The sequence below is a fragment of the Oenanthe melanoleuca genome, chromosome 14, assembly GCF_029582105.1.
Source record: "Oenanthe melanoleuca isolate GR-GAL-2019-014 chromosome 14, OMel1.0, whole genome shotgun sequence".
NCBI lineage: Eukaryota > Metazoa > Chordata > Aves > Passeriformes > Muscicapidae > Oenanthe > Oenanthe melanoleuca.
Genome location: NC_079348.1, coordinates 4,131,342 through 4,192,289, shown reverse-complemented (window position 1 = coordinate 4,192,289; position 60,948 = coordinate 4,131,342). Strand labels below are relative to the sequence as shown.

The 60,948-nt window shown below is 49.8% G+C and overlaps 1 protein-coding gene across 5 annotated transcripts; it reads left to right on the top strand.

Annotated features, from left to right (window-relative positions):
* Positions 1-1,073: 1,073 nt before the first annotated feature.
* MICALL2 (MICAL like 2) lies at positions 1,074-36,321 on the top strand. 5 transcript variants are annotated; one of them, XR_008841609.1, is made up of 18 exons: positions 1,074-1,315; positions 8,612-8,660; positions 12,104-12,245; positions 14,590-14,750; positions 15,378-15,499; positions 15,855-16,526; positions 16,735-16,904; positions 17,773-17,848; positions 17,997-18,112; positions 18,645-18,794; positions 21,432-21,487; positions 21,891-22,014; positions 22,457-22,547; positions 22,909-22,982; positions 23,269-23,383; positions 24,278-24,324; positions 24,416-24,554; positions 35,907-36,321. XR_008841609.1 is itself a non-coding variant. In XM_056503409.1 (18 exons), exons 4-18 carry the CDS (start codon positions 12,161-12,163, stop codon positions 24,499-24,501), a joined length of 2,145 nt encoding a protein of 714 aa, XP_056359384.1. In that variant the 5' UTR covers positions 1,227-1,315; positions 4,650-4,742; positions 8,612-8,660; positions 12,104-12,160; the 3' UTR covers positions 24,502-36,321. The 5 variants fall into 5 exon arrangements, 2 of the variants coding, with proteins under 2 accessions (XP_056359383.1, XP_056359384.1); XR_008841608.1 differs by having other exon boundaries at positions 24,416-29,902; XR_008841607.1 differs by having other exon boundaries at positions 24,416-34,978; positions 35,027-36,321.
* Positions 36,322-60,948: the final 24,627 nt, after the last annotated feature.

Here is a 60,948-nt window from a genome sequence, read left to right as displayed (position 1 = left end):
TTTGTGAGGTATTTATATATTAATGTATATTATCCATATCATGTCACAGAAACGCCGTTAATATATTATATGTATTATTGATTATTTTTACCTAATTTATAGGCAGCTGTTTAAGTGTTACCTTGTCTCTTCTCGTGTTTTGCCAGCTGCGTGAGGTCTGGTGAGTTATTTTATGGGATGCGGGGCAGCGCTGGAGCGAGCCCGGGGGAGGGACGGGGAGGAACCCTCGGTGTTTTCCAGGCTGAACCATTCCGTGATTTCACGGCACTGTGCATGCCTGCTGTGCTGCCCCAGCGGGGACAGAGCCCGGCTCCTGCACCGGCTGGGCTCCTTCCCTCGCCACTGCGAGACCTCTGGTCTCTACTGCAGTTTTCCTCCTGTCCTGTGTGTTCTCCCATTTCCTGGGCAAGTTCTGGGCAGCGTCTGGGTAGATTCTGGGCAGAGTCCGGGAAGGTTCTGGACAGGGTCTGATCAGGTTTTGAGCAGAGTCTGAGCAGAGTCTGGGCAGGTTCTGGGCAGAGTCTGAGCAGGGTCCGGGCAAGTTCTGGGCAGAGTCCGGGCAGGTTCTGAGCAGGTTCTGGGCAGGGTCTGATCAGGGTCTGAGCAGGATCCGGGCAGGTTCTGGGCAGTCTGAGCAGGGTCCGGGCAGGTTCTGGGCACAGTTGGTCCTCCCTCGTCCCCGTTCCCTGCCCGCTCTCTCGCTCAGAGGTGCTCTGACACCCCGGCCCCCCTCACACTCGGTGTTATTTGGTGATGCCGGCCGTGTGCCCGCCCCCCTCCAGCTCAGGATCATCCAGCGGTCAGTTACATTTAGACGATTTACTGCGCTTTTCAACTTTCTCCTCCAAATGCGCAGAAGACATCCCTCCCAGCGTGAAATGTGATCCACGGCTCCCTTGGTGGCAGGACGGTTTGAGGTTTTCATGTGGGAGCGGAGGAAATTCTCCTGACCCCCGGTAGCAGCGGGCCGCCCCGGTGCCGCCGCCCGCTCCCTCAGGCGAGGCGCTGCCGCAGCCGCGCCTTCCCCGCGCTCCTCCGCCCCTCGCCCGCCTCTTTCCCCGCCTACCGCTGCCGGTCCGGCCGCCACCCGCCGGCTGCTCGGCCCGGGCTGGGCTCGGCTCGGTGCGGACGGTCCCCGGCCCTGCCCGGCCCCCGCCGGCTCCCCGCGGGCCATGGCGGCCATCCAGAACCTGCAGCTGTGGTGCCGGCAGCAGTGCGAGGGCTACCGCGATGTCAGCATCACCAACATGACCACCTCGTTCCGCGACGGCCTCGCCTTCTGCGCCATCCTGCACCGACACCGCCCCGACCTCATGTGAGTACCGTGCCGGGCGTCGAGGGCCGCGCCGGGGCTGCGGGCTCGGCGGGGCTGGGAGCCCCGCTGGGCTGGGGCCGTCCTGCCGTCCATCGAGCTGTGGATGGGCTTTGGCCATCCTGCTGTCCATCGAGCTGTGGATGGGCTTTGGCCATCGAGCTGTGGATGGGCTTTGGCCATCCTGCTGTCCATCGAGCTGTGGATGGGCTGTGGCCATCCTGCCGTCCATTGAGCTATGGCTGGGCTTTGGCCATCGAGCTGTGGATGGGCTTTGGCCATCCTGCTGTCCATTGAGCTGTGGATGGGCTTTGGCCATCCTGCCGTCCATCGAGCTGTGGATGGGCTGTGGCCATCCTGCCGTCCATCGAGCTGTGGATGGGCTTTGGCCATCCTGCCGTCCATTGAGCTATGGCTGGGCTTTGGCCTTCCTGCCGTCCATTGAGCTGTGGATGGGCTTTGGCCATCCTGCTGTCCATCGAGCTGTGGATGGGCTTTGGCCATCGAGCTGTAGATGGGCTTTGGCCATCGAGCTGTAGATGGGCTTTGGCCATCCCACTGCCCACCGAGCTGTGGCCATCCCGCCGTCCATCGTGCTGCAGATCCCCGGTTCTCCATCCACCCGAGAACCCTCTCCAGGCTGTGGCCATCCCACCACCCATCGAGCTGTGGATGAGCTGTGGCCATCCCACCATCCGTCAAGGTGTGGATGAGCTGTGGATGGGCTGTGGCCGTCCTGCCGTCCATCGAGCTGTGCACTCTGCTCTTCCCCCTTCCCTGGGCTCTTGCCCTCCCTATGGGCACATCACCAGCAGCATTCTGCTCACACCCACGCTGAGAATCTCCAAGTGAAAGCTCCGCTGTCCCAGCCTACGTGCTGGTTTTTTCCATACATTTTTTCCCTTTTCTTCCCTTAGTAGCTGGATTATAAATGTTTTAAATGCATCCTTTCCATTGCAAAACAAGTTCAGGCACTGATCTTTGGGGCAGCATTTCCTTCTTTGCTGTTGTGTTTGCTCTGGCTGGGCTCTCCTCGCTCAGCCCAACAGCAGCGGAGCACTCACAAGTCATGAGGCAAGGGCTATTTGAACAAAATGCAGTAAAAGGGCAGGGCCCACAGCCACTGGAGTCCTGCACATCCTTGTTTTTCCCATCTAGAGCTCTGTCTGTGGGAGGTTGAGTGCTTTCCACGCCTTGCTGGTGCCATTGCTGGTGCTCTGTGGCTTTTGAGCTGTCCCTGCCCAAATGTTAACATCTGAGAAGGTGAATGGCCAAAGGCAGTCATAGATCCTGCTTCATAGTTGGGGTTTTTTGAGTTTGACTTTTTTTTCCTCTGGGCTCTTTGAGATGGGGAGATTGAGGTGGAAGATGAAAGCACAGGAGCACTGGAAAGAGTGCCCAGGAGTATTGATTTAAGCATTAGGTCTCTCCTGGTCAGATGTGCTCAGCTGGGTGAGGAACAGATTGAGTGGTCTGTACTGCAGTTTTCCTCCTGTCCTATGTATTCTCCCTTTTTCTTCATCCTGCCAGGACAGCCTGGCACATGGGTTTGTGTGCAGACATTCCTCTTGCAGATGCCCTGCTTCTGGTTGAACCCAAGAGAAGGTCTCTTGTTTTCTGTCCTCTGTTATCCTGAAACTTGACAGAAACTGGAGCAGGCTTGGGCAGCAGGAGGTTAGTTCAGGAGCTCCAGGCACACTTTGTTGTCCCAGTGCTTGGGCAGTCACTGTGGTGTTGCTGTGTATGACTTCCTGACGTGTTGTCATGTCCATGTGACTCCAAATATTTCCTTTCCTTCCTTTGATTCACAGTCCCAAAAATACAAAACACCAGGGCAGAAAGGCTGAGGTGTTCTTGTGGAGGGGCTGTGACTGCTTCCTGCAGCTGGCCCATCCGGAGCATGGCTGTACACAGGGGCTCAGCCATGAGAGGGCTGGAATAATCCTGTTGCTCAGTTTAGTGAGTTGTTTATAATCCTTCAACTGTACAAAAAGGGTTGTGGATAGATATCTCTTAAATAAATTTTCCTGTGCTGAAGAGGGAAGATGTTCCTTGAGGCATCTCTCTGTTCCCATTCATTTTCTTTTATGGTGGACATTCTGCCTGACTTTATTTGGGGCATCACAGAAGCTCTTTCTGTCTCAGACAAGCTCAGCAAGGGCTGCCTGAAGGTTAAAGTAAGAGAAGCCTTTATTTGTGACCTCCTTCTCAGTGTCAGTGCTGTAATACAGGGGAGCACCACGTGTATTACGGGCAAAGTCCTGCTGGAAGGAAAAGGTGGTTGGTGGCCAGGGTTGCCAGGTGCCATGTGTCAGATCCTGGGGCAGAATAATTGTGCAGATTCTCCATGTATCCCTAAAAGCTTCTCTGAGTGTTCTTGGTGCAGGGTACAACAGTGGAGAAGTGCAGCTGGGTGCACATGTGGCTGTGACTTCTGCTTCCCAGGGCTCCATCCTGGGCTCCTGTCCTTGCTTCTACCAAAGATCCTAGTTAAAGATTAAAAACATCAAACTGAAAGTAAAACTACAGAGGGGTATTTGGTGTTTGGAGTGCCTGGTGTGTTTCCAGCAGCTCTGCTGCATGGGTCACTTGCAGAAAATGATTCAGTCACAGCTTCGGTTTTGCAACAGTGTGTTTTCTGTCTTGGTTTACACAAGTGACATTCCTGGGCTGAGTGCAGGGGATTTCCCCTGCAGGAGCCTGAAAAATTACCAGGAAAACTTCAAGCTCAAAACATGGACATAAACATACATCTTGTGGTGTATGTGGCTTAGACTGGTGTGGGTCTCTCCTTCCTTCCTGTTTTCTTGCTGGAAAACATATGGAAAATACGATAACTTCTCTCAAACTTAGCTGATGTTGGCTTGTGTGTTACCAGTGAACAGGGTAAGGTGTGTAAAATTAGAAATGTATTTCCCACTCACTTCCCACTCATGCAAGGATGCTCGAGGGGAGTGGAGGTCCATGCTGAATTACCATGGAAATCCACTACTTTTTTGTCCCAGATGAAGAGTGCTTTAGAGTCAGTCCCAGCTGGGCACACACGCTGTGTCAGGCAGGCTCCAGACCATTTTCTGGGATTGTAGAGCTTGGGGACATCTCTTGTCAGAAGAACATGAAGCCTCACGGCAGTGTGGTAGAGGCTGAGGTCAGCAGCTGCCACATGTGGTGGTGAAGGTTGTGCAAGCTTCAGCCACAATTTTAGTGGCCTTGTCCTGATAAATGAGTTAGAAGAGGCAGGGGAGCTGTGCACGCTCACTCAGATATTAATACCAGATGTCAAGGAAAGGTTTTGATTAAGATCCTTCTCTTCATCTTGGATCTTGCTCTTTCCCAGACTGCAGGCTGGTGTTCTGGGAATGGGCTGGTGGTGAAATCCCCCTTGGCAGCTGAGCAGCAGCAGTGCTCTTTGCTCCAGCAGCGTTTCCAGGTCAGTGTCAGCTCAGCAGGGCAGGATGAGGTCATGCTGGCCCTGCTGGGGTTGGGTTCTGCAGTCTCTCTCAGCAGAAGGCTGGGGTGAAGCAGAGCCTCCTGCTTGGCCTGGTGGGTTTGTGGTTTGTGCAGCAGGGGGAGGATGGCTTGGGGTTGCAGTTGGAGTTGAAGCTTGAGACCCAGAGTCTGCTGCAGTTTGGGTTGGAGTCTGCTGGCTGTGCTGTGAGGAGGTAAGGGACATGCAGTTGTGTGAGGGACAGACAAGGTAAGATGCTGTGTGAGGGGCAGTCAGGGTAAGGGACAGATTTGGGTTTAGCCAGTCATGCAGAAGGAAGAAGGGAACTTTCAGAGAGGAGAGAAGGAGTCAGAGCTGTGTGGAGCTGCCTGTAAGAAAAGGAGTCAGTACTGTGTGAAGCAGCTTGTGAGGAAAGGAGTCAGTGCTGTGTGGAGAAATATATTTTGATTTAGCATTTAGATTAGCCAGCTGCTGTGCAGGAGAGGAATATGCAGGTTTAGCATTGTCCTTTGGAGACAAATACCGAGGGCTGTTACCAGTTTTTCACTTACTTCCCACAACAACAAACCCTTCAGAAACTTTCCTAGGAGCAGCTCCAGCAGGTTCTATCTCTGAAACAGCCTCAGACTGAGCATCACTCTCCTGTTCTTCCCCGTCAGCTTCAGTCTCCTGTTCCAATTCCTCCTTTGCTTCCCACTCCCTCTTATCCCACTCAGCTCCCCAGTCTTTTCAAGTTTCATGAAGCTGTCTCTGGGCAGCTGCCAAATCTGCAGCAGACTTGTCCCCTATCGATATTTCATCCCATCATTTTTCCCAATGTCCTTCCACTCTCTGACACTAGAACAGAGCTTGTGTTGGTCTTAAAGTCAAGTGCCCTAGTCCCCAGCAACATGCTATGGAGGGCATAGTCACTGGTTTCAATGTCTCTTTTTTTCAATAAAGCTTTCCATGTCGACAAAACAACACTTTCTTCACATGATATTGAATGCACATCTTATTGTCTGTAGAGAAAATAGCACAAAAGTACCAAAAAAGCAGAAACTTTTTTTGGTGCCATCGAGGCTTTGGGATTTTTTTTTTTCTTTCAGTCTGCTCCAAGGTCAAGTTTCCAATCAAGTTAATGCTTGCAGCAGCAGGGATTCCTCCTGTGGAGGCACATGTGCTTGCAGAGGGCTGTGGCATGTTTGTGAGTGCTGGGTCTGTGCAGCTGGAGCAGGGGGGTGGTCACAGAGATGTGTGGGCATAAGAAATGTTCAGCCACTTATTTGCTAAGGGAAGGGTTTTTTCAGAGCTGAACACTCCTCTGCTATTCCTGTGCTAGTGAACTCCACTCTTTTGTTTCCAACACTGGAGGCCTCTCTTGGGTCACATTTATATTTTTCACATTTTCCAATTAATTCAGTTGCCTGTGTTTTCTCAGTGGAGAATTCCTACTTCTCTGTTTGTATTACCATTGCTGTCTTAGGATTACATTGGTCCAGAGAGCTTTGATATTCCAAGATAGGAGATGCACCAGCAAGATGAATTTCCAGAAGAAATATTATATGTAAGCAGTTCACCTGACTAGCCAGGGGAAGAATGATGCTGAGAGGAGGCTTGTGAAATGACCAAATAACCTGGTTGTTTGCACTTTCTTTTGAGGAATAGAAGGGGATTTGAGACCTTCACCATCAAAAGGTTGGGGTTTTAGGTCTCTGCTGCATGCCAGGGAATGCACACACCACCATAGCCAACAGCAGTGAGTGTGGCTGAAGGCCACTGACCAACAAGAAATAATAATTCCAGTGTCTTGCATGTCAGAATGACCAAGGAAGCTGGAGCTCCCCTCTGTTCTTGCAGTGTTTTGCTGCATTTCCATGCTACAGAGACTATTTGGGAGCAGAACTGGGAGTGAGGCAAAGAGCTGAAGTCACCTCCTTCAGCTGGGTCTTAAAAAAGCCAATTTTCTGGCCTGACTTAACCCAAGGATGGTTGTATCTATTCGTTCACTGAGACTTTTTTGGAGCATGATTATTTGTGTTGTTCTTTTTAATCCATTGTTTCAGGGAAGGGAAATCTTTGGGCAGGAGCACTGCTTGAAGAAAATCCTCTGCAATTCCCTTTGATTTTCCACAGGAAAGAGTTTGTGGTTCAGAGGTGGGATGTGCCTTGTCTTTACATCCTCTTTGGGGGAGTTTAACCTCAGGGTCTTTCTTATCTGTCATTCTTTCTCTCCTTATCCCACATAGCAATACCAGATGTGGGAAGCAGGGAGGAGGCATAGGCTGTGGTATGGTAAGCAAGCCTGTTTAAGGTGCCTCTCTTATTTATGATGTAATGCTCCACTTTCTGTGCTGAGTAGATAAAAGACCTGGCTTGCTCCTTGCTGTTACAAGCAGTGGAAAAATTCCCCTGCTGCAATACAGATCATGTGTTTCTCTCATGAATAGGTCACTGCATGCCAGCTTTGCCCTGGCTCTCAGGGTTATTACCCTGGCTCATCCCAGAGGTGAGGGATGGGCTGAGAAGGTGGGTCCACACCGGGTGTAAAGGTGCTACATACCAAAAATGCAAAGCTGGTGCTGTTTTCTGTTTATCAGTGAGAATTCCCTCTCAGGTGTCAGCCTCTCACTCAGCTCTGTGCCAGCAGACACAAGCATTGTAAGGTGAAACAGGGTTCTCAGAAAGGAATTGACCCTGCCAACTTGCCTGGGCAGGAGGAAGCAGTGTTGGAGAGCAGGGCTGCCAGCCAACAGCCAGTTTTGTATTCCCTGTTTAGCAAGTGCCAGTCAGAGTAAAACAAAGCTGATGGTGGCTGCTTCCTAAGCAAGGGACACACTCTGCTGTGGGTGAGGGAGCATGCTGTGTTGTGATTCCACTTCCAGCAGCACAAGCTCTCCTCTGTGCTTTCACCCCTGTCCCAGCACAGCCCAGGCTCTGAGTTGCCAGCACAGTGCAGGGAGAGTGGCATCAGAGGGAAAGCAAATCTAGGGAAAGGTGAAGAGGGAAGTCATGTCTGGGGGACAGCAGAAAGGAGTTGTTGACTTTGGCTTGGATTTGTGAACAGTAGTTGTCACTTCCTTTTCAGCTACTGATTATGATCACAAATCAAAAGTTACAGCCCTAGGGAGAGCAGAGTAAGATTTCTACTGGCAACTTTGGTGTTAATCAGATGCAGTATGGTGTGAGTAGAGGTTTTCCCAGGCAGATCCCTGGTGCTGTTTTTGTGGAGTTCTGCCAGAAGAGGATTTGAAGCCTGAACTCATGTGCTGCTCTACCCAGGAGCTTCTGAGATCAGGGGATATGGGTGTGATGGAGAAGCATGTGGTACATGCAGAGTGTGAGGGATCCATGAGAGACCTCCTTGGAGCTGAGCTCTCTCTGTGGAGACAACTTTCAAGACAGGAGAACATGGATGTGACTGGAAAGTACTTTTGGGGAGAGACTGTTAATACCTGGCCAGGAGGTATTGGGGTGTCATTTTGAGGTGGGAGAGAAGCAAGGCTTTTTTGGGGGCCCCATGAATTAGAGGTTGCTCCTGGCTGTCTCAGCAGACCCCCTCAATCTGCCTGGGATGTTTTTGCACCATCATGTCCTGTTCACAGGCAGCTGTGGGAGTCAGCCCTGCAAAGGTAGATGTGCCAAAATTGTCTTGTGCTGCCTGTGGGCAGATGCTGTGCCTGCTGCACATCTGTCCTGGGCACACCAGGTCTGTGACTCTCTGGTGGGATCTGCCCTTTCTGGAGCTGTCCAAGGGTGGGATGGGGTGCTCTGTCCCTTGAGCCAGTGAAGCTCTGGGAGGTTTGAGAGCTGGAAGTGGAGCAGCTTACTCTACATCACCAATCTGAGATTTTTCTCTTTCTGTATTTTAGAAACTTTGACTCCCTCAGAAAAGAAAATGTGTATGAGAACAACAAGTTGGTAAGTGACTTTTAATGTTTACTTTTGGTTTAGTTCATGACCTGGCACTTTGCTTATGTAATTTAGCAATAGAAACCCTGCAGACACGGTGTGCCCATTGTGCTGTGTTCCAATCTTTTGCCTTACTCTGCACCTTCCAGCCTTCTCCTCTGAGCAGCAGTGTCCAGCCTGGCAGGCTGCTCGTGAGCACCTTCAGACTGTTCATACTTCTGTTCCCAGTGTGTCCTGTGGCAGCAGGAGCTCAGACAGAGGTGCTAGAGCTCAAAACATGGACATGTTGACTATGTGATGCTCCTGAGGGATGGAGTGGGAGGTAGCTAATGTGAGAGGGGAAGCACAGGGATCGTCCTCCCACTTCTGATCCTTCCTGGTACAGGGGATCAAGGTGGATACATCCTAAAACCTGTTGCTGCCTGGATACTTCACTCCAGCCTGGCATTGGAGTTTCTCATGCTCTTTCCACAAGGAAAATAGAAGTTAGACAGGCCAACCCCCTCCTGCTGCACTGGATTCTAGCATGATCTTAGTGATCCAAGGAAAGATTTTCCACTCCCTCTCTCCATTGCCAAAGGAGAGACAGCGAATTATAATGTTTCTCTTCCCTTGGCATTGCTCCACACAGTTTCATGGCTGCTTGGCAGGAGCTTGGGCTAGGAATGAACCATGGCAGCTTACCCTTGTCAGGGCTGGAGGAGTGACATGCTCTCAGGCACTGAGCTGACTGAAGTGCTTCTTGCCTCTGGGAGAGCTAAACTTGTCCTGCCGTGGCTCCTTATCTTCTGCCCCCCTTCATCCCTGGCCATGTCCACAGCTCCCATCACAGCCCCCCTGTCCCCAGGCAGGGGCTTCAGCCTGTGAGCACTTAGTGACACGCTGGGGTTCAGCTCTGTGTGTTCCTCTCCTCAGGGGGAGATTCAGACCATGCATTTTGCCCTGGAGATTTGGTATTTGGCAGGAGTTGGGGCCTCTCTGCTGTGCAAGCATATCTTGGCTGAGGTGCTGAGGATCTCTGAGTGCTGCTCCTTGTCCAGCTGGGCTGATGGTGTCTGCTTGTGTCTGGGAAATTAGTTCTGAGCTGCCTCCACTGCTTTCATTAATGAAAAGCTTCTTTGTGCTTCTCATAAAGAGTTGCTCCCCTCCTTTGTTGCAGTCTGTGTGTCCCTTCCTTCCCCTTTCTTAGTTTCCTTTATGTCCTTTGTTTTGCTGTCTCTTCCTTGCTCCACCTGCTGTGGGATGAGTTGTCTGTGGTGTCCTTTCACTGCTGCTGTCCTGCTGCCTTGGCTGTGCTGTCTGTGGGATTGACCCTCCACCTCCCTGTGCTCCTGGGCTGGCCTCCCCCTTGGGCTGCTCTCCATCCTAGCTCCTACACTTCTTGCTCTGGCTGTCCTTGGGTAGGAGTGGGCCTGATTTCTCTCAGCATTATTCCAGACCCATTTTGATGCCTTACTTATCAGAGGCTTCTTTTCAAGGGCTGTGTTATGCATGCAAAGCAGCCTTGTTTGAACTGTAATTTGTCATATAAGATCATCTGTTAAGGAAGAACGTGTCACTTCTTAGCTGCCACAAGATCAACCACCCTAGAAAAATTTGAGTTTGTGGCATTTTTTTTTTGCTATAGATTTAAAAAATATATAAAGGGGAGTAAAGTTTCTAGAAGCCTTGAAGTCAGTGCTGGTGGGTGGTGGTGTGGTGTAGCAGGCAGAGCCTGTGCCACCCCAGCTCAGGTGGCCTCAATCAAATCTCTTTCCCATTTTGCATGGACATGGCAGCAGTGGCACTTTCTTCCCCTGGAAAGCACTTGGAGTTACACTGATGACAAACATGATGCAAAAACAACATGTTGGTCCTTTAAAGGCCAGCCTGGGCAGGCAGGCAGAGGAGAAGGGCAGCTGGGCCCTGTTGGGTGGTGATCCTGTTGGGTCCCCAGGCAAGAGCAGTTCCCAGGAACACAAGGATGTTGCAGGCATAGGGAACACCATGTCCTAATGCTGCTCTCTGCATTGCTCACCTGCCTCTGGCCAAACCAGGTGGTGCACAGAGCATCCTCCCCTCTGTGGTCCAGGCAGCCCCTTGTGTTCTGTGCCCATTGCCCCAGTGTCACCTTTGGCACAGTGTGGCAGGAGGTGGCATGACCTGTGTTCCCACTAATCCTCACACAACTCCACTGGTCAGACCAGTTGTGCAGCCAGGGCAGTGGGGAACACTCCAAAGAATGTATTAAGTACCAGTTTACAAGGCAGGAAAATGCCAGGCTGGGCTGGCAGCTGGGGTGACACAGCCGGTGGTAACTGGCTGAAAGCATTTTTAATGTCAGCTCTGTTACATTTTTACTGGGATACCCAATGGAAAAAAATGGTAATTATCTTGCTGAAAAATAGTGGCTGTTTGTTTCTTCCAAGCAGGAATGGTTGGCTTGTACACCAACACTGTGTGTGTCCGCGCCAGAGGTCAGATGCGGAGGGGTTTAATGTATTCAAGTTTTTTTTTTAACCCTTTCACTGTGGACTTTAGCAGTAGCTTTCCTTGTGCTTCTGGTCCTGCAAGTGCTGTTTTCCTTTGCTATATTGGCATTTCAACAGGGATGCTCCAAAGGGGGAGAAAATTATTTTTTCCCATAAGTTGGGAAGGAGCAAGGCTGGAGAAGGTCCTTAGTAAAAGCCTTAAACTGAGCTGAGCAAGGGTGAAGTTTGGATGTTGTAATTTTTTTAATTTTCTATTAAAGACTTTTGTTCAGAGGCAAGAGAAAATAGCTTTTGTCTCCTTTACCTGCAGTTTCAAAGCAGAGGACACCACAAAGAGGAATGTTTACCCCAAATATATGTTAGGCAGCATGGAAACAGTTAAACTAGAAGGGAGCTATGTATCAGGAATTCTTCTGCATTACTCCTCTTCTCCCACTTTCTGGTCTGGGAGAGCAGGGGTCCCTCCTGCAGCCCAAGATTTCCCATTTTCAGATGGAGAAGAACAGGCAGTAGGAGGCAGGAAGCTTTAACATTGGCTCAGCACTCAGAGATGAAAGCTGCCTGCAAGCACCTCGCATCCCACCGTTAATTGGGGAGCGCTCCAGGTTGGGCTGGAGCCTGGAAACCAGTCTGCCAGCCTGGACTGACACATCCCCTTCTGCCAGGCCTGGCTCTCTGCAGCTGTGCACTCACACACAGGCAGGCTGCAGGGAGAGCAGGGGAAGCCCAGGTGAGTTGGTGTGCAGTGAGCTATGGCCAGCTTGCCAGGCCAGATTGCTGGCTGCTTGCCTGGGTTTCTCAAGGCAGTGGCTGGAAGCCATGACTCTGTTGGTTCCTACAATGTAGGAGTTAAACTGGTGCAGCTGTTCCCCAGTAGAGTTATTATTTGAGTGGGGCTGTTTGCAGTGCACTTTCTTACTTATGATGAGGACTGGTGTGGACAAGACCCCTCTATTTTTATTTATTTTTCCCCTTCTCCAGGCATTTCGCGTGGCAGAGGAGCAGCTGGGGATCCCAGCCTTGCTGGATGCAGAGGATATGGTTGCTCTGAAGGTACCAGACAGGCTGAGCATCCTCACCTATGTTTCCCAGTATTATAACTACTTCCATGGACGGTCTCCTAGTAAGTGCCATATTCCCTGGAGGGGTGGGAAGGATCAGGGCTTCATTTCATGATTTCCCTTGCCTCCTAACAAGCTTGAAAAAGCAAAATAGGCTGCACAGAGGCCTTTTTGATACCAGAACTATTTCACTGGGGGGTCTGAACTCTTTGCACACCAGCTTACAGTTGCACCACTGCTTTTGGAAAGGTACTGGGTTATGTCTTGTCTTTGAAACTACTGCCTTAAAATTTAAAATACAGTCTAAAATTTCTTATGGTCAAGCCAGAGAGGAGCACTGATGGTTCCTCTCCATGGTTCCCACCTCAGCTTTCCATTCCCAAGCACCTCCACCCCTGTTCCAGTCTTTGCCATGCCTGAGGGCTGGTGAGAACATGGAATAGAGCAAGGCTGAGCTTGTCTGTGAGGCTGTGCCAGTGTGACAGCATCAGTGGTAGGGCTTGTACAGCACAGCAGCACTGACAAAAGGAAGGAGAAGAAAATGATCACCCTAACTGACATAATTGTGATAGAAATTCTGTCAAACATAAAACAGGCCACAGGGCTGCCAAGGCATTACATTCACATACTGGAGAGTTTAGCTGGGCTCACAGGAGCATTATTGTAGTCTTGGTTTATATTTGGCTTTAAGCTCACACAAAATGAAATAATATGATAGACCAATTTTACAGGTTCCTCCAGAGGAAACTTTAGAAAGTGGGACATGAATGACTTAACTGGTTAAGGTGAATCTAAATGGAGAGATATGTATTGAGAATGTCCTACATTTTGGAAAGAAAGCACAGTTCACTCAGAGCTGTCTTTAATGTGTAAACTCTTCCTCCTTCTCTACCTCTTTATACATTTAAGCATGCTTTTTCTCTCCCTCCACAACTTCTTCCCTCCCCTCTTGATTATTTATTTCTTGTTTTAAAACTGTTCTGATTGCAATCAAACAAATCCCATCATGTTTGTGCCAAGTGGTGAGAATCTGGGTCAGGTTGGGGTCTTTTCCCCCTCCCCCCTGCATCTTGTCCACCATGTCATCAAATACAGCACATTTTTATACTCTCTAGTGTCCCACAAAACACTTTGGTTGCATTCCTGTTGCTGGGGTGAATGTGAATGTCTGAAAACGAGCCCAGCCTGGAATGTGCCCTCTGACACCAGGCAGAATCATGGAATCACAGTCGTGCCCTTCAGATGGGTTCCAGCAGGACCATGAAATAAGCTGGGCACAGGAGCACAGAGAGGGTGGGCAGGCAGTGTTTAGTGAGGTCATGCTTTTGTGGAAGGAGAGTTGAAGCCACCCAGCTTTGTGCTGGACTTTGGGAATTCAGCAAATGGCACAAGTGGGAAGTGAGGGGCTGTCTGAGCCTCAGCTGTTTACTGGATCAGCTGTCCCCTGGTCCCTGCAGTAGGAGCCCTGGGTGTTTATTTGGAGAGTTGGCCTTCTTGAGGGCAGACTGCTGGGAACTGGGCTCCCTCTGCTCCCTGCCCTTTCTGTGTTTACTGAGCAGGATATAATCTCTTTTCAGATGAGTGGCCATTTAAGTGTCACTTGGAAAGTGAAGCTGTGGCTCAAATATCCCACAAGGAGCATAGAGACATCTCATTTAGAATAGGAAGTGGTGCAAGAATAACATCCCTGTGAGACACGTGGGGTTTGTGTCTGTAAAAGTTTTGCACAAAGCCTTATTTCCCAGGGCACAGGGCACCATTCCCTGCTTGACTGAAGTGTGTTGGAGATTCTCTTTTTCTCTACTTGTAGTGAATTTTGAGGGGTTCTATTTCATCTGCAAAGAAGAGAGAACTGGGTATTTTCAGGCTGCTTGTGGCAAGTCTTGACTTCCACATCAGCACCTCTATGGCATCTTAAAGTCTTTGCAGAATTACCCATTTTTAGTGGTCATTTCCACATTCACAAGGCTGTTTGCTCTGTCCCAGCTGGGATGTGGATGTTCAGGCTGTGTGGGAAGTCTGGAGCACAGCAACTTGAATGAAGCAAGCCCTCTGTGCTTCAGCTCCCTGGCCATACCATACCAGCCAAACCATGGGCTGGAACTGAAAACCCAAGGTCTTGTTCTCATCATCAATGGATGGCAATTTGCATTTCTTCACTTTTGCATTTCTCTTCATGAAATTCCCTGAGAAGAGAAAAATCAGCAGTTTCAGAAAGTTGTTACAATTCACTTGTTGCCTCTTGCTCCTCAGTCCAGTTCAGAACTGCTCATGAAGGAAGTCTGTGTCTCCTTAAGTGCTTTTCATCAGGCACCTCTGGATATTCTTACTTTGTAAACTGTTCCTAAACCTGTGATTTTTCCTTATGTTTCATTAAAAATATTCCCTTCTTTCATTTTCTCTCAGTTGGAGGCATGGCTGGGATCAAGCGCCCTTCCTCTGAATCTCCAGAGCAGCATCCTGGGAAGAAAACTGCTCCAGAGCCTCCTAAGCCAGTGCCACCAAAACTGCCTCCTGCCCACCCACCAGCCAGGGCTAAGCCAAAGGATACCTCCCCAGTTACCACGGTAACAAATGGGTTTGGGTGTTCTTTATACTTTAAATCTGAGATAGAGTGTACTGGGCTAGTTCAAGGCTTCTGGTGGTAAGGGCTTAGTCACTAAATTTTCTGTTCACTATGAATTATTTAATCCAGAGGTCTGATTCTGGCATAGATTGAAGTGGGAGTCACTGGAAAACCATCAGTCAGCCTGGATACCTTGAGAACAGCATGTGGATGTCTTAGGACATGGATATACTATTCCTAGATATTGGGGATGGAGATTTTTACAGGATGTAGTAGTATTTTTGCTAGAAAACATTGGTTCAAGTATTGTATGTGGTTTCAAAGCAGAGTAGGGATAAAAACAGGGTAGAAACTCTTTCCCAGCTAATCTAAATCAGAGACCTTTGCCTGTAGGCAGACAGGGCACCCTGGTCCTCTGGCTTTGTGGGAACATATTCCCCATGCTCTGTCCTTCTGAGGGCTGTTCCACTTTTGTGACTTCCATGACAAAGGGATTAGAGGCAGAGGGGGTTTCCTGGATGTCACTTCTCTGTCCTTGTTTGCTTGCCAAACACTTGCCTTCCTGGGAGATTTGTAGCTGTGTCCAGGGCCATGGTCTTGCCTGCTCACCCACTGCTTCTCCCCACAGAAGAGGGTCCTGGCAGAGAGTGGGAATGTCCCCAGCAGCAGCTGTGGGGTCTGTGGGAAACACGTGCACCTGGTGCAGCGCTACCTGGTCGATGGGAAGCTCTACCACAGGAACTGCTTCAGGTACAGCAGCTCTTCCAAGCAGGGGCACAGCCCTTGGGGTCACAGAGGGCCAGCCTGGTGCCTTTGGGACTGGAGAGAGTGCTGTGGCACACTTTTTTTTAGAGTGGAGGCAGTCTGGGCTTGCTCTGTGTAAGGGAAACCATCTCTATGAGTCTATTTTCATCTACACCTTTCCTGCTTCAGGCTGTGCTATCAACAGCTCTTGTTCTGGTGCCTGAGGAATGTGCACACAGGCTCTGCTCACTGCCAGTGTGGTGCCTTCACCCTCCTGTGGATGGTGGGGTCGTGCCTGCACTCCCAGCTGTGTGTCTCCCAGCACTCTGGAGGATGTTTCCTGAGACTTTTGTATCCACAGGTGCAGGCAGTGTTGGAACTTGCTTCTTCCTGGAAGCTACAAAGCTGGGCCTGAGCCCGGTACATTCATCTGTACCAGCCACCAGCAGCCAGACAATGTCCAGATCTCTGGTCTCCACAGTACTGGGAAAAAACCTGACAGTACCCCAGCCCCTACTGCTGCCAGGGTGTTCCAGAAAGCAGCAGAACCCAAGAAACCAGAGCAGGTGTTGAAGAAACCCAGCCAGGAAGGCTTCACTAATTCAACCAAGCCATCTGTTTCATCTTCTGTAAGCTCTGGCTTCAAAAGTGTAAATACTCCATGGTCCTCCTCAGCTGTAAATAAATCAGATGACTGCAAAGGTGCCTCGTTGGGGAATAAAACAGATCTCCATGAGGCCACCCCATCAAGGCCTCCTTGGACATCCTCCACAGCTAAAACACAGCAAGCCCGAGAAAATTTTTTTCGATCGTTGGAGTCCTCCAGCAATAAATCTTCTGACACTCAAAAACAAGTCCAGTCTCCTCATGTTCCTGATAAAACTGCCCCTGCCAGGAGCACTGCTGAGGTCAGTCGAGTGAATGCTGGGAAGGATCAGGCACGTAACCACATTATCCAGGCTCTGTCTGCATCAAGCATATCTCCAAACAGGCCAGGAGGACCCAGTTCCACTGGCTCCTCAGCACCTGGCAGGTAAGCACTGCTTCTCTTTCCCTTTTTACTGCCAAGATATTCCTTGGGATAATTTGGAGAAGCCCCTGCATCTTTCTTTGCTTTGCCCTGATTGCTCTTGTGGCTCAGTTTTAAAGGCATGTAGAGGGACACATACAAATCATTGGAACAGAGGCAGATAAAAGGTCCATCATTTCAAAAAGACTCACTAAGTTGTTCTTTTTTGCAGTGGCAAGTTTTCTCCCACCAGTTCTCAGAGTCCAGCTCCAAAAACACAGTCCAGCAAAACAGGGTACACAGCACCAAAGCAGGAAAAGTTTACAGACCCTGTGCCCAAGAGCCAGGCTGCCAGCAAACCTTTCGAGTCTTTGCACAAGCCAGAGTCAAAAGGCATCAAAGGTGAGGATGAATGCTTCACACAGTTGTGCCTGGACACAGCACTCCAACTTTATGCCTTCCTCTTGGACCAGTACAGCAAATGTGTCCATGACTCCTGTCCTTTATGTCTGTACCACTGTGTAGGGGTTTTCTGAGCTGTGGGCTCAGCACACCTCCATTTATCCCTGTGCAATTGCTCCCTCTAGCATAGTGAGCTCTACTGCTCTGAGGACCTCCAGGTATTTGAAGTTGTACCTGCTGTTATCAACCATGGTGGCTTTCAGAGACTTAGGTTTTCCCAGATGGGAGACCTTGCCAGAACTTTGTGATGATTTTTTGATTGCAGTTGCAGGTCACCCAGCCTCCTTGTCTGTTTTAAACCAAGCTTTCATCATGGTGACTTAGCAGTGGGCCAGGGGATGACATTCTGGTGTTCCCAGTGTTCCAGGCACATTCAGGTGGCTGGTATTTTTCTGGGCCAGAAGAAATGTCTGTTTGCAGTTTGCTATGACTTTTTGGGGCTTTTTGTCTCTCCCTTTTCCTGCCCCAGCCTTTGGTCTCTGAGATCTGAGCTATTTGTGTTGTATTGCTGTTGAATGTGCTTGTTCATGTACTCTGTGGCTGAATTTCAGTAACTGTAGCTTTTAAAGCATTTGATCTAAAAGGGACAAAATGCCACTGAGATTACTTACTGCCTATTGTATCTGAATCTGTCCATGTTAAACTTGTTGAGCTGGTGCTGGTTTGCTGCAATAACATCATAGTACCTGCCCCAGTGCATGGCTTATCTCCTAGGATTCTCCTGAGATTTAAATCTAGCTTGTTTCTTTTTATTGGATGTTTTTGTTCTTGTTTATTTTTATTTACCTTGCTATGTTCTTTTCTTCAGGAAGCACAAATGTTGCTGACAATAAGTCTGAGAGCCCAGAAGGGTGGAGATCTCGGTTGAAGCCTGTAGCCAACAAGTGAGTGTGTTTGGAGCTGGTGGGTTTCCATGACAAGTGCCATGGATCTCCATCCCAGGTGGAGATCCACACAAGAATGTCCAGAACTTTTCCTGTGGACCATTCTGCAGGAGGGATTGTTTCCTACCTTTGTCTTTTTTCTTTGCAGGGACCAAGATGGCTCTAAGAAACCTACTGATAACTCCCAGGTGGGAACAGGGAGCCCAGCACACAAGGAGCCAAAGCCAAGCCCATTAGTTGTCTCACCAGCAAAGCAGGACTCTGGTATGAAGGATAAAAGCTTTGCTTTCATTTTGCTTATCAGGAAGGGGACAGGCATTGGTACTGCAAGGCCCAAGTGAGGAATGTGTTGGTGGAGACTGTGCCTTGCTTTCAGGGATCTTTGCCCTCTGCACCTGCTTTTTAGCCTTGTGCTGCCTTTATTTTGTCCCTTTGATGGGTGGCCTCCCATCCTTTCCCAAGGAGAGGGACTCAGTCTCCATAAGGTTCCCTTCTTCTGCAAGACAGCCAGCAAGATTTCCCTTACTCTCTTTTGCATGATTGTGTAGTGTTGAGAAATCTTGGTGATAGTTCCCAACTGTTTATTCTCTTCCCAAATGTTTATTCTCCTCTTACTCTGGCCTTATAATGAGCGTTTTTTCCCTGCTTACTTTGGGCTTATGCCCTTCATTATTATCAGGAGAGGAGGACTAGGACTAGAAATGGAATTTGGTAGTGGTGAGTGCCAGAGACATTGGGCAATAATGAGATGAGGATTGAAATTTCTTACCCAAAATCTGTGTGTTTCCTAATCTAGCTTCATCTGGTGGATTCACAAAGAAGTTGTTGATTCCCAGCTCAGATCTTATCAAGAGCTGTCAGAATGCAAAGCAAGACTGGAAAGATCCTGGAGGGTCTGCCAAGAAGGAGGAAGATGGCAACCAGTTGAAAACAAACACTGCTACATGTAAGATCCCTTCTGCCTATTAAAGTCAGTCTCTCCTCTGCACTGTCAGGGAACAGCCTGAGTGGTCAGTATGGGTCATGTGTCCCAGAGTTCTGTGGCTAACCCTGTGGCTGCTGTCATGTTCTGTGTAATTAATTTTTATTAGTCAGCTTGGCCTAAGCAGGAAGCAGCAAGGCCAGAGAATTCAGTGGGAAAGGAAGAAATTGAAACGGGAATTTTTCAAGGTCACTGCCCTGTCATTCTTTAGACTTAGTGCTATGAAGAGGACCATCTCCTAATTTGGGGAACTGGAATCTGGTTGATGTCTCTGTTCCTCTTCAGTTGAGTGACTTTAGAAAATAAAGGAATGCAGAGAACTGTCATCCAGAGACTCCAGCTGGCAGGACCCACAGAAGCAGAGCCAAGGCTGCTGTTTCTTTGATTTTCAAAGATGTCCTGACCAATTTGTCCCTATTCTTAATCCAGTTTCTTACTCCTGTTAGTTCAGCCACAGCTTTACTGTGCACATCTCCTCCAATGCCCAGTTATCCTTGCTCTGACATATCCCACTGCAGTGCTAAGAAAATTTTCTGGAACTAACCTGATGTTTGCTGCTGTCCTGTTTGTTCAGCTTCTTAATCTCCCCTTTCCTTACCCCATCTTGCTCTGTCTTACCTGTCTGGAGTAGAGGATTCTCACAGCAGAGCTCAGTCCTGGAGCAAGCAGGATGGGTTCTGATGGCTCAATGGCCTTATGCTTTATTTTTTGTCAGCTGGTTCCAGCATTGTCCTTAGCCAGCATCTTTGACAGCTACCAAACATTCAATCTCCAGTTGTGCTATCTTTTTTAAAAGTTTGGTGTGTCTCCCTTGCCAGCATTTTCCCAAAATTTCCACCTCCTCCTTGCCCAGGGTACAGCATCAGTCTCTCCCAGGAAGTGAGCTGTTAAGATAAGGGAGGCCAGGTTTATATCTGTCTTTCTAAAAGTTAATGACTGCCATGGGGGAGGGTCATTGGGAAATTTTCCTGGCAGTCTCCCCCTACTTTTCCCCACCTGAAAGGCTGGTTGCTGCTGCTGTCACTGGGCAGGCTGTAGTTTAGGGACAGGCTGTTGCTCCTCTGTGTAGATTTTTATCTCAGCACTCAGAGAGCTGTGAACAGTCAACTGCTGTTCCTGCCCTCAGTCCTGGGGTTGTGTTGAGCTGTGGATGCTGGGAGTTTCTGTAGATCATTCTGTTTCTTTGCTGGTAGCTGGTGTTTTCTGTTGAGAAAGGAGACTCCAGGGTTTTCCTGTTGACTGTCCTACTTCCAGCTTGCTGGCAAGCAGCCAGCCCATCCTGTGTCTGTCAAGCCAGAACCTGAAGGTATCAGGGGATATCAGATCCTGAGCTGGTCACAGGGTGTCATTTTACAGGCTCTTCCTTTCCAGTGACCGTGGAGACAACTCCATCAGTGGTGCAGCTTTCTGCCTGGGTTGGAGGTGCTGCAGAGGCCACTCAGAAGGAGCTGGGAGTTGCAGGACTGAGCTGGGAGAGGGAAGGGTTGTTTGGGCAGAGAGCTTGAGGCAGGACAAGTCCCTCTTGCAGGAATCTTTAAGAGAAGTGTGAGTTGTAGGCAGTGCACAGGCAGCAAACCAGCAGCATCCAGAGGACAGAGATCCCTGACAGAGGCCAGCAGTGCAGGGACAGCACAGCCACATCCAGCATCTTCTCCTTCTGCACTCCTCCTAGAAAGCACAATAGAGCAAGGGCTGGGCAGCTGGAGAGCTGTCCTTGAGCTCTTCCTCAGTCTCCAGAGACTCTCAGGAGGCTCCCCTAGTCTGTCCTTTCTCCTTGTGTGTGCTGAGCCTGCATCACTGCTGCCTTTGTTAAAGCAAGCTCTTTTGATGGCAGAGTTTTCCTTCCTTATCACATCATCCACTCACGCCTCTGTTCTCTCTCTGTGGTAATTATCCAGCCCAGCCCCTCGGGTATCCAAATACCTCACACTCTTCTGTAGTTATCCTTGCAGCACAGTTGGGCAGAGGAAGCTGAGGCACAGTGGAACAAATACACGTTGCTTAAGGATTGATTTTTAATAGGTGTCCAGGGCCTAAATAATGCTGTGTAGTGGGGCCTAAGGGACTTCTCACCTAGGAAGTGTTTTGTGGGAGGAATTGAACTTTAGTTTCCTGAGATCTACACTGAGGTCCCCTAGACCATCTTTGTTTCATCAGTATTTACTGATACTCCTTTTTAAGAGAGCACTAGAGGGACATTTTTAGTATGTCTTGGTGTTTCCTGTGACAGTAACACAGTCTTTCTGTACTATCCTTTGGAAGCTTAATAAGGAATGGGTTTTACCACAACAAATACCTTTGGGTTTTAACAAGTTGGTGAATGAACATGGAAGTCGGTATTTTTGGGTGGAAGTTCCAAAGTCACACCTGAATTAGGTAACTGTCTGTATCCTGAAAGCAGCAACCTGTGACCTGAGTGACAAGCCACAAGGAGTAAATCAGGCTGAGGGATATGTCTCTTACTTTGTGGGTGCATATGAATCATCTGTGACCTCTGTTGGATAGCTGGGACCTGTTGTGCTCTGGCACTGTCCCACACCATAAAATTATTTAAAGGTTGTTGTGACATTCCTTGTTTGATTTTTTTTTTCTCCCTTCTAGTTAAACTCTCTGTTCCAAAAAGCACAGGCAAGCTTCAAGTGGTGTCCCCAACCAAGGTATGGCTGGAAACCAGGTACAAGGGGCACAGGCTGGGGTTATTGAATATCCTTCTGGAGCATTTGTCCCAATATATCTAAGTTTGTCCTACTGGGAGGGTTTATTTGGATACCCAGGGAAAGGATGAAAGGCTCTGGGGCAGAGATAAGGTGGAGAAGCTGCCGGTTATCCTCCATGCAGGGGCTGCTCTCCAATCAGAGCTGGAATGAGACAGAGGCAAACCAAACTGATAGATATTGCATTCTCCACAGAAGGAGGGAGAATGTCTGCAGCTGACCTGGCCCTCCCAGGCCGTGGCTCTGTACCTGGGCTCCTCATGCCCGTTCCCATCTCTGTTGTGACCTCAGCAGGCAGACTGAGGGTTGTTGAACTGTACTTGGTTCTACTTTTTTTTTTTCCTAGCTGCACCCAGACTACCTCCCTGAGGAGAAGATCCAGGAGAAGGTTCGTGACATCGAGAAGCAGCTGGACGAGCTGGAGTTGAAAGGAGTGGATCTGGAGAAGCATCTGCGTGCCTGTGAGGGAGGTAAGGGAGACCTGGAGCCAGCTCTGCTGTGGTGGGAGGTGTGGGGCTCATGTCCTACCCCTGGGCACTCTTGGCTCCATTTTTAGGAGCTCAGGTGAAACACCAGGTTGCCAGAGATACATGTACACAAAGATAAAGCCCAGGGAATTTTGAACCTTCTCTGGCTGTTTTGTAACATATTTTTTGAGCAATGTCTTGTGTTAACTTGGTTGAGGATCAGGGAGTTTTGGGAGTCCTGTAGCAGACTATCCATAAGCAGCTTCCTTGAATCCACAGGGAGTGACCTGCATCCCTTGCACCCAGGAGCTCCAGAGATCACCTGTTTTTACTTGAGGTTTCCTGGGGCTTACATGAGTCATCCTAGGCTCTCCCTCAAGAGATTGTGTGTTTGAGCAAGGGGGGCTGAACTGATACAGCTTCTTGTGCTTTGTCTCCTCTGTAGATGAGTCTGAGGATGCCCTTATGGTGGATTGGTTCAAACTGATCCATGAGAAGCAGCTGCTGCTCAGACAGGAATCAGAGCTGATGTACAAGTGAGTACAAACAGGAATTCACCTGTCTGCTTGTGCAGTTCCTGTGAGCAGTGAAGGAGAGGGAGTGTGGCAGCCCCAAAAAATGGTGTGCCAGTTGGTGGGATGAGAAGGATCTAGAGTGTCTCTGGGAGAACTGCCAGCATCATGATGTATTACAGCTGGTGGGCCTTTGAGCACCCAGGCTCTGTGAAGAGCTTGTGAGGAGGGAAACTTCAGAAATGTGATGGAAGATTTCCCCTGACCCACCAGGCCATACCCAGGTCATGGGCAACACAGAGATGAGTTTTTAACATGACAGGAGAAGGACCCAACCCTGGGGTATGGCAGGGCAGTAACTCATCACTTCTGTCATTCCTTCCAGGATGAAGCAGCAGAACCTGGAGGAGCAGCAGTGGAATATTGAGATGGAGCTGCGAAGCCTCATGAGCAAACCAGGTAAGGACTGGTCACGCTGGGAGTCCTGCTGGCCCCAGGAGCCTCCACTTTGTGTGCCAGCTCTGGGATGCCCTTGAGATGTGAAGGCACTGCCAGGGACTGCAGGTGTGGTGTCCCCTGTCACTCCCTGTGACATCCAGCTCACCTCTGCTCTGTGAGGGGATGTGGGATGTGCCCCTGAGTGTGAGGACAGTAAAATTAGCCTTGCTGGAGCAGGGTGGGGGCAGGAGCCACAGTAGGGAGTACTGCCTGTAGCTGTGAGATGGGCTTCCCTTGTCTTGTGCAGAGGAGCTGAAGACACCCAGGGAGAAGGAGCGGGAGAAGGAGCTGCTGGAGTCCTACCTGAACACAGTCAATGATCGGAATAATATTGTGGATTGCCTGGATGAGGACAGGATCAGGTGAGGGTGCTCAGATGGTGGGAAATGAGCAGCACTGCTGTATTCCACTGCTGGCCAGGCTAGAGGGGTGGATGAGTGGCTGTAGCCTGACTTCTGCTCCATGAGATGTGGGTGGTCACTTGTCATCAACCATCTTGTCCTCAGTGCTGCTGTCTTTGCATCCTTGGCAGCTGTTGGAAAGAGATCAGGACCACAGCCCTGTTCTCTCTCAAGCTAAAGCTGCTGTGAGAACAGGGCTATGAAAATGTGTGGAATGCAGGGAAGAGAGGGAGAGGCTGAAGATGGGGAGGCTGGAGGCAGCATGGGAGATGCAGGAGGAATCTGGGAATGTGAAGTCAGGAATGTGCTTGTCTGCTGCAGCAAGTGAAAGAACAACTGTAGCCAAGAACTGGATCTTTCCCAAGTTCAAGGGAAGACTGCTGTGTCAAGTAGCTGGATTTGTGCTTCCTGATGCTGAGAACAGCCTCCATTTCTTGACCTCAGAGCACTTGGATTCTGGTACTGCCCAGGACAAGGTGGTGATGGCTGTGTGCTTGTCCCTGATGGCAGTGAGCACCTCAGTAGCACCCCAGGCTACTGTGTCTCAACTTCATTCACCTCCTGGGGTGTGGTGGTGTCTCACCACTCCATGAACTCTGTGATTCATCAGCCAGCTGGGAGAAGGGCTGGAAATCCCCACACAGGCCCTTGCTTTCAAGGGAATCAGATGGAATTTGCTAATGTCTAAGACTCTTAACTGTTGGGGTTTTTTCCTGCAGCTTTCTCAGGATATGCTGTGGCAGTGTGTCATTTCTTACTGTGGAATAAGAGCAGTATTTGCATGGACTTCGGTGTCTACCAGCTTGTAATGAACACTGCAGAGTTTTCTAATACCTTGCTGCTGTTCCATTACAGAGAGAAGGAGGAAGACCAGATGTTGGCAGACATGATACAGAGGCTGGGTAAGGGCCCTTTCTTCTCTTACAGAGCAGCACTAGGGCTCACTGGGGCTGTAGGTCTCAACCTGCTTTGTGTCTGCTCCCTCTCCTGCAGATGGATCACTTGAGAGCCAGGAGCCAGAGAGGAAGAAGAACAAGTTCCGCTTGTCCAAAATATGGAAGCAGAAAAAACAAGAGTAAAGCTCAGGAGCTTGATGTTCCTTTTCCCAGTCGCCCAGGGAGACCCATCAAAGGTGTGGTCCTTCCTCAGTGCTGCTTTCTTGGAGCTGTGCAGGACTGTGAGAGGCCCCAAGAGACCTATCAAAGGTGTGGTCCTTCCTCAGTGCTGCTTTCCTGGAGCTCCTGGACTGTGAGAGGCTCCCCTGCTCCCTGATGTGGCAGACTGCAGGTTTGCTGACCAAAGGGACAGTGTCAGTCCCCTCTGGCCCTGCTGTGGGGCCCAAGGCTTTGCCAGCACATGGACTTCTAAGACTGTTTTCCTTCTTTAGCTCTGGGTCAGAGCTGGTTCAGCCTTGTTGGCGGCTCAGGAAAGCAGAGCTCAGTTTGCCCACCCAGTTCTTGGGTCAGTACAGTCCTGAATGCAGGAGCATGGCACCCCATGGTGTCCCATGCACCAGGGCTGCACCCAGGACCCTGCACTGGGCTGTGGAAGGGCCCTTGTCCCTCCCTTTCTCCCTCTCTGATTGTGCTGTGGCTCTTTGGCCAGGATCAGAGATGCAGAGAGGGAGATGCTGCAGGTCAAGAGGGGTTGATGGTTTCCCTCTTATCACACCAGTGCAAACTGGAGGCTCCATGTCTGGGGGGAGCAGAGAGCAGAACCATCTCTGTGTCTGTGGTTTGGGGTGTTCTCAACCCACAGCAGTTTCAGCAATAGTGATTTGTTTCCAGACCTCTTTTGGAATTTGCTATAGGCAAATTTTCCAAAGCATGAGAGGCTGCCCACTGCTTCATTCCCTCTGTGGGGGAGATTTGTAGCCTCCTTATTTCTCTGACTGCTCAGTGAAGCAGCGTTTTTTGTCTCTGGCCTATCCTGATAAGAATGGACAGAACTATTATTTTCATAACCTGGTGCTAACTGGGAGCACAAGGGAATTCATGCATGTTCTGCATGAGACCAGTATTTCAGTTCCTGAGCTCCATCCTTGGATAGCCAGTGCCCTCAAGCAGTGTTGTGGGTCACCTTGGTGAGACCAAGGAGTGTAGGAGCAGGTTCTGGGCTGTTGCAGGGAGCCTTTCCACTCTTCCCTCCTTCCTTTCCAGTGTCTGCAGCCAGACACCTGCCCTGGGTGCTCCCTCTCTTCCCAGGCAGCCTGGAGAGCAGGGATGGAGACAGCCATGGAGAGATCAGATTAATTCACGATGCCTCTGCTCTGTGTGGACCTCCTTCCTCCACGCCAGGTGCTCGAGGTTTCTCCAGGGGCTGCTGCCCAGGAGCAGGGCTTTGCTGGGGGAGGCTGGTCCCCTGTGCCGGTGGCAGAGCAGAGGCGATGCGTCCCTTTCCCACGAGGTGGCAGTGGGACTCTCCGGCCGGGCAGGGACGGTGCCCGAGGGGCTGCCCAGAGCCTGCAGGGGGACAGTGCATGTGTGAGTGCTGGGATACCCCGCACCTGCACACGCTTTTGCCCAATAAAGAATTACTGGAGCAAGTCTCAGCATCCCAGAGTGGTTTGGGGATATGGCTGTCCTGGTCACTGTGTGCCTGTGATGGAGCAATCCATGCCCAGAGCTGCACGTCCTGGGGGAGCAGTGGCACCAAGGGGTTTAACACTGACTTTGTTTAGGTGTTGAACTCACCCCTGCTCTCAGGTAAATGCAATTTCCCCCCTTGCTGCTTTAGCAGTGTGGGGTCCCAACCTGGCCAGCAGATATGGGAGAGACAAGAGGCAGAGCTTGTTCTGCCAGAGCTGGAGTGTGGCATTGGTGACCTGAGTGGCAGAACTATGGTGTCACCAGGTAAAAGGCTGACAGAGGCTCTGCCACCACACTCTGCTCCATGTTGGCCTGTTCTCACCCAGAGGGAAGACAAACTGGTTTGTGGGGACATGTTGACCCCAGGGCTGGCATCTGTGCCTTGACATCCTCATCTGCTTGTCCTTTCCTGGGGCTGTGTGTAAACATGAGGGGAGGGAGGAGGGCTCCTCTTCCAGACCTGGGCAGTAGCAGCAAATCCCCAGAACTAAACCTACCTTTGTGGGCTTCCAGCTGAGAGGAAAGGAGCTGAAACCATCTCTGCTGAAGGAGAGAAATACCTTTCCTGATGAGCTATCCTAGGCTGTCTTATTGCTGGGCTTTCATCTTTTCAGGCTCTGATTCTCCAGCCTCAAGAAGTTTAGTCTTCATGGATTTGGAGGATGGTGGCAGCATCATCCAAACTCATCCAATCCTTCCCTGTCCAGCCTTCACCCACCTTAAAAAGAGGCAGGAACTGGACCTCTGAAAAAATGTGATAATAAAGTGCTTAAACAACACCCTCAGGCCCCTTTGGTGGCAATGGCTGGACCTGCTGTAGGATTTGCTTTTGTGAGAAGGCCAGGCTGCTGCCAGACAGCAACTACATGCTAGCTACATGCTCCAAGAACAGGTTTTGAAGGGAAAACTGCTCCTTCTCCCATCTGAATTCTGTTTGAGATGGTAGCCATGGTCTAGGGGATATGAGGTTCACCTGGAAATGCTGTGTGTGTTCAGGTTTTAGTGGTCTCTAGGTAGAAAAGCACTGAGAGTGGGAGAGGATACAGAGCCCAGCCTGCCTCACCATGCTGCTGGTGTGAGGCTGACTGCAAGACTAACCTCAGTTATTTCTACACCAAAGACAGGAGGGTAAATAGTGACCCAAACACAGCCAGCTCAGAGTCCCAAACTCCTGTATGTATTGATGGAATGCTGTCTGGCTGTGGCCAGGATACACCAAAGCCAAGCTCTGTACAGCCTGTCCCACAGCTCCTGCACACCCTGACAAGTGCTGATGGTGACCATGAGAACGACCCAGCTTGTTCTTCCTTCCTCTGCCTTGAATTTGGGACTCACAGGATTTGCAATTCCACCATTCTCCTAATCCAGTGCTTGAAAGGAGCCCTAGAAGAAAGAGCTAAGCTGTTGGCTGAGGTGGAGAAAGGGAATGGCTTTTCTCCAGCTGGCTGCTTTTAGCTGAGCTGATTCCCCTGCCTGACCCCTGTTTGCTCCCCTGGCACAAGCAGCTTTGCTCACCCTGTGGAAGTGCTCCAGAAGGCAAAGCAGGAGGATTTGGCCTCTGGACTGAGCAGGAAGGGAGGTGTTGGGAAACCAGCTCTCGACTGCCTCTCCACAGTGGTCACTCCTGAGTAATTAGGCAATCCAGGCACCCTCCTATAACCGAACAGGAATCAAATTCCTCTCCCTTCTCCATGAGAAAGGGCTGTTTGTGCTCAGCTCCAGCCCCAGCAGACGCTGAGCCCCGAGGTCAGGCTGGCAGGGGGTTGACAGATACATTGCTGTGTGCATGTGGGTGTCTGCATTTCGGTGATGACTGAGAGCTTAATTACTCTTCTAGGTCAGCTGCTCCACTTCCAAAATGATTTTAAGGGGGCTGAGCTTCCTGCTCATTTCCTGATGGCCTCCAGTCAGGTTTGTGGCCTCCCCAGCTCCTGGATACCTGGAGTGCCTCCACTGCTTTCTTTGTAGCTGGAGAGGAGTGTGGGGGCTGCACAGGGCCTGGGGCTGCACCCCTGAGCCTCTGCCATGTAGGGGGCTCTTGGGGATCCTTCTGCAGGTTTGGGGTGGTGGGGAAGCTGCTGTTGGTTCTGTCACTTCCAGACTCACAGATGAAGCTGTGATTAGGCTCTGTGTGTGTGTGTGTGTGTGTGTGTGTGTGTGTGTATGTCTCTCTCTTCTGCTGTTTTCTTTAATTACAATCTCCGAGGTAATTTCTGACGCATCATTAACAGTTCTGAGTAAACAAGGGGAATTCTCCAAATTATTTGCCATGAGCACAAAGGGAAATCGACTTTCATCGTCTCCCTCTTCATCCAAGTAAGAAGCTGATCTGAGCATGGGGAATGAACAGAGTGTTGTGGCTGCCCTCTGATGCTTTGAGTCTATTTGAGACAGAGCAGCAACACATCCAGCTTTTCCAGCTGACTGAGGCCAATTCTGCCCACAGCTTTTTGTTCCCACTGCTGAGCAAAGTGGCTGCAGCTCCTCACCATTGCAACTGCACATGCAAAGTGCTTCTTGCCCATGAGAGCTTTGAGTGCTTTCAGTGTTCACTCATTTCCAGTTGGATGAATCGGAACATGAGCTGCTCAGGAGATGGGACAGTCCAAAAGCATCCTCAAGGCTGAGTCTCAGCCTGGAAGGTAATACCCTGGTTGGGTTGAAGGGTGATATTTGAGACCAGCGTGGATTTAATGGGGGAAAGGAGCACTGATACAGATAGAGTGCAGAGTTGGGAAGGGAAAGAAGGAGCACTGACACAGAGGAGCCTGGAGCCCAGGAAACTAGGTGTGGTCCAAAGCAAGAACTCACAGGGATGGTGTGCCCTGTGAGAGCCACAAGTACTGCTGGCAGCTGGGGCAGGAGGAGGTGGCTGGAGAGGACTGCTTAGCTGGGAGTCCATGGGAGAGCATTCCAGCCCAATGCAGAGCTCAAGGGAAAGGAGCCTCGTTGGAGGGGTGGCACGTGGAGCTCAGAGGAGGCATTGCCTCCCTGGGAGCATCCCTACCCCTGCCCTGCTCTGACAGCCCCTTCACCCAGGCTCCAGCATGGAGGAAAAGCATCTGCACAGCAGCCGAGGGAGCGAAGATGATTTATATTCATGCTGCAGCTCTGCCAGCCGTGACTCTGTTATCTGCCATGCATGAATATTATTTGAATACGGAGTTTGTCGTGACTATTCTTCCGCGTGAAACGGGGGATTTGCTGTGGGATGGGAGCCCTCCCTCTGGCTGTCAGTCAGGAGGGGTTTCCTTTTCCTGTCTCGTTGGAAGCCGCGTCCCCAGCAAGGTGAGACAGTGGACACTTTTTCTCTTGTTAATATCCATGTCTAATCTCCTCTCAGAGGGGCCCTTTGTCCTAGACTGTAGCCAAGATGAGTAATTCAGGGATAGATGAGACGCTATAATTGGTTTGTGACAAATTAAAACATTTTTCCTTCGGAGCTGAGAGCAGGACTGTGGTCTGGAGCTGTCAAGCGTCACAGGGGAGGGCGATTTTCGGAGTAAGCGCATTGCAAATTGGCTCCAGATATGCCTTGGAGTCTGAAATTAAACTCCAGCTGGTGACTCTTCTCAGTTGGGGTTTTATTTTAGGGGGGACAAAGGGAACATGTGTGTGGAGGGACAGCCTGATCGATACAGAGAACGTGACTGCTTTTTACATCCTGCTGTGAGCTGGGAACCGGAATGAGCCATGGTGGGGATGCTGGGGAGCACCCAGAGGCTGGGATTGAGCAGGCCAAGCACCAGGGCTCACCACTGCCTGTGTTTCCTTCACACTTCTCTCAGTGGTTCCTCCATCACATCCCAGAAAGCAAGAACTATGATGGAAAGCTGCAGATCACACCAGCTCCTGTCTTGGCCACAAGTGGGTGCCTCTTTAGGAGATGCAGGTTGGTCCTTGCCCTGTAATAATTGTTCTACTGAGCCAAAAAGAGTTCCTCACCTCCACCAGAGAGCAGAGGGGTAGCTAAAATTCAGGAGCACAGAGATGATCAGGACAGACTGTTTGATGAAATACTTGGTTTGAGCCTAAAATGTTTATAAGCTGGTCTAGGGCAAAGGGGTGGAGGTGGGAGGAAAAGGATTTCCTGATGCAACTGCTCAGCTCATCTGTGTGGAGAGAGCCACAGCAGCAGCATCTCCACCTCACAGTGAAGATGGGTGGAGAATGAAGGAATGCTTGGAAAGGACGTGGGTCTGTAAAGGAAGTTTAAAGACTCAAGGGGAATCACCCTGTGGGCTGGTTTGTGTGTAAATGGTGGTGGGGAAGAAAGCCTCAAGATCCTGTATCTGATACAGAAGAAAAGGGAGGCCCAAAGAAGGAGTGCTGTGACTTTTCCAGGAAGGCTGTGTCTCAGAGTGAAGGAAACAGTCTGGAAGAAACAGTCATGGTTATGAAAACAGAGCAAGTGCAAAGGCTGTTAGTGAGCTGGAAAAGTCCAGACCCTGGAGGTGCTGGTGAAAGGAGGAGGTCTGGGCATCTCTGAGACATGAGGAGTGAAGCAAGCAGGCCACAGTGGCAGGGTGATGGTGACAGGGAGTTGGGGGGCTTGGAAGGAAAGATCAGAGGATCTGCTTTAGCAATGGAAAGTGCATAGATGCAGCAAATCCTGAAAGGCAGGATCAGATGGTGAGCTGTGACTGGTGTCACTGGCATTAAGACGTTAGCTAATCCGGTTTAAGGGGATAAGCCCAAGAAAAACTGTGGAGACCTAAATTGGAGCTTGTCACTCTCCCATGGAAAGCAGAAGTGTGGAGGAGGAGGAGGAGGATTTGCTGAAGGAGCCCCTGGATGGTTGGTCAGAAGGAGAGGGTGAATGGAGGATGGCTGTGAAGATGAAGGGCCAGGAGGTATCTGGTGGGAAGGAACAGGAAGGACAGGAGTCACCAAAAGTAGAGAAACCCAGGAGCCTTCAGGTGTGTACAGTCTCTATTAATAACTGCCCTGAAGCCCATCCTGGTGGTGAAGCTGGCAAGGTAGCAGGGAATCTGCAGAAACCCAGTGATTTTGGTCTGGGGAGCTTAAACGATGCATATCAAAGCCAGGATGTAAATTGCATAAGTGTGATGTAGGTCTGGCACTAAAGTGATAAGAGTCATATCAAGGGAATAACTTAATTAACTGGTCTTGATCAAAGAACTATATGAATTCAATAGCCCAGTTTTCAGTGCTAAATGATGAAGTTTAGAAAAACTGTACTTGACACAATTATCAATTTTCCTGTCCGAGGAGCTTTGAAGTGCCTTTAAGAAGGGACAGTCTATTGTTCTGTTTAGGACAACTTTCGTCTTCCTTTCAATGATCAGGAAGCAGAGAGGCTCTCTCTCCTTTTCAAGTGCTCATTTGAAATGGTCTGAAGCATAATAAACACTGGATGTCAAGGGGAATGGTACTGTGGATTTCACAAATTAATTGTTTCAGATGATGTAAATCGAGAACAAAGAGCTGCCCTTTCCCTGCCATCCAGAAAAAAGAAAATAAAGCAAAAAACAATCAAACAAAAAAACCACCAAAAGAAAAGAAAAAAAAAACCAAAAAACCAGCTACAAAGTATCTTTATTTCCCTATAGCTTTCACTTTGCTCAGATTTTTGGATGGTAAGTGGTCCCATTTAACTTCCATCAGTCCTTCTATCAGTCCTGATAGGTCCTTCCTTCCAGTCTCTCTGACAGACCATGCTGTTCAAACAAGATGCTGGGTATAGGGAATGAGTCAGGCTGTAGAAAGGCTTCTGGAAGTCTTTGAAATACTGAATGCCATGTCTGTCTATCCAATTTGGATGTGTCTGTATGTACCAGTGTTGGTGTCTATCTCACGAGTTGTGTTCCTGTGCTGAGTGACACTTTGGGCCAAAGAGAGAGGGAAGTGTCTGGCCAAGATGAACCAGTGTGGTCCAGATTCAGGTGCTTTGTCCTGCTGAGCATCCTCCTAGTGATGGGTTCCTCAGCTGCTGCCTCACACAGGTGCTGCACTTGGGTTTGCACCTGGGTTAATCTGCACTTCACAGTTATTTTGAGGGAGATGGGGTGTGGGCAGCTCTGCACCTGTATCATTGCATGTGCCCTCCTTCATTTGCTGGTGTTTTCTCTCCCCTCCCTCCAGCCCATCTGGTGTCCTGGAGACTCACCCTTTTTGTTTAGGTGTAGTGCAGGAGATGGGTCTTTTCTCTGCTGTTACCTTGGCAGACCTCAACCAGGGATTCCTGAGAGGCATCTGCACATTTTGGATGTGCCTTCTGGAAAAGGGTGTCTAAACCTTGTCAGGACAGTGGTGGGAGTAAAGCCCTACTGCTTCCAGCCACTTTACCTGTGAACAGACTTCCCTGCCCTTCTCCATTCTCTGGCATTGTGTCCTTCCCACTGGTGAATATCTCATTCCCAAGGCAGGGAAAACTGGGAATGTGTCTTGTCTGTCCAGTGCAGTGTGAGGCTGCTGTGAAAAGCTGAGAAGCCTCAGAAAGTCCCTTGGGAAATCGAGGATTAATTCAATTTCTTAACTACTCCAGGACTTCCCTCTGCAGAACACAGATGGACTCTGAAATGAGGTGGCTCCTCCTCCTGAGCAGAGGGAGGGAATGATTTCCAAAGCAAGCCCAAATTCCTCTTGCTTGGGTGTTCCCCAGAATAAGACGAGCAGTGGGATGATTCCCTCTCCGAGCCACACCGCTGGTTTTTCTCCAGGAGATGGAAGGAAGCTGGGTGCTGGTAGCCAGGAGGCAGAGCTGCAGCTGGCCACGCCAGCTCCGAGCAGCGAGGGCAATTAGAGATCAGAAGAGCCGGGGTGGCTTCGTCACATTTCCCTGCTGCTGTTCTGGAGGTGATAATATAATTCATATCAGAAGAGTTAGTGGGCTGAAAATGAATTGGAGAAATCAATCCAGAGGGTATAAATGAATTAGCATGTAAATGAGGACACTTGCTCTACATAGTTTAATATTGCCTGCAGCTGTAAATAATTCCAGGGATGGAATCAAAAGCCGCAAACAACTTCATTTTTGTGCTCCTCCCCCGTCCGGGAGCACCTGCAGCTACGACCGACCCACCCTTGCAGAATCATCGCATTGCAAGGGAATTAAAGGAGATGAGATGTATAAACTTTTTTTTTTTTTCTCCCCTGATTGGCCATTATTTACAGGACTGCTGCTCCCGGTTCTGTGCATCAAGTCCCTGTTTGTGCATGCACATGGCAGTCTGAGTGGTGGGGAGGGGGAGGTGGGGAACCAGACCTCGTGCAGCACATCACGAGCTATCCTGGTCACCCTGTGTGTGTGAAATAGCAATTCCTCACCAAACAGCTGCAGAGTGAGAACTCTCCATTGGGGTGGAGGACTTAACCTTCCTGGGGTGCCTGAGGGTGGGAGAGGTGGGTGCTTGGAGAGCAGGAGCTGGCTGGGGTAGCACCTTGGTTCTTGGAGCTGTCTGGAGAGAAGGCATTTCCAAGGGATGGGGAAGCATTTGCACACTTCTGTACAGTCTGGAAAACTGGAAGAGGTGCAGAGCCAGGTCACCAGAGTGGGAATGGTGTTGGGAAGCCCCTTTATGAGACATGACTAAAGGAGCACATCTTATTTGGCCTAATGAAAGGAAGTCTGAGAGATGTGATTGCACAGGCAGATAAACACAAGAGAGGGAGAGGAGCTAGTTAAGCTAAAGGCCAATGCTGATACCAGAACATGCAGATACAAACTAGTCATGAATAAATTTCACAGGGAAATGAGATGGAAGTGTCTAAGCACCAGAGCAGAGACTATGGACGAGTGCTGGAGAGTCCACACAACCAGGCTGCTCTTGCACTGGCGTTTGACTGTAAAATAGGATTATAGGAGCAGGTCCCTCGAGATCAGACAACTACATTTTGTGATCTGGGAAGTTCTGCCTGTTGCCAAAAGCCCCTTTATTATTCTGGCAGGGGAAGGATGCAGATCTGAGGAAGGGCATATGTCTCGTTGAGTGACTCCAAGAACGGTTGTTGAGAGCTTTTGGAGTGGTGCTGATGACAGGAGGTTAAAGATGATCCTCAACAGTCTTTTATCAGTACTTCCCTCTTGTTTTTTGACACTGACAGATCACTGAGTTCCCTCTTTCATCAGGTTGGAGTTTCAGGTTCTGCACTAACTAGATCTCCCAGGTGGACTGGAAACACTGATTAAGATGGATAGAGTGAAAGCAAGTCCATTAAATTGTTAATAAAGAATATTACACACATACCTTAATCTGCAGCTAGCCTGACACTTTATAAAAGTACATTAGGATATAATCCAATTGAAGCCACAATATCGAGAACATCTTATCTCATCACAAATTGAAATTATATCATATTCCTCATTTCTTAAATTAAAAAGCTAAAACCTTTTAGTTTGCTCTCATATGCTTGTGTAAAACTTAATCAGTGGTTTTAACAACATTATTTTTCAATATGGGCCATTTCTGCTCTCATTTATTTACAAGAGAGAACTTCCTGGTAGAAGAAGTGATTCAATTTGCAGGAGGATACATCAAGCACTTAAGGATTTTGTAGGGATTGATTGATTATTTATCGTGTTATCTTGCCTGGAGACGTCTGATATGGCTGTGCTTTTGCTATCTCTCATTCCACCTAATGCTCTCCCTTTGCATCTCGCTCCCCTCCGGTGCCAAGGGCGCTGTTCTGCACACACGTGTCTGCCCGAGCACGTCGGGGGGAAAGGGGGTCAGGGGAGGCCAGGCTGGGGTTGTCCCTGCTGGGATGGAGATGCAGGACTGGGCAGATGGCAGAGATTCATTTTGCTGGGAGGTAGCACAGAGGGGAGAGAGGTGGAAGGGTGGTTTGAAGTTCTGCTGGGTTTGAGCCGCAGCACTGCTCAGCTGCGCTCCTCCGAGTGCTTCCTTGCAAGGGAAGGAGCTGGGACACAGAGAGGCTGGATGGTTTGCTGGAAGTGCTCCAGGAGCACAAAACAGCCCTGCAGGGCCATCAGCTCTGGTTGGTAGTGGTCACCTGCGGCCGTGCTTCCCAGGTAGCCATAGTCACCTTCAAGTTGCCCAGTGAGGCACTGGATGGTGTCCTGGCACATCCGTGGGACAGTGCTTCCCACTCAGCTGAGCTGTCCCACTGATGCAGTGGCAGTGGCTCCTCCAGGGATCTTTGCAAAAATATCCTTACACTTATGAGGAATCTGGTGACCTGATAAGGCCAGGATTGGGGTGCAGAGAGGAAGGGGCCACATTTTCATGCTTAGAGGAAGCCACTCTCACAGCAAAGGCTGATTATCTCCCATGGCTTCACTGTGGCAGAGGGGCTCATTAGCAATGACAATTAGCATGTCCTTCATGGAGGTGTCAACCCAAGGCCTAAGGGTGACATGCAGGGCCTCCATTTGAGGGAAGATGATCCTCAGGAACCCTGCAATAGAGCTGTGGCTTGAGCTTTGTCTTGAACTTTGGCCACTCTCTAGCACTGGAACATGAGTGGGAGAAGGAGGGATGTTATCAGTGGGAGCTCTTGGCCTCCCATCCCTGGTGGGGCATGGGATATAGCAAGAAAGAAAACTTTTTTGATTTTATGCAGGAAAATGATGACAGTAGAAACTCCAACCAAACCCTCAAGCATTTGGACTGTGGTTATCTGTATGGCAGGGGAGGAACTGGGAACAAGGACGTTTGAGGTTTGTTCTTTTCATTGCTGCAGATTTTGGCAAATTACTCTCCCTGCCATAGTTTTCCCTGAGCAGTTTGAGATCAGCTGGGTTTATTATTTTATGAGTATTGGAGTGCAGGAATTGCTGTCTTCTGGTGAAAATAAATACAAAAATCCTGAAGCACGACTCCAAAGAGAGATGAGCCTGCAAAAAAATCACCGTGCTGGAAAGGGAGTATGTTTGGTTTGTCTTATTTTTCTTTTGCTTTCTGGGATTTTAGGATTCCTGTTGCAGGGATTGCACCAAGATGACAAACTAGAGAGTTTTCAAAATGGAAACACAATCCCCTGACTCCAGGAGCTCAGACTTAAATATCAACAAATAACTCAGGATGCGGTGCAAGTGCTGATGGAGCAGCTGACTCGGCGAGCGTGGAGGTGAGCAGCTCCAGAGCCCCACAGAGCCCCAGAGTTCTGATTTGCTGAACCCAGTGGAATGAATTCCTATATTGGATGATCCATGTGCATGGGCCTCTGTGGGATCACGGCCAACATTTGTGAAGTGCTGTGAGATGCTTGGATGAAAGAGACCACAGAAGAGCAAAGTATTACTTTTTCATGATTGCTGCAATTGCTATCCTTGGGGCTGTCCAAATATTGTTGTTCCAAGTGAAAATATAAAATCATTTTGGCATGTTTCTGTTTTGCGTTGTGATAAATAGAAATGCAGGAGGGGGAAAAAAAAAATCTCCTAAGAATGAGAAGGAAAAGCAGCCCCTGTGCAATTTGTTACACATCTCATATGTCTCTGACTGCTAGCTGTAGAAATATTTAGAGGGAGTATTTAGCCAACCCAGTGCACAGCCTCTGGAGCCCTGGCTTCTGCTTTGGTCCATGCTTGGTTGAACCTTTGCAGCAGCTTTATGGTTTTTCTGCACAGCATTTCAGGAGAGGCTTTGATTCTGGAAGTTGCCAACTGCGCCGAGTGAGGCTAAGATGATTAATCAAATTATTTGAAGGGAGTTGGCCAGAACTGGGCAGTGACCAGTCTCTGTCCTAATCTCTGGATTGAGATGTCAAGCCAGCCTCCAGCTCAGAGCACTGAGCTCGCCAGGAGGCAGAGGGGGGGAAGAAATCTCGGGCAGCAAACAGCCTGGCAGGGCTGCCCATGGTGGGGAGGGCAAGGGGCCATCAGGGCCGTGGGCTGGTGCTGCCCAGGGGGCTGGGGGAGGCTGGGGGGCTTTGCATGTCAGGAAGGCTGGACAAAGCTTCTCTAGCTGTCATGGAACAGGAGCAAGGTGATGGTTGTGCCTTGTGCTGCCTTCCTCCCACCAGGCTGCAGGGAAGAAGGGGGAATGGTTGGGATGTGCAGAGCTCCTGGATGAGGATGAGGATGAGGATGAGGATGAGGATGAGGATGAGGATGAGGATGAGGATGAGGGCTTCTCTGCTCCCATGTCAGTTTAAGTTGTGGCTGAGCAGGATGGAGAAACAAGTGGCCTGGTGTGGAAGTGGCACAGACCAAGCCATTTTGAACTTGGTACCCATGCCAGGTGCTATGGGGAGCTGGGGCTTTTGTTGTAATCTTGCAGGAAATGGTGCAGGGTGGGATGGGGCTGGCAGAGAGCTCCAGGAGATGAGAAACGCAGTGGGAAGCAGGGACTTTGGCTCGGGGATGCGCTTTTCTCTTCAGGGACCAGCTGGGATTTTCACCCACCTGCTTTTCTGTTCAGCATTTGGTTTTATTCACAGCTAAAGATGAAGCCAAAGCACCTGAGAAGGAGAAGACACATGCTACAGCCCAGCCCAGGGCAGCTGGGGTGGGGTGAAAGAGAAAACCCACTCGCATGGGGACCAGGGACCCTCCTGTGCCCTCCTTTCCCTCCTGCTCTGGGCATTGCAGGCAGATGGGCTTTCCCCAGTGCCAGGGCCAGCCCTTGGCTCTGCAGCACAGGGAATTGCAGATCTCGCTCTCCTCTCCAGCTGGCTGGGCGGGCAGGGTCTCTGCCTGCTCGTGAGCCCCAAAGCGTCGGGATCCCCTTTGCTGCATGAGCTGACAGCACCTGAGGCGCTCCACGGACCACTGCCCTGAGCATCCTCCCTCTGCGCCCTCCCCGGAAAGCTAGAGGCTGATTTCCTACCCACCACTCAGCTGTTCATCTGCAAAAACCTCTTTGCATCCCTCCGCATCTCTTCCAGCCCCAGCCCCAGCCGCGCGTTCGCGGGACCCCGCTCGCCACTTGCGGACCCCGCTCGCCACCTGCGGGACCCCTCTCGCCACTCGCGGACCCCGCTCGCCACTCGCGGACCCCGCTCGCCACCTGCGGGACCCCTCTCGCCACTCGCGGACCCCGCTCGCCACTCGCGGACCCCGCTCGCCACTTGCGGGACCCCTCTCGCCACCTGCGGGACCCCGCTCGCCACTTGCGGACCCCGCTCGCCACTTGCGGGACCCCTCTCGCCACTCGCGGACCCCTCTCGCCACTCGCGGACCCCGCTCGCCACTCGCGGACCCCGCTCGCCACTTGCGGGACCCCTCTCGCCACCTGCGGGACCCCGCTCGCCACTTGCGGGACCCCGCTCGCCACTTGCAGGACCCCGCTCGCCACTTGCGGACCCCGCTCGCCACCTGCGGGACCCCGGGCCGGCCCCGCACGCTCCGCCGGGCACCCGCTGCCCACGGCACCGCCGTCACATGTGGCCATCAGCTGATGGCGAGGATGACTCAGCCGGCAGCTGTCGGGCCCCTAAAATAATGACAAAAACAATTAGCAGTCCAAGCAGTAGCCTCTCCTTAATTATCTCCTCCGAGTTTAATTAACTAGCTAAATTATCAGCAGTAATGTAGGCATTAATTATGTCAAATTACAGTGTAAAAATCACAAAGTGTGGAAAATGTCAATTCAGCTGTGCTCACCTGCCGGGCTGAGACAGTGCCGGTGACAGAGGCTCAGCCTGGCACCGGGGAAGGGCTGCTCCCCCTCCCCGGGGATCAGCATCCTGCCAGGCAGCCTCGGTGACACCGGGGGACACCAGCACCGATGCCGACAGCAGAGAGTGGCACTGTTTTAGTTGGGAGCCTGGATGGGTGCTGGAGTGGGGAGGGGGGAGCATTTTGGCTCTGGCAGAGGGAGGGGAAGGAGCGTGGCTCCCCAAACCAGATGGCTTGGATGCTGAATTATTAAATTATGAATATTAATACAAATCAGACACGGAAGAGGTAATAATTTTGCTGCCCTACAGAAATAATTAACATAATTTTGATAAATTACATGATAAGAGAATCTCAAAATTGAGGTAGATTTATCTTAATTAATATCTTGGACTTGCTCCGAAAGGTAAATTGTTCCACTGGGGACTAGGGAAGGGTGAGGAAGGAGCCCCTGGCTCTGTGAGCTGGACCTTTCCTGGGTTAGCATGGTGGGGAGGACAGGGCACTCCCCCAGGCTGCACCCTGGCTCAGAGTGTGCAGTGTCAGGGTTATTCCCACCCCCCCGGGGATACTGAGTGACTTATTTCAGGTTGTATGGGTTGGTCAGAGAGCAGAAGCCTGAGCTGGTGTCTCCAAGCTCCTTTGGACCCAGAGCCATCCTCCCCTGGGCTCTGCCAGGCACAGTGCTGGGCACTGGGGCCTGAGCCTGCAGGATAAATGGCTTCACCAAAAACTGCTGCACAAGGGTCCCTTGGCTTTGCTTCAGGTCCCTGCTTGGGCACAGGTGCCTTGCACCCCCTGTGCCTGTTCTGTTCATCCATCCTCATGGACACTCCAGGCAGGTAAGCAAGCACAGGGGTTTGCTTTTGGCTGGTGAGCTCCCACAAGCTGAACCCATGTTGGTGGGGCCATGCCATGCTGGGAGGGAATGTTCAGTTATTGAGTGATTTGCTTCACCATCACTCTTGTGGTGTTGCCACTGTCCTACGTGGTTTTCCTTTACCCTGCATGACTGCAGGTAAGTCCTTGTCCCTCTCTGAGTGTGTGTGTGATGATGGGCACTGCCCTTCTCTTTGACAAGCTGGGATTTTCCCCAGGTCTTTGTCTTGGTGCTGCTGCTCATCAGCTCTACCTGAAAAGGTGCAAATCTGACCAAAGAAGGATGTACAGACAGGGGGTGCAAAATTGCTTTCTGTGACATAAAATGTAGTAGTTAAATCTCAGTCATCCAGAGGGATGTAACCTTCCAGCAGTGACTTAGCCCCCAGAACATCCCCCAGGCACAGGTACAGGTGTGTGCATGGAGATCATCCATAGCTTGTGGCATCAAAGCAACAACTCGAATTACAGGGCTAATTGCAAAATTAAAGTCAATTATTCTTTACTATGACATTTTTGTAATGTCAGATCAGGCAATGTAGGAGAAGATGTTATCTGTAAGCCCATAATGTCTATTTTAAATGTCCAGAGTTCTGGCCCCACCTCAGTTCTTCCAGTAGCCTGGTTATGTTTCAAGTATGTGTCTGCTGCAAGGGCTTAGAGCTTGGTTACTTGATATATTTCTGACACGGGTGAGCAGGAGGAGAGTGAGGAGCAGACAGGAGAGGCTGTTCTCAGGAGGCTTCAATCTTGGTCTTGAGCTCGAGAGGTTTTTAGATTCACATCCATGCCTTTGCCAGCTTAATTGGCAAAAGCTTTAATTTTTCCGAAGGGTTAGAAATCTTGTTGATCTGTTCCCACTGGCAGGATTTAAAGCCTCAAACACTTTACTTTTTCAAAGAGCTGTACAAATGTTAACTAATACAGCCCCAGTTAAGCATAATCTCTAGATGGGGAAACAGAGTCACACACTGCATGACTGCCTGGATGGGGAGTTGCTGGGTCCTGGTCCCACACTTCATCCAGAAGGCACTGGCATCTCTTCCAAGCCTTCCCCACTCTGCCCGATCCCCTTGCCTTGCTGCTGTAAAACCAAGCTGTATTTAATTGTTTCTGGCTCTGCAGAAAGTAACAAAAAGGAAAAACCCAAAGCCACTGATTGCCACGATGCCAAGGCACGAGCTGGAAGCAGAGACTTCTGACCATGTGGCAGCACTGGTGCAGCCAGGTGAGACCAGGGATGGTGCCCAGGATAATAGGGGATGTTCCTGGGGCACAGTGAGCAGTGGGAACCAGTGTTGGGAATATCATTCATGGAAAATGCACAACAGGAGACCCTTTGCCCTGCTGGGGAATCCCAGCTATGGACTAACAGCCCTTGCTGTTATGGAGCATGTGAGCCAGCACCCCTCATGGTCACTCCAACACCCCTGCTGCTCCCACCCAGCTTGTGGGGGGGCAGAAGAGGGAGGTTTACCTTGGCTCCCCGTGGCTGGAGCTGTCAGCAGCCCCAGCAGCAGAGAGGGATGTGAATCCACGTGTGTGCACAGTGCTGGAAGTGCTGTTCCAACAAGGGCGCCCTGCTGAGGGACGCTGAGCGTGGCTCTGTGCCACCTGTGCCCTCGGCTGGGTCCTGCTGGGGCTGCAGCAGGGTCAGTCAGCTGCCTGGGCAGCCCCTCCTCACACTCAGGCTGCTTGGCACCCAGCTCCAGCACAGGGCAGGGCACCTTTGTGCTGCTGCCTTCACCCATCTGTGTGTTTTCCTCACTGAGCAGGTACAGCCCAGGCTCTGGTGCTGCAGGAATGCCCCATGTGCATCCCCAGGGCTCCTGCTGTGTGTAGATATATGCACACACACACACACACAGAGGGATGGCCTGGCACAAACACCCACTGCATCACACAGTTCAATTTGAGCCCAGCCTTAACCCCTTCACTGCTGCAGGAAGCAAATCCTGGGGCTCAGTGCAGTCAGGAATAGGGGACACACCTGGTGGTGCTTAAAGCCATGGAGATGGGAAGAATGTGGCTGGTTCTTGGGGGGACCAGGTTGTTCAGTTGTGGCCAAAGTAGGGGATGGAGAAAGGAAATTGAAGCCCAGTGTAATGTAAGGTACAAAGGAATGATTTTAGGAGGTCTGGGTGGAAGGAGGGTTGTACAGAGAGTGGGGTTGGAAGAACATTTCCTTTTAGGCACCAACCCTGAGCTGGAGAACGAGGATGTGGAAGGAGGGGAAACTGAGGCAAGGAAATAGATGGACACATTGAGAGGGGCAGCTGTTGGCATAACCACCCTGCTTCTGCCTGACAAGGACTTTTGCACGAGGAGAAGGAACCCAGGCTGAGACAGCAGGAGAGTGCAGGAGCCATCCCTACACATGCACATATGGGTGCAGGCAAGATGTTCCCACCTGGGAGAACACATCTGTGATGCAGAGCTGGTGGAAACCTCATCATTCCCCTCCTCCTGCAAACTCCCCTCTGCTGGGGCTGGATGGGGGGAGACTGGCACTGCTTCTGCCTTTTGTGGTTGCTGTTTCCACTTTGTTTCAGGTTTCTCCTCTGTTGGGACTTTGGGCCTTCCCGTTCCCCAGTAATTATATAATTACTTCACAACATGCTGCAGGAATAGTCAGGGAGACTGCTACAGCTAGCACAACAATGGTGACAAGTAAAACATTAATTTCTGGAGTTCTTTTAATTAATTCATCAGGAATCGTGCTGTGCGGGATGATTACGTTAAAGTGTTTAATTACAAATTTATATGTAATGATGCACTTTAATTACTTTGGACTGGTACAATATTATTGGGCCCTTTTCCCAAGATTCCTGGCACTGGGTTTGGGCTGCACATAAGCAGTGCCATGGATGCTTGTGCCTCTAAATTATTTACATGGCATGGGAGAAATCCTCTCCTGATTGATGAGAGCAAATTTTTCCCTTAGCTGAACGGGAGCAAGGGCCTTGGGGAATCCAGAGAAGGAAGGTCAGTGTGGCGTGTGTGTGTCAGGCAGAACATCAGGGCATTTTTCCTTGGAAGAATCAAGGTTAATCTGGTGGAAACTGAAGTGATAGAGAGCCAGGCACGATAAATATTTATCAAAGGGACCGGTGTCAGGATTCTGGTTCAGCCATGCAGACATGTCCTGGTGGATCTCACGAAGCAGCACGAGGTGCTGCTGCAAGCAGCCCTTGCCAAGCACCTTGGGTGTTCCTCCAGCTCCCCTCCTTTTGCTTGTCCCCCTTGCCTTTGTCTTGCCTGTCTTTGTGTGCATATGTGTGTGTGTGTGTGCATGCACGCTCATTTTCTTTCCCTTTAGGCTCCCATTTCCCCCTCATCCTGTCTCTATTTGCCTCCATGCACGGGGAGCATCTGTCATTCTTCTTTCTCCTTTGTCAGCATCCTCCCAGGCTAGACAGACCCCAGAGAGATGGCCACGCTTAGAGAGGCCTGGGAGCTAAAGGGCTTCAAGTAAGTTTGGGGTCAGTCTGTCTTTAAGCTGCTCTACATGCAAAATAGCCAGTTGTGTTGTACATATATATATATATATATATATATATAATTTAGGTATAGTAGATATATCTGTGCTACACAAAGTAGTCTGCAGGATAGGCAGTGCCTTGCTGTTTAGGGTTCACAGCTTCTGGCAAAAATTGAGTTTTATTTGCATTTGGGGATCAGGACCTGGCAAGGAAGAAGTCAGACCATTTCCTTCTCAAGAGCAAGGGAAGGAGAGGTCAGCTTTGGGTTTGTATTGATGGGTCCTGGCAGGTGCACTGGTGAGGTTTGGTGTAGTGTTGCTGACACTTGTCTTGCAGTGGGTTTGTGTCAGTGCAATTGCAACCAGAATTTGCTGGCAAATAGCAGCAAATGGACCCTGTGAGATGCTCTGCTCCACGGCAGCCGTGACTTTGCATGCTTATTTTCTGTGCAGTTGCACAGATGATGCACAGCTTTGCCCAGGACCACAGGGTCCCGGGGTCCAAGCCACTTAGCTGTGTTCTCTGGCTTTGAACACACACAAAAGAAGTCACTTGCAGGTGCTGATGTCACCCTGCCACTTTCTGTAGGTGCAAGTTGCTTTTAGGGGTGTGCCAGTTTTTGGTGGGACTGGCTAGGAAGATATGAGAATTTTCATGTGAGTTAGAAGAGGTGCCTGGACAGAGGCAGGTGAGGATTGCCCTCATCATTGCCAGCATCCTTTGCCTGCTCTCTGGAGCACCCGGGCTCAGGGGCTGTTGGCTGCAGTGAGGCCATTCACAAGCATGAGCAAGTTGGAAAGAATCCCTCTGGGAGCCAAAATACACATCACCCTGCTGACTCACTGCTGCTGCTGTAGCTGAGGAGGTGGGGGAAAACCCTTTTCCCCAGAGATGACAGGATGTTTGCAAGCACAGCTTATTCCAGAAAGTTTTGCCTCCTGCATTTCCCCCCACGATGGGCAGGCAGGAATGGCCCCTCACTACACATGGAAGGGAGGGAAGCACTTCTCCCTGCAGCCTTCCTGTGCCCTTTTCCTCTGCAAATGTGTTTGTCAGTTGTGGGAACATTTTGGCAGAGAGCTGGGAGCGCTGGACAGCTCAGTGAGAGCAGGAGCAGGTATTGGCAGGCCAGAGCTGGCCCCAGAGTTTGGCATTGCACATGTGAGGTCATGCCACCTCTTTCCTGCCAGTCCTCAGTGGGAAGGGATTTGGGGGTGATGGCAGGAGCAGGGTGGGATTCAGGGAGCTGTGATCAAGGTAAAGGCAAAATGTGTGAGCGTCATGGAAAGCAAACCAAAGGTACTCAGGTTTATCCTAAAGTCCTGGAGTGGGGCATATCCTGCACAGATTTGTAGCAGCCATGGACTCTGCCATCATGGGCTTTGTTAGAATGCCAGGCAGGCTTCAGGTTTTTTGTTGGTGTTTTGGTTTTGGGGTTTTTTTTTTTGTTTTGTTTTGTTTTTTGTTTGTTTGTTTGTTTGTTTTTTTAATTCCCTTTGACCTTACTCTAGACACCCAGAAATGGTTTTAGTGCTGGTACTCAGGGAGGAGGAGATGGGGTACTGCACACATAGCCACCTCTCCCAGGTGTGCTGTGCCAGTCCGAGGCACAGGGCAGCTTTCCAGGGCAGACCCACCAGCAGAGAGACTCATTTTGCCGTAAATAATTCCTATTTGTGGCTCTTGTCCTGCCCGCACCGAGCGGGTTCAGGTGCTGGAAGCAGAGGCTGCTGCCCCGCTGTGATGTGCAGGAGCCCCAAGGAGGGGCCAGCTCCCCATCGCCTGCTGCTGGAGGGACTTGGCCGCTCCTGTGGGGACAGGAGATGATGCCCGAGCTGCTGTAACACACTGGGGGCTCCCAAAGGCTCCGCTTCCAACGGGGCCGGGACGCAAAGCATCCCCGCGGAGCGCCCGCTCCCTTCTCGCTGTCCCCAGCGGCGCCGAGCGCGGCTGGCACGGGCTGGCACCGGGCTGGCACCGGGCTGGCACTGCCGGGCGAGGCTCCCCGCGCCTGCCAGGGCCAGATGGTGCTGGCGAGCGGCGCCAGGTCCCGGCTGAGCGCTGCCAAAGCCGCGCAGATGCTGCGCCCGGCACCGCCCGGCACGGAGAGGAGGAGCGCACCTGGGAGGAGCCCGGCGGATAGAGAGGGGAGCAGAACCCCGAAACCGAGTGATGAGTAGAGCGAAGGTGCAGGGAGATGCGGCCGTGCCCGGTGAGATGGGGAGCAGCGGGAGAGAGCTGGGACAGGATCCCCTTCCACACAGACCCGGGGCTGAGCAGCACCCAGGGGATGGCTGGGACAGGACCCCATCCCCACCAGGATCCCCACACAGACCCCATCCCCACCAGGATCCCCACAGATCCCATCCCCACCAGGATCCCCACACAGATCCCATCCCCACCAGGATCCCCACAGATCCCATCCCCACCAGGATCCCCACACAGATCCCATCCCCACCAGGATCCCCACAGACCCCATCCCCACCAGGATCCCCACAGATCCCATCCCCACCAGGATCCCCACACAGATCCCATCCCCACCAGGATCCCCACACACACCCCATCCCCACCAGGATCCCACACAGATCCCATCCCCACCAGGATCCCCACACACACCCCATCCCCACCAGGATCCCCACACAGATCCCATCCCCACCAGGATCCCCACATAGATCCCATTCCCACCAGGATCCCCACACAGATCCCATCCCCACCAGGATCCCCACACAGATCCCATCCCCACCAGGATCCCCACACAGATCCCATCCCCACCAGGATCCCCACAGATCCCATCCCCACCAGGATCCCCACACAGATCCCATTCCCACCAGGATCCCCACACAGATCCCATCCCCACCAGGATCCCCACACACACCCCATTCCCACCAGGATCCCCACAGATCCCATCCCCACCAGGATCCCCACATAGATCCCATCCCCACCAGGATCCCCACACAGATCCCATCCCCACCAGGATCCCCACACAGACCCCATCCCCACCAGGATCCCCACAGATCCCATCCCCACCAGGATCCCCACACAGATCCCATTCCCACCAGGATCCACACACAGATCCCATCCCCACCAGGATCCACACAGACCCCATCCCCACCAGGATCCCCACAGATCCCATCCCCACCAGAATCCCCATTTCCCTTTGCACCGACCCACCCCAGCCCCAGCAAAAGGTTCTGGAAAACTGCTGCAGGATATTTAACTTCTTCTCAGGAGCAAGCCCCAAATTGTGCTCACACAATTGATGGGAGAATATAGTTTCTGCCTGTTTTGAATGTACTTTGGTAAACTGTACTCACTCGGGGCTGGGTCTATAATTTATTGAAAAGAAGCAGACTGGAAACCAGCTTCATACTGTGAGTAATTTCTAGCATCATGTAATCTATCAACACGAGACAGGGCACTTTGTTTCTCTGAAAAATTATTTTTATACTTGGCTTAGTAACAACAACAATTATTATTATTAATATTAATAACTACTTGTGTAAGGCCTTTCATGCATGGTTTAGGAAGTGTTTTGCACACGGGTCAGCAGGTGCTGGCAGCATCTCATGGGAAGGGAAACTGAGGCACAGATTTGGCCACTGCTTCACTCAGGCTCACCCTGGTGTGCAGCATCCTCACTCCCAAAATGCAGCTTGGACCACTGGGTGCCTTTTGTGTATTTAAAAAATATTTGAGGGTTTTGTGATGAAGGAGCTGAGGAAATAATTTGCTTTAAAATTTAGGTCTAACTAGGTTCAAAAAATTATTAAGAGCAGGCCAGAAAGAAATAGCCCCTGCCACATCCTGGTGGCTGGAGCTCATCCCCTGGGAGAGTGCAGAAACAAGCACAACATCTCAGCTCACAAATAGTGACTCAAATGTTCCCTTCACTTAGCATTAATGCAGGAAATGTTAGCAGCCTTAGATTTCCCCCAGGCTGGCTCCCTGGTGTCTGTCCTGAGCACAAGGACATCTGGCTGGATGTGAAGCTCAGGACCCTTCCCCAGGGCAGTGGTGCCAGGGCTGAGGTCTGTGGGATGCCCATCCCTCACTGCCAAGCTCTCCAGCCTGGCTTGGTAAATAACAGGGTGACACTTTGCAGGGACCTCCCCAGTCTCTCTTTCCAGAGTGGAAAAATGACATTTCTGGGTAGAGAGCAGCGAAGAGCTGCTGCTGCAAATGCTCTGGGGATGGGGATGGGTAGAGAGCCCCAGCTCAGCTCCAGGGGTGGACAGATGTGAATTGGGACACTTCATCTTCACCCTCTCTTGTCCTCTCTGCTGCTTAGGCCACCTCCAAACTAAACATGGTTGGTCTGGAACCAAGTGAACTTAGAGAGGGAAACTACTCCAGGTGACAAATGCATTCTTTTGTGGAAATGGTGTAAACTTTCTATGCATACATCACTCAAGACACTGTTTTATCAGTGATGAGAGAGCTCTTCAGCTGAACTTTATCCCTGTCTCTTTCCACTACTTGCTTTGTAGCAAGAATAATAATATTTAACATTTATAGAACACTTTACATCTTCAAATTCCATTTGCAGGTTTTAACTAATGAAGGCCTGGCTTGCTCCTGTGAGGTGGAGGGCTATGACAATGTTATCTTCTGCATCCTCAGGTGGAAAATTCAAGGCAGGAGAGGAGGTTGCGCAGGATCAGCACCCCTCAGTGCCTCTCTGGGGTCACCATCTCTGGGTTTACTTACAAAATCTCCTCTAGTAAAAAAAGGGGGTAAAAAATACTAGAAAAAAATAATTTCTTAACTCCCATTAGGAATTTCAGCTTTCTTTCGGCATTTTTCCCTTTATTTCTTTAATACAATGAAAAAACATTTGGAGCAGAGACATGTTCCTTAATCCTGTGCAGTGGTAATATAATCTTCATTTGTTCAGAGCCATTCAACGTGAATCATCCCTGAGCACTGTAGCTGATGTGCAAGCAGTGCACAGCAATAAATCCACCCACCACCTCAGTGTAGGTGCTGCCATATAAACACAGTAAGACAGCCCAGGGACAGGGGGACAACACCAGTTCCTACACACAGGAGCATGTTGGGCAGAAGCCTTTTCATGAAGTGGCCATTTCTGCTCAGTTTGCTAAGTTAGATTTTTAGGATTTACTGTGCAGGTACGTGAGCCCGGACACAGATTGCCTGTGCTGTCCCTCTGTCCAGGATTGCTGGACAGCTGCACTTCCTGCTGACAAACTCCCCTTTTCCACCTGGAAAGAGCTCTAGGAAGCTGGAGGAGCCCTGGTGGTGTTAGTTATCCAGGACCCCAGTGGGACTGAGCTGTCCCCTTGAGGCTGGAGGAGCAGAGCCCCAGCAGGGCAGTGACACATCAGATGGAAAAGCAAAGTGTTCCCACTGCCAGACCCATCATCTCTGCCTGCAGAAGTTAGTGAGAAGGGCAGGCAGAAGCTTGGAGTGCACATAACTTTTGCCCCCAAACACTTTTCTCTGATTTCCCAGGACTGAGGTTCTGATCCATGCAGGGTGAGGAAGCCAACAGATGGCACTGTGCTGTTTCTGCAGCAGCCCAGCCTTTCTGCAGGCCAGAGAAGGGATGCCCTAATGCTGGGAAAGCCTTGCACTTCAGGGAGGCTTCTCCCCAGGCAGAAGCACAAGCAAAGTCTCCCATGGCCCTTCATCTGTGCAAACAGGTATGTTGTACACAGCCATGGGGTGTTACCTGCTAACAGGAAAAAGGAGGCAAAACCCTCCAGCAAACTAGGTCAGTGTTAGAAAGTTCAGATTCTCATAGGGAATGATTTTCTCCCTGCAGCCCCTGTGGCAGGCTGAGGCAGAGCAGACCCTGCAGGGCTGTGCCAGTGCCCAGCTGAGGAAATCAGTTTTGGGGAGCTGATGGTTTTGGCAGGAGTGCAGGGCTCCGCAGGAGTGTGGCTGGGTCACTGGAATATGGCTTTAGCCCTGGGGACTCTGGCTGTGAGGTGAGGGATGCTGAGTTGGTTCATGGCAATAAACCCCTGCCTGTTTTTCCATCACACCTCCCCTGTGCTAGAGTGCTCTTTATTTCACACATCCTGAGCTTTGTGCTGGCTGCTCCAGGAGCAGAGACACACCCATGGCTCCAGCCAGGGGTCTGCCCTCCTAGCAGCACAGGGCAGGTGGTTTAGGGTGAGTTATCCCCACCACTCAAAATGTGCCTTCCAAGCTGACTCTCTAACCTATTTCCAGGCCAGTATTGTGGAGTCCTCTGGAGCCATTCCCCAGTGCTCCCAGTCCTACCAGGTGGGTATCACTGGTATCACTGGCAGACATCCTGGTCTTCCTTGATTTCAGCTCTCTAAAGAGGTCTGAGCAATGAGAAAAGGCCCCTGTGTTGATATTGTATCCTCCACTGAACAGCAAGCATGTGGGGTGGGGATGGGGAAGCCTGGCCCCAAACCCAGGGCTGGGAGCTGCTCTTACCTGGGATTCACACCTGAGCAGGTGTCAAGGTGGGGTAAGCCCAGAATGGGCCAATTTTCCCAATTTTCTTGCCTTGAGCCACCAGACCTGTCCCAGTGAGCAGGGCCAGCAGTGTGACCACAGCTCTTTACCCAGCCAAGCCACCTCTCCTCCTCTCATTGCTGCAATTCACTGTTCTCTGTTTCCCTCCCTCCCTTTTCTAAAGCCCCTCTCCAGGTCTAACCCAGCAGTGTTTGCTGCCAGGTCCTGAGCATCCCCCAGAGCCACTGTGCCCCTCTGAGCTGCACCTGCACAGCCCCACAGCCCTGACCCCACTGCCACCCAGGGCCACCTTTCCACTCACTCTAGTCAAATCAGGGTAAGTGGTTGTAGCAGGCTGACCCCTGCCTTGTCAATCTCTACATCATTCAAAGGCAATTTAGCCTATTCATTCATAACCAGAGGGTATTGATTGAATAATCTCTGTTATTAGTGTATGGGCAGAACTTGTTCTTTGTTGTATTTTAATATTGGGTGTGTTGGTAGCTCAAACCTACCTCTGTTGTGCCCTGCTGTAACTGCCACTGCAATTACAGTAAAGAGCATGAGCAGATACTTGATTAAGCCTTGCAGAGATTATTACAAAGCAAGGCCTCGTTCTGAATGCACATATTTCAGAAGAAACAGCATAAAGAAGCATGCACGTGTGAGTTCCTAGAATCTGCAAGCACAATTTATCCTTGCAGGTCAATAGCTCATATTGTCTGCTCTGCCAAATTGTTCAAACATATACAATGCTCTCAAAACATTGCTTAATTAGATTCTACAGAACATTGACACACAAACAAAAGATATTAATATCAAGGATTTCAGCATCAAATGTAGTTTACACAGATCAAAGAACATTTTTGGTGCAAAGAGGTTATGAATGTGACAGGTTGTTACTCCACAAGTGCAGAATATGACAAGAGAGGGAAGCAGTGATCAGAGAGCAGAGCACAAAGAGGAATGAGTACAGACTTGAGAGGGACACAGGCAAGGTAAAGCTGCAGAAACAGAGGAAAAAGGAAGATTACTGGAGAGGCAGGGAAAACATCTTACAGGGAACAGTACTCCCCAAAATGGACATGGAGCTTTTGGAGGGTGCAGGGTCATGAATTGCTAGGGTAGAATGAGATTTGTCTCCTTCCATAAAGGTGGCATCTTAGGAGCAAGATCCAAAACTTGAAAATGCTTGTAGGCAAAATCTTCCTTAAAAACTAATGGCCCAGGTCTGAAAAGAGCCTTGGTCCTTGGCTGGGAGCCTGTTGTGGCTCAGTTGTTTGATCTGTGTTGCTTGAAACTGGGATGAGGCAGTGAAGGGGTGAAGGAGGAAGGTGTGGAGATGAGGAAGAGAAGGGACAGGTCAGAGTCAGAGATGGGCTATCAAATGTGCAGCCCTAGCCAGGCCTTGATCTTGGGGGCAATGAGATAGGAAAGGGGACAAATATAATTAATAATTGTCTGTCCTGAGTTTCACAAACACTGCTTAGAGCAGTGACATATCTGCAAATGCCCAGAGTGGGGGAGACTGGTGGTTTGCTTGGGTTGTGGATGTCCTGATGCCATCACTTTGGAACAGCTACTGGGTCTGAAAATGTCTTGCTGGAGCCTCACTGATCCTGGGACAAGCAGGACTGCCCCAAATCTGAGCTGGGGAAATATTTATTCTGGTCAACAGGTCTGAGTTCAGCTCATCCACAGAGCCTGGAACAGAAAATTACTCTCTGGTGGCTACCTGAAACAGAGCAAGGAGCTGGAAAGAAAATATTGGAAATGGATGTAAGGGTAGGCACAAAGTAGCAGGCCAGGAAAAGCAGCAAACAGCTAAAAGAGCAAGCCAAGGGGAAGTCAATAAAATTGACTTAAAGTACATATGAATGAAAAAAATTAATAAGCCAAAGCTGTATTTAATGTCAATATTGTTGTAGTAGTCTGAGAAATCATGAATAAATAAAAGCAGATGGTGGATTGATCATCCAACACCAAGAAAGGCACTTGTGAAGAATATTTTCTTCTCAAAGCAGACAGACTCATATGTGTGTGTCTGGTTTGCTTTAATGGGAGTCATGTTTGCAAACTCCTGTGTATTAGGAAACTGGTAAACCTCAGTGGTTAAGGCTTGTTTTGACACAATTATTTCCTTTTTCTCCTGGAAACTATTAACTTCTGCTTTGAAAGAGTTCCACATGCATATTACACTGTATATCACAGCAACCTGCCAAATCCACTGTAAATTATTCAAAAATAGGCTGACAAATCAAGGACTAGCATTTTAAAGTGAGGGTAATTTGCAGCATTATTGAAGAGCTCCCTCTCCCTTCAACTTTTCCCAATGAGCACTAAAAGCAAACTGTCCCTGCTGCTTCTGACAAGGGAAGGATTGCCCTTATTTCAAATTCTGGCTGAATGGCTGGGACCTGCACCTCATTCCTCAGAAATGCTGGGGGCTTTCAGAGCCAGTCACACCCAAAAAGCTCAGCTCCTTGCCCAGATTTTCATCTATTGATTTTTCCTCATGGATAGTGCATTGCAATATCCTATTTTAAAAAATTGGGAAGAGGGGAAACTGCATCACATTGAGCTCCTGGCACAGAGGACTTGCTATTAGGCCCTACTGCAGAAGATTGTTTAAGCATGCACTTTCTGAAAAATCTGATTTTTATTAGGCTCTTTCAGTAGAAAGGTCCTTAGTTACATTGCAGATGCAGAGACCAAGGAATTTTTCTGTCTCTCTATCACCAGTCCTCAATGCCATGGCATGTGGCTCTCAGAAACTGAAATAACATTCTCAATGTCCCTTTGAAAATGCATTCTTTGTCTTAAAAATGTAACTCCTACATGAGACTAAGAAAGAAGTAGCCAGACACAAAATAATCAGTATGCTCTACAACACAGATTTTTATTCCAAATTTATTTCTACTCATCAACAAGAAACACAACACCTTTTAGATTTTCTCAGAGATCTGCATTTTGATCCCTTTCCGAAGCCATGGAGCTGCCAGGAAAATTTTATTTGCTGAAAGTGTGTTGATGTGGAGCCTCTGTGCATGGGATGGCCATCACCTCAGGAGATACTGACTGAGCTGCCTGCTGAGTATGGTCTGATCCTGCCAGGTCCCCAAGATGGTGCAGAGAAAGCCCAAAGTCTCTTTGTTTATCTCTGGCAAAATTTATGTCTTGTTTCAAACCTGGTTTTGTAGCCTGGGTGTTCTTGCTTGCACTGCTGCCATTACTGCGAGATGAAATTTATGGCTTGTGCTCTTCAAGTGTTTGACAGTTCTGGTTTATCTGCCCCAGGAGTTTTGTCTTTCCCCTGGAAATGATTAGGTGATTGTGAATTGACTTGAGGAGCTATCAGGAGGAATAGGCAAGAGGAACAGTGGGAAACTCAGGAGACCTATATCAACAGGTATTTCAGAAAGGCATTAGGGGAGTTGCTGAGAGAGGAAACAACTTGCAGAGCTGTGAACTTGATTGCCACCAGATTCTAACCCAGCTGATTTAAAACCTGTAGACAAGGCACTTGGGGATGTGGTTTAGTGGTGACCTTGGCAGTGCTAAATTAATGGTTGGACTGGATGATCTTAAAGGTCCTTTCTCACCCAAATTATTCTTTGATTCTATGAATGAAAATGCTGCTAAGTGTTGGCTGCTCACGGATTTGAGCACCCTGAGCACCAGCAGCACAGGGACAGGAGACTCTTGTGTTGAATTCACAGGTAAGGAGGTCCAGTTCTGCAGTGGAAAAGATGGACCAGGCCCTTGTGACAAGATGCAAACACACAAGGCAGGTAAGGGATGGTGTGACTGCCAGGCAGAGCTGGAAAAGGCTGAAGGGAGATTTGGCTTAGATTTAGGAAATGCTGAAGGCAGTGGATAATCTGGACACAGAGCGGTCATTCACCAAATCCTGTAAATACAAGAACAAGAGGCACTCAATTGAAAACAGTAAGAGATTAGGTTTGAGATAGATAAAAGAGCTCTTCTGGACACGGCAGGTAGTGAACTTTGGGAACTTACTGCCACAGGAGGAAAAGGAGATTAAACAAACTCATGGAAACAGCTTTATAAGTAGCAGCTAAAATCCCTGGCCAGGGATGCACCCTCCAGCATCTGTGCCAAGGCAGCTCAGGGAGCCTGAGGGAAGTGGAAAGCAGCATGGGCAGCACACTTTTCTGAACCACCACCTCCTGCTGTGCCCATCAGAGACAGTGTGCCAGGCTGGACATCCCTCTGGATGGATGGGGCATCCTGTTCACCCAGCTCTCTGTCCTGAGCATTTCTGCAGCTCCTTCTGCAGCAAGGGGTGAGTGGCACAGCTGCTGGGGTGGTGCTTGCCCCCCAGGCTCAGGGCAGGGGCTCTGCTGCTTCCCTGCATCCTGTTCCAGCCCAGCCATGGCAGCTGCCCAGAGAGCTCCTCGCCACTACAGCACAAGACACATGGATCAATTAACTCAGTTGCTGGGTTTCGCTTTTGAATCAATTAACTGGAACTGAAATTAACTAAAAATATCCTTTGCTTATTAACAGACTGAACTAATTGCAATAAAAGGTGGAGGGAAAAAAAAAGGGGGAAACACAGAGATGTTATTTGTCACAGTGAATCTCAGCGCTCATCTTGATTGCAAATATTCCTCATTTACTGCGTGGACTAATGGTTCCACAACCTCCAAATTGGTTGTGCCATCCCACAGCTGTGTTTCCCACCATCTCCAGCCCATCCCAGCTCTACAGGGCTGGGATGGGGCCTGTCCAAACCCACTCTTGCATCCACCAAGTCTCCTGCCCTGGCTGCTCTGTGGGGTCTGGCAGCATGCAGCCCTCTTTGTCTCACCCTCCTTCCCTTTGTTTCTGCCTTCAGTCCTTTGTCTGATTTTTCCCTTTTTTTGTTGTTTGCACCCACCATTTCTCTGTTGGCCTCACCATTCTCTCTCCTTCTTCATGTGTGCTTCCAGGGATTTCCACCCATTCCTCCAGCCCTTCCTTTCTCCCTATTTCCACCATCCTCTTCCCTTCCCTCTGTCCACAGCGTTATCCCTCTCCTTCCCTCTGTCTTCCCAGCTGCAATTAGAGCTAATCAGATACCTGAGCAGCTCTGCAAAGCTATTAGTGGCTCCTCTCTCATCCCAGGGGGAGGTGAGCAGAGCTGGACAATTAGGCTTTTCCATGCAGCCCCCAGTCTGATAACACAATAACCAGCGTGGGGCTACGGGCACATCTCTGCCCCTGGCCCAGCCAGCATCCCTGGCCACACTGGGGCTCCCATGGTGGGGTCCAGCACACCTGGCCACCCTCCTGCTGCCCCTGTCTGTCCCTTTGAGGAGGCTGGGGGGTGTTTTTGGTGGTGGCAGGGCCGATGTGCAGGGCTGGCTGCAGAGAATTTCCCCGCTCGCTCCGCAGCCCAGCGCACCCCTCCTGCTGCTGGATCTATGAGCTGTGTGTGTGTTTTGTAATTAAGCAGTTAATTGCACTGGAGTTCTTGATTAGCTTTGGGGGATGGTAATGTTCTAGCAGGATGAGATGTTGTGTACAGTTCAGAATCATTTACAGAAATTGGAGCTAATTTTGCTGTCTGTGCTTATTACTGCATTAATTTAATTTGGGTTGCTTTTAGCTCATTAACACATCTAATTAATTCGTTGACATCACTATTAAGATGTCTCTTTGAAATTGGCGTCTCCAGATAATCAGGATGGAAGAGGCTGACAGATCAGGCGCGAAGCTGGCTGGGAAAATGGGGAAGGAAAAAAAAAAAAGGACGACTAATGAATTTTCCATCAGAATCGCACGGTTTGTCAGAGTTGGTATCAGAGAGACAGAGACAGAGACAGAGCTGGTGAGACAGAGAAAGGGCATGAGAGAGACAGCAGTGGTAAAGAGAGACTTTCTTTCAAAAATATTGTATTTGTTAGGAGAGCAAGCCAGATGTGTGAGAGGACAATAAATATTCTTTAGTGAATCGACATCAAGGCTGCATATTTCTTAGTTAATTTTCCTCTCTCCCTGGTTCTCCGTTGTGGCCTTTTGGCTGTTTTCATTTTTCTTGTGCACCATAAATGATTTTGTTCTCCCAGTGCTGGGGGCTTTGATGGCCTGACTGGGCTGGGGACTGTGTTGTCCCTTCTGCCACCACTGCTCTGCCAAGGCCAGGGGAAGCTGCAGGGATGGGAGATCCTCTGTGCCCTGTGCTGCAGAGAGTTCAGGGTTCAGGGGATGGATGGACAATTGCAAGCAATTAAACTACAGTGGTTTAATGAGTTTGCACATATCAGCAAAGCCTCTCTAGTTGGTGGTATGCTGGCCTGGCTGCATTTGTGAAATAAAACAGCTTAGTTTAACCTGCCCCCACAGTGGTTGTAACAGAAGAGAATTGTCCTGTGGGTTTGGAAGGGTGGTTGTGGCTGGCTGGATTGGGAGGAAGGTCACTTGAAGACTTTCCCAGGAGCTGCTGGTCCCTTATGTGGGCAGGAACCCCAGTGCAGAGGTGGCTGTGGGGCACCCAGGACATCCCACCTGCCACCCTGGCTATGAGAGAAGGTAAAAATACCTTGGTGACATTCCCAGGGGACATTGAACTCATCCCTCAGCACACAGCCGAGCTCTCCAGCCTGTTGGGTTTCCACTGTTCTCATGTTATTCCCATTTCCCCCAGATCTGAAGAGCCTCATCAACCTGGTGGAGAGCTGGAAGCCTGAGTGTGGCCACGCTGCCTTAGCAGGAAACTCTCCCCTCCTCCAGCTCCAGACACATTGTCCCAAAACCACCAGGTCCTGGACACAAGGGGAGGAGGAAGCAGGCTCAGATTTATTCTGAAGTGGATTATAGTTTTCTCCTGAAGATAACCCCCACACAACTCAGAATTCACAGCCTCTTTCTGTTTCACATTCCTTCTGACAGGTGGGATAGAAACAGCCCCAAACCCACATCACCCATGATTTCATCCATTTGGATTAATTTAATTTGGATTCACAGAACCCCCAGCTTTTCACAAGGCATGCACAGACCTCTCCACATACCCATAATTTGTGCTGACTGACAGCAAGCCAGCTTTCCCTGATTACCCTCCACAACTCCTGATGGTTCCCTCTGGAATCTGTGGGCAAACACATTGAAAACACCAGCCCAGATAACCCACCACACTTCCAGCCACATTCTGCACACCCCAGTCAGCATGCTTGCTCCTAGAAGCACTTTCAGTGGACTTGGTAATGTTATCTGGGCTACAAACATCATGTTTGCTTCTGACCATCTCTGTGGCCCTCCCAAGGGAGGTGCAATGTAGATGGAGGCAATAGAAGGAGCATTTTCACTGGGAATAGCTGTGCTGCAGAAAAGCTTTTGTAAAATGGCTTCAAACTAATTGATTTTAAAAGAGAAGGAATTCTCAAGTTGCAGTAGGAAGGCTGCTGTGGAGGATGATTTTAAAGGGTCTGTGCATGGCACCTGATTCCATGGGAGGACCTTGAAGGCTCTGAGGTCAATGTGCTGAACCAGGCAGAGCAGCCCTGTGCCCCACACTCCAGGGACAGCCCTGTCCTCATCAGACTCATTGTCTGAGTGCCCTCTCGGGCTGGAAAAGCCAAATGGAGAAAGCAATTTCTGCCTTACAGCAATTACCAGCCTTGCTCAGAGTGAGTGGCTGGGGGATGTCACTGCCAGGATGGATGTGCCCTGGGAGAGGAGGCTCCAAGGCCCCTCCAGGCAGGGTCTAGGTGATGGTGAAGGGTTGCAGAGATGAAATCTCCTTCATTACTTGCTTTGCTTTGCCAGACATCACCTGGGAGAAGCTGGAGGTGAAGAGCCAAGCCCTTCCCATTCCAGGGACACAGGCAGCTGAGCTCTGTGCTGTGCACTGTAGGATGGCTACAGGGAGGCTGTGCCCTTTCACCAGGAAACACATGCTATGCAAGCATCCACCTGCTTGTCAAAGGTACCAAACCAGCCTGGGACAAGTTATTAATAGAGGAGACTGGTTAAAGAGCCTCTTTTCTGGCAGTCTTGCTTTGCCCTGCCATTGAGCTGAAACACCCAGGACACTGACATCACAGGGGCTGTTATCTGATCTCCTTCCCAAGGGGAGATCAAATCCTTTCAGCCCACCCCAAAAGAGAGAAGCATCACACTGAAAAGCCACAGGAGAGGCATTGGCTTCCTCAGATTCCTTGTCCAGCAGCAGTGCTAAAATGGAGCATGTCTGTAGGGCTCTTCTACCTGTGACTGGAGAGGGAAAAAACCCACAAGTGTCCCCACACTGTCAGTCTAAAATTGAACCTGAGCAGGTTTGGTGTTTCTCCCCTGCACCACAAGGCTCCCTGTGAGGAGCACAGGGTGATTTACTCCAATGCTGAGCTGCAGTTCCCACCTGGGGAGCAGAAGTTTGCTCCAATTCCTATTCAATTTCATTCAAGGGAAGAGAATATTAGAAACTCCACTCTTTAGCACTTCATTAAACACTTTAGTTTAATAGCATCCTCCAGGGAATCCCAATCTGGACCACGTGAGCCAGGAGTAAACAGCTGCATCAATTAACCCCATAATCTCAAGGGTGCTATTAGAAGGTGAGATACCCTTAGAAAGTGCATATGCCTGCAATTAGGCTTAAAATACTTAAGTGTCAATAGCCTTAGTTATTTGTGCTCTCTGCTATTGATCTTGCTTATGTTTTCCACATTAAACAGTCTTTCTTACTTCATCAATAAATTAAGTGCTGTTTAGATTTATTCACTTTTTCTATTAAATAGTGCAAACTCCTGAGCTCCTGGCTCTGTCTGGGATGAGGGTCTCCAGCCCTCCTGGCTGGCAGCTCCATCTTGCTTTTGTTCCAGCAGCAGAGAAACAAATGCAGGAGCTACTGGCTTGGGTTGACCATTAACAAAGCTCAGCAGGGAAAAGGAGGAATTTTGTCTGGGTTTGCTGGATTTTCTATTTTATGTGTTTGTTAGACCAGCTTTGGAGGAGACCTTAGAGAAGGCAAACTTTCCATGCCATGAACATAACAGAAACATTTGAGTTTCTGCCACACAGAGATTTGAGGAAGGGATAGTTTCTACAAGTCTGTGCAGAAGATGATTTTCCTGACTTTTCTTCCCAGTAAGAAGCTTTGGGAAGAGCTTTGAATCATCTGAAATGGCAGCCAACCAGGCAGAGAGCCTGTTCTTTTTCCTCCTCATACTTTCCATCAGCTTCATTGCAGATTGCAGTCTCTTTCTTCAGATTATTTGGCCCCAAAACAGGTGTATGCATAGAATGTGACTGTGCTGTGCTGCTGGCTGGAAGCTGGGACCATTCTGGGAAATTCACTTGTTCCAGAAAGGTGTGAAACAGTGGAGAGACCTTTCCTGCAGAGCAAAAAGAGGGCTTGAGGAGGGGGAAAGTTTCCTGATTGTTCCTGCTTTGCAGCTTAGCTTTTAAGTGCTAATTCTTACTCACCTGGTGTGGACCAAGGCTGTGCTCCTGCTGCAGGGTAACTTTGTGCTGAGGCTTGAGCACACTGAATGAAGCAGCAGCTTTTGCCAAGGGCTGGTGGCATCATATGCTGAAAATATCTACTGTCCTTTTCATTCTCTAAGTTCTTCAACTGACTTCTCTTGTTTGCAACAACAAAGACCTTGTGTCTTTCTGTAAGGAAATTGTGACACTTAAGGTTTTGGTTTAGTCATGGAGTTGGAATTGCTGGATTAACATTTGAACTCTGTAATTTTTTTCCAATCTAAATGATTCTACGATTATTTCCATGGTCTCTTTTTTTTCCTTTGGTCATCCTGACTTTCTTGTGTTATGTTTAATGAATGTTGTTTCATCAGGAGCATGCCTGGAAAAAAAAAAAAAAGGAAAACTTATGGCATTTAAAAGAACAGTCATTCAGATAGTTCACATTGTTTAGTTTGCTGTTCCCTGCCCATCTGGTGTGTACCAGTGCATGCAGAATTTTATTTTTACCCAGGCATTCCTGACTGGAGGGAGGCTGGCAGGCCCTTGTTGTTGCAATTAAACCGTGAGCTACTTTCCATAACTCATTAGCCCTTTAGTTTCTGGATTAATTCAATGTGCAAATAATGTCACAAATTGAATATTAGTAGACTTCTATTGAGGATTAAGAGGCAGTAAAAGCATATCACTGTGTCTTCATTGTGCTTTGCATGGCTGTGGTTTGTCCAGCATAGGCAGAGTTTTGTTAACCACCCCATAGCTCACTGCCTCCTCTCCTCTGCTGGCCTGGCAGGCACAGCCCAGAAACTGGATGAGGAAAACAACATGTGAGTGTGGAGCTATGACAAAGGAATCACTGCATGGTGTCCAGACTCCTTTTTCAAAGGAGAGCTTTTCCTGAGGATGGCCCCAGCTCTTCTAGAGATGCTCCCACACACCCCCAGCAGCCCATGGTCAGCTAAAGGGCTGTGCTTGCTCCAAGTCAGACACTTCACCTGTGCCATGGCATGGATTTGGCATGGATTTATTACCCCCAGTTATTTGCAGATGCACAGTTGAGGTGGGATTGCTAAAACCAGTCTGAGCATCCCTATTATTGCTCAGAGATGGAGCAGGAAAAGCAGTGAAGCAACATCCCATCCCAGGCAGAGATCTCTGTGATCAGTGCGTGATCCCAAGGCTCTGCTTGTGGGTTTGGGAGCCATGGTGGGCACAGCCAGTCCCACACCAGCCCAAAGCTTTTAATGTGTTGATGGTATCAGGGTGGGAAGGATGGCTCCATGCCATGAGAACTTTCAGGGCATTGCAGAGAAAAATGGGTGCAGCTTTCTTTTAATGCACTGAAGTGGAGGCAAATTTCAATCTAATAATGTAAAGCAGCAATAACCATTATAATTAATTTATATAAAAAACATTATAAAATTACACTTGATGCATTTAAATCCCATCCAGGAGCAGTGCTCGTTTTCCAGTTAAGCTATGGGTTGTGCTAAGGCAGACGGGGAAAGAGGTATTTCAATATGTCTTATAATTTTATATTCTTTCTAATATCTCTCATGCTAATTTCATTATGCAACACAGTCAGCACAATGATGTAATTATTGAAAAGTAATTTTGCAATAAATGGATTTAAATGTGTTCAAGTCCATTGTAAATTCAATCTCTTGGTAAAGGTGGATTGAACAGGCAGGAAAAAGGGAGCAGGGATGTTGCTGGGTGAAAAATGAGAAGTCCTGAGCATCCCACGTCGAGCATCTGCTTACACCAACTAATAACATCCACTTCAGATGGAGACCACTCTCAGAGCCAGCCTCCCTCCCTCTGAGCCCCCAGAGCTGCTCCTTGCAGAGGACACTTCCACCCTTCATGGTGGGGGAAATTTTGGATCAGTCAAGTCTCCCCCCAGAGCAAGGCCCTGCCATTTCTGGGTCTGTGCTGCTCTCAGCAAAGTGGGTTCTGTGTGGGTGTCTTAGTGTGGATTAAGGGCTCAGTTACTGGGCAGGGACATAAAGAAATTCTTCTGCATAAGACATGGGAGATGTGATTTCTATTCCTGGCTCTGTCAGAAACTTCCTGTGTGATACTGGGCAAGCAGTGTATGATCTCTGTGCTTCCATTTCCTCATGTGCACAATGGGGATAAGAAGTG

Bases quoted from the DNA above. Each gene is read 5' to 3' on its own strand.
- MICALL2 (XM_056503408.1), top strand. From the start codon at position 1,173: ATGGCGGCCATCCAGAACCTGCAGCTGTGGTGCCGGCAGCAGTGCGAG. The intron at 1,316-8,611 runs GTGAGTACCGTG...TCTGTATTTTAG, and splicing joins CGACACCGCCCCGACCTCAT to AAACTTTGACTCCCTCAGAA. The intron at 22,548-22,908 runs GTGAGTACAAAC...CATTCCTTCCAG, and splicing joins GAATCAGAGCTGATGTACAA to GATGAAGCAGCAGAACCTGG.